Genomic DNA, 72,089 nt, shown 5'->3' on the forward strand with positions numbered 1-72,089 from the left:
TGGCAGCCATGAGAAGATGGCCACCACCAGTGATCTATGTAGGACGGTGCTGATTCAATGTTGATGCTCATGCATTTACTTTTTCCCTAGTATTGTGCAGCCCCTCCCACATGTCTTATGGTGCATCACTGGAAGGCAGAAGCCCTCTGCCACAATTGAACTAGTCAATTATCACATTCCTCCCACTGTCCTGACTGCATTCCTCATCGGATAGTCCACTATTAAGGAATGGCGCTGCTTTTTCAACCTTTTCCTATGAATAAGCTGGTGATCCAGTGCTGGATGAGCTGCCTTCCAGCAATGTTTCTGATATTACCAAAGGGCACTGAAGGCAACATCACAAGCACATACTCACAGGGTAAGGAGGGAGGGAGTACACAGTCTTCACAGAGGAAGACCACAAAATGCAATCGGTAGGCACTTATTTAATCATACAGAGGCATTAATAAATTTGAATATATCTCCATCTTTGCTTGTGTTCATTCTATTACATGTATGTCAGATTAGGAAAAAGTCAACAATACATTTACAACATGGCAACAATTTCTGATGTGACAATACAAGAAAGGTTTAACTATGATTGATCATTCTATCCTATAATTGTAATGTACATATCTCTGTAAACTTTCCTATTGGTGCTACGTTGTTTGTTGGATACATATGTGTGGCCTGGTATCAGCCAATATGTAAGGTTATTTGCCTTGTCGTGTTCGATTTCCTTAATTAAAATAGGCAGCAATCAGACACAGAATTATTTTAACATAGAACTATCAAAATAATGCTTCTGTAACCATTAATGTTGTCATTCAACTTTATCCGAAAAGCCATCTTGAAGACTAAACTTTTATTTCAAAAACAAATACAGAATGGAATGCATATAAAACAATCTGCCAGGCATCATCTATTCACAACTACCTAAAAATGCTAAAACAGACACAAAAACATGTAATGTGTCTGCATAATGCTTCATGATTCAGAAGCTGTACTTTTTACAACAGAGTTGCATGATCTAAGGGACTAACTATTGCTCCAATTTGCAGTAATGTGTTAACTGAATGATACGCAGTCCTACGTTCCTTCCGTTACACTGTTACAGTCAATTCAGATTGGCAGAATGGCAGATATTAACTCAGACTGGCAGATGTCTATAACCTAATACACTTACTCTCAATTAAATAGAGATTAAAAAAACCACATAAAGTCAGCAAATATTAACAGTGCAGTAGGAACATAATGCAATGAGGAAATGATTAATTGACCTTCAGAGGAAACAAATTTGTATAAATAGTGAAACTCAGATTGTCAATTGCTGCCTGTTTTCTTATGCTAATCTTACTTCTGATACCAAAATAATTTATTGGGGCTATCACGACATTTTGGGAAAGCCGAAGTACTTCTTCAGTGTCCTGTTTTCAACTTAATGCTAGAACCAACTATTCTCAAACATTCCATTATGTCTTTTCCAGGCCAAACCATAAAAATTATTTGGATTAACATATTTGCAGCTTGTAAGGGGTTTCTCAAACACTTCACACCACAGAAGCAATTAACGTCTGCATTGCTGTACCCCATTTATGCCCCATAGAATCCTCTGAGAATGCATTCCGGATAATTACGCTGGGTTTGCACCTGACTGTGTTATCTGTCACTGACTCTACTGGAGTATTCTGCCATCTGAGAGAGGTGGCTGGAGGAGTGCTTAGCCGCCGCCCCCCCTCAACCACCACCACCACCACCACTGGAATAAAGATTGCGTGACCTATTTTTTGGGTGCCGATAATATAAAAAAAAAATTAAAATCTGCCTGACCTGTCTTCGGGATCCCAGACTACACCTCAGGCCTGAACCCTCATATGGGCCCCACTTTAGCTGGGGTAGCCTCATTTCATTGGGCCTAACAACTACCACTGTTTCTCTAGGACTCTGAGAAGGCAAGGTCGCTTTAATCCTAATGTAGGGAGTATCAGCCTCCTTCCATGTCCTCTCTGCATCACTGGCCTCGTAAAAGGCAGGCAGAGGCGCTGCCTCTTACTAGGCCTTTCAATAACTTGTTGCCTAGTTTGTAGCCCTTCTGCCACACTCCCACTAATGTTGGGGCAGGAGTACACAGTTAAAGAGGTGGAACTTTAGCCCCTATTTGTTACCAGGCTAACACAATTACCATAAACAGGAAATTTCACTATATATAATGGTGCAACTATTAGCAATTTAGAATCGATGACCCAAACTAGTTAGCTTTTGATCAATTGTCGCCATGTGAACTTTGATTAAAATTAAATGAGCAATATCCACACAATTGTAACTACAAGTGTCATTCCAATATTTGTTATTGCTTTTTTGCCAAATTATTCAGAAATGACTGACTGTTTAAGGATGAGTTCTGACAAAGGGTCATCGACCTGAAACGTTGGGGGCGATCTTGCCAGCCCTGGGGTGGCGGGTTTGGAGGTGGGACTGCCGGGAAAATGGCAGAATCTGGGGGTGGGAGCCCATACCCTCCCCCAACCCGCCTCCGTGCCATCTTCCCAGGAGGCGGGTAGCCGACCCGCACCGTGTCCCATCTCCTGGAGGCAGGAAGGGGATTACAGCCACTTAACTGCCTGTTAACAGGTAGTTAACAGGCAGTTAAGAGGATTGTCCCCATTTTTCCAGCAGAGGCGGGGGCTTCCCGACAGCGGGAAACCCCGCCAGGGTCACCGAGGTGAGCTGTGGGTCTGCGGGGGTCGGAGGGGTCCAAAAGTGCTCTGTGGAGGTGAGTGATGGGTGCAAGTGTGGAGAGGTAAGTGTGTGAGGTGAGTGAAAAGTGATAGAAAATGTTTACTTACCTTTGTTTCTTCCTGCAGGCTTCAACCCTGGGGGATGCGGAGACTCTCGCTTCTCACCGGCAGAGATGACAGATAGCTGCTGCATTTTCCGATGCAACAACCATCTAATTTCTGCTCACAAAAGAGGTTTGATGAGTCTTGAATACAAGGACTCATCAAACAACAGAGAATGTCAGTGTTTGACAGCTTCACAGAGCTGTCAAACGATGACAATTCATCTGTCAAAAGAAACGTCATACGCTGACGTTCTCTGTAACTGGCTTCCCCTTAATTGGCCTGCTAAGCCCGCTGGGTGAGCTTAACAAGGTCAATCAAGGGAAAATAGTGAGGGTTGGCCACAAGTCGATAGAGGCGGGACTAAAATCCAACAAGCAGCAGTCCCGCCTCCAACGTGCCCCCATTAGCAAAACCTCTCTCTCCATAGATGCTGCCTGACCTGCTGAGTATTTCCAGCATTTTCTATTTTTATTTCAGATTACCAGCACCCGCAGTATCTTGCTTTAGTCTTAGGGCTGGATTTTGTCATTGGGGCGGACTGGGGTCATGTCATCCGCTTTTCATGTTATCCACCCGATTCCAAATCGATGTAGAAGATTGATGCGATTTTCACATAATTGGGCAATTGAGTTCCAGCGTGTGGGAACCCATGGCCCAATTCGTTTTTTCAGTCTGAAACTCGCCTCCGATGACGTCATCATTGCTGCTGCATTTAAGGTCTGCAAGAAGCCTTGCTTCTTCTGCAGACTGCCAATCTTTTGGCCTTTGCAGTGAGAGGGACACGGAGGCAAAATGAGCAGCGGGAGACCTAAGTCTGCTCCCAGATTTGATTACGTCGCCCTGCAAGCTTTGGTGGAGGAAGCAAGAGCTAGTAAGGAGGTGCTCTTCCCATCTTCAGGGAGGAAGAAGCCTCCCCAGCAGACGAAGGCTGTGTGGATCCAGGTGGCCCAGGAGGTCAACTCATTGTCGATGATCCGCAGAACCTGGCTTCAGTGCAGGAAGAGGTTTCATGACCTTCTGCGCACTGGAAAAGTGAGTATGAATTTCCCATCACCCTCAATCTGATCCCCATTGCCTCTCCTCACCAGCACTCATCTTTAGCAACCTCTTCCTCCACATCCCACTTGACACTGACATCCCTGCACTCTTACCCATTCCCTCCCTCTCTATGGTCACATTCACCTAACTATTCGACTATGTAGCCCTCACACTCCCTATCACTGTGATGCTTTGAAAACAACTTACAAAACACAGGGAGGGCCCTTGGTCTTGCCAACTCACTCCATCTTTGTCTCCTTCTAACCATCAATGATATGGATTCTCTACACTTACTCCTTCATTCTCACTCAAACTCCACTCCTCATTGCAGGAAAAGAGAGCTCACAATAAGAGGGAAAGAGCAAGGGCAGGAGGAGGGCCACCCTCAGTAGCCCAGCTCACCCCTTGGGAGGAGGCGGTCCTGGAGATTGTGGGACTCGAGGACGATGCACAAGTGGGGGACGGACAGACGGGTGCATCAGAGAAAGCTGGTGACAGAATAGTTTTTCATCTCTCTCATTGACATTGCATGAGTCGCTGATAATGATTCTGAAGCTCTAATAGATGGACTTATGATCATCTGCAATATGCAATGTGCATGTAACCTTGGCCTCACATCTCTGACTCTTTCCTTTACTCCCCCACAGGACCATCGCAAGCACCCGTCCCCACTATCCAGGAGGAACAGCCTGAGCCTCCAGACTCCTCAGAGGAAGCTGCAACCTCTGAGGGCGCAGCATCAGCAGAATTCAGCCAACCCAGCATCAGCGCAGACACTCTCACCTCGGTGGGACAATCACGAGATAGAGTAGTGTTGGCACCTGGTGTATCACAGCTCACAAGTGAGCATCAGCAGATTGTGGAGACAGGGACAGCAGTGGAGAGTCCTAGTCGGAGGGCGCAGGACTCTCCCAGCTCGGCTCAGCTGCATGTCGAACCTCTGCCTCTGGGTCCATCCAGAAGAACAGCGGTGCTGGAACTCCAGGAACAGGTGCAGGAGTCTCTGGCAGGTCTTGTCTCCAGGGTCGCTGCGAGTGTGGAGCGAATGGAGGAGTCCATTGCGAACATCGGCAGAGCCTTTGTGGAGTCATTGGCGCATGAACGCAGCACCACGGAAAGGATGGGAACCTCCGTGGAAAGGATGGCTACAGTAGACAAGAGGATGGCTACGGCCATGGAGGAGCTAAGTTGCCAGAGTGTAGAAAACATGGTGAGTGTTCAGAATAGACTGACATCGTTGGAGGAGCGATACATAGATACATAGAGGATAGGAGCAGGAGTAGGCCATTCGGCCCCTCGAGCCTGCTCCGCCATTCAATGAGATCATGGCTGATCATCCAAATTCAGATAGTCAGCTATTGATCAGAGAAACCAGACCTTCATGGAAGTCCTTCTGAGTAGGAATGCCAGTGCAGATATGGGTCCCCATGGCCCCCCTGATGTGCAGCAAGGTGCTCTCAAGCCACTTGCAAGCACTGAGGTGGACCTGCCCATGAGAGGGATGTTGGTGGCAGAGAACAAGGAAGTGGGGGCTCCTCTCCAAGTGCTCACACTTCCATGCCACTGCCAAGTCCTCGGTCAGAGTCCCCACCCAACTGAGATCAGCGTCTCAACCCCTGCACAGCCGCAGGAGCAGCAGACTGTTGCCAAGCCCTCACAGGTTCGCAACCCCAGAGGACGCCTGCCAAAGGTGTAGAGACAGGAGCAGCAAGAAAGTGAGCAAGGGGCCTCCACATCTGCTGAAGCCACAGGGGAAGCACCACGTAGGAGCATGCGTAAGAGAAAGATACTGCACAAATATTCACAAGGGTAGTCACTTGGGTGAAATGTGTTTATTTTTTAAATGCCATCAGTTGGTTACTGTAAATAAAAATTCTGATGGCAACTGTGTCATTTCGCAAATGGAACTTCCACATTGAGGGCTTAGGATTACTTGCAATTGTCAGTACGGTGGTCAGAGTGCTAGGAATCCTCTGGTTCTTGTCCATTGTTGATGCTCTGATAAGAAGCTGCGAGGCAAAAGTGCTTGATTGGCTAGGCTAAGCAAATCTGTCCAAGATGAGTGCATTCCTTGCATCCCGGGCAGCAATGTTCTCGCGTACTGCTGCCGCTGGTTGATGGGCCTCTGCAAAATGTTCGTTTTCGCTCTCCTCCTCCTCCTCCCTCTCCTCCTCCTCTTCATCTGAGGAGGATATGTGAGGAGCCACTTGGTCCTCAGGAATCTGCAAGCCACGATGCTGTGCCATGTTGTGAAGTGCACAGCAAACCACGACGATTCTGGGGACTCTGGCTGCTGAGTACTGCAGGGCTTCACCTGATCTATCCAGGCATTTGAAGCGCATCTTCAGCATGCCGATGGTTTGCTCGATTATGGATCTGGTGGAAATGTGGCTGTAGTTGTAGCTCTCCTCAGCTTCGTTGGATGGGCTCCTCAACAGCATCATTAGCCACATCTTCAGGGGATAGCCCTTGTCTCCAAGTAACCCTCCGTTAAGTTGGTCTGGCAGACTGAAGAGCAGAGGCACACTAGACTGGTGCAACTGCCAGGGTACTTGGCACAAACATGCAAAATTTCCTTCTTGTGGTCACACACCAGCTGCACGTTGAGGAAGTGGAAGCCCTTGTGGTTGACAAAAATACCTGGATTACGATGGGGTGCCTTAAGGGCCACATGTGTGCAGTCAACGACGCCCTGCACCCTTGGAAAGCCTGCCAGATTAGCTAATCCAACCGCACTCGCCGTGACACTTGCTTGATCCTTGGAGAAATGGATGTGATTGTGCGCGATGGCAAAGAGGGCATCGGTTACCTGCGTGATGCAAGTGTGTGCGGCCGCCTGGGAGATGCCGCTGATGTCTGCTGCTGATCGCTGGAATGAGCCTGAAGCAAAAAAGTTGAGTGTGGTGTTGACTTTGATGGCCACTGGTAAGTAGTGTCCACCTGCTCCTCTGGCCTCCAGGTCTTGCTGCACCATTGCGTAGATGTCACCCACTACCTTTCGCGAAAGTCGGAGCCGCCTTTGGCACTGCTGCTCACTCATATTGAGGTAGCTGATCCTCTGTCTGTAGACCCTGTTTGGGGGGTATCTCCTGCGCCGATGGGCTTCCATGGGCTGGCGCCTTCTGGCCTGTGCAGCTTCAGGTGGGTGAGCAGCAGCTTGGCGCTCCTGTTGTTGCCGCTGCTGTTGGTGCTGCTGTTGTTCATGGTTCTGCTGCTGCCGTGGCTGGTCTTCGTCCGAACCTGATGTCCAGGAGAAAGGAAATAAATGGTTCCCATGCCTCTGGTAGATGCCTCAGTTGAGGAAGCGCTCAGTCAAGGTGGCGAGAGGGGTTTCCCAGGAGGTCACACTGGAGATGGGTGTCAGGCTCCAAACTTCCACAGCTATGGTTATGCCTGCTAAAAATTGCCTCAGACCTGAGACAACAAAGTCCTGCCACCTGCAAATGATGACTGATCAAACCTCCTATTTAATGGTGGAGCTGCAGCTGATAGTCAGCAATCCAATTGTGCTCCCGCCAGGTTTCACCGTCGTGTTTCAGAGGAGACATGAATCACGTGGGAAATGTGTTAAAATCGGAAAGGCCTCTCAAAATGGGATTATAGAGGCAATTTAGTGGTTGTTAAGGGCCATAAGGGCCTATCCCGTCTCTTGGAGGCGGGACGGAGACGGGATCAGAAACCATGTATTTGGGAAAATTGCTTGGAGGCGGGATGGAGGTGGGGTCGGGCCCGCCCACCACTTTTTGCAATTTTAACACCCCACTCGCCTCCAATCCCACCTCCTCGGGCCTGGCAAAATCCAGCCCTTAGTGTTTAATTCACTGCCCCTTCTCTTCCAGTTATGCTCACCTTGAAGAAGTTCTGCTCTTCTCTCCGACAGGATTTCCATTTGTCTCTAGTCTCAGTCGTGGCTCAATTGGTAGCACTCTCACATCTGAGTCACAAGGTTGTGTGTTCAAAGTCCCACTCCAGAGACTTGAGCATAAAAATCTAGGCTGACACTCCAGTGCAGTGCTGAGGGAATGCTGCACTGTTGGAGGTGCCGTTTTTCGGATGAAACGTTAAACCGAGGCCCTGTCTGCCCTCTCAGGTGGACGTAAAAGATCCTTTGGCATTATTTCGAAGAAGAGCAAGGGAGTTATCTCTGGTGACCTAGCCAATATTTATCCCTCAATTAACATAATTAAGATAGCTTATCCGGTCATTATCACATTGTTGTTTATGAGAGCTTGCTGTATGCAAATTGGCTGCCGCGTTGTCTACATTACAACAGTGACTACACTTCAAAAAGTACTTAATTGGCTGTAAAGCGCTTTGGGACCTCCAATGGTTGTGAAAAGCATTATATAAATCCAAGTCTTTCTTTCTTTCTTTCTTTCTTTCTTTTACCTTTTTCACCTTCATTGCTTTCTGTTTTCCTTCACGTGTTTGATCAGGTATCTACCAAAACTCGCTTTCACAGCCACAACTCTTTCCTCGGCAACTGTCTTCTGCGCTGACTTATTCCACATGGATTCCAATTCAAATTCCACAGTTCATGTTTTGGAATTACCCCTGATTACAGGTATCTCCATGATATTCAGCGTTCCTTGAACCACTGCTCTCGCCTCTTCCTGAGATCCTTGCTCAATGTCACCAGTTCTGACGAAAGGTTATCGAGCTGAAACGTTAACTCTGTTTCTCTCTCCACAGATGCTGCCTGACCAGCTGAGTATTTCCAAAATTTTCTGTTTTTATTACAAAGATGACAATTGCATTTGAATTAGATTTCCATAAATAGGGTATTTCTGTTTGATGGGAGAAAGCAATACATTTCTATAGCAAGAAAACTGTTTTCAAGAGATCAGTGCTCGGAAATGATATGTGCTATATTTCATAATTTTTCAGAAAGTTCACGATGATACCCAATGATACGCCAATCTATGTGTGGCCTGCAGAATAAAGAGCAGTTTTCTTTCCAACAAGGATCATCACCTTTGAGTACAAAGGACTACCACCGGACCTATCTACTGCTGTGTCATCTACCAACCTAAGCAGTAGAAAGAAGAAAGAAAGACTTGCATTTATAATGCCTTTCACAACCTCAGGACATCCCAAATATAGCCAATGAAGTACTTTTTGAAGTGTAATATAGGAAACATGGCAACCAATTTGTGCACAGCAAGCTCCCACAAAGAGCAGTGTGATAATGACCAGATAATCTGTTTCTTTAGTGATGTTGGCTGAGGGATAAATATTGGCCAAGACACCCGGGATAACTCCCCTGCTCTTCTTGAAATCGTGACATGGGATCTTTTATGTCCACCTGAGAGGGCAGATGGGACCTTGGTTTACCGTCTCATCTGAAAGACAGCAGCTCCAACTGTGCAGCATTGGATTGTGAGCCTAGATTTTTGTGCTCAAGTCTCTGGAGTGGGAATTCAACCCACAACCTTCTGACTAAGGCACTTATCAGGTGGTAGATATAAACAGCAGTTTCAATGCACGTTATGATGTTGTGCCATCATGATGTGCATTAGGTTATGGCGCACTGTTACTCTGTCGTCAACACAACGTTACTTCAGTGTTCAAAAACAGATCTGCACAGATCGTAGTCGAGTCAACACAACTGGAGTTGGTTTGGAGTCATTGGTTTTACACTGGGATTTTTGTGCAATTTTTGATGTGCTGTGAGAATAATGGAGTGTGTAAATCATAGTATCATAAAAGCATAAATGAGATTGCTAATATAGTGTCAAACTGGGGCCAATTTCATGCTGTGGACTTGCACTTGGAAGTGGGTTGAAACTACGCAAATTAATTTCATGCCAGACCCTTAAAACCAACAGAGGACACTTTCTCACTGTTTGGACTGGATCGAAGCCCAGGTCCCAGAGGTAAAAGAACAATGGTACCAGAGCACTCTACTATTCAATTCCTATATATTATATTTGGTATTATATTAAGTCAGAGAATGTTCTGGTAAAGTGCTACTGTTCAATGTGAAGAATATTTTGAAAATAACTATAGCTGTAAAATCATCTAAATTATTAACAACTTTTCTCATAGTTCCTTTAAATAATTTATCATGTAGGATTTCACTTACAATAGAGATGCGCAATGTCCACATACTTGGGCTAAAACTTTGATTAGGCACGAAAACAGCCAAAAGTAACGGCATTACTGGGGTAAATTTCGCAGCCACTGTGTAGATTATAACTAATTACCTAATTAATCAATTATTTAATTATTGATCACAATGACTAACTGGGGAGCTTGAGAACAACTTGGCTGCTCCTGTCATATGTCTCTTCCTCAGAAAGTTTAAACCGTTTTCCTCTTGCGTGACAATTAGACCCTGGAGGATCAATGAGGTGAATTTCCTCGGGGATTCTCCCACTTGTCTGCCGTAACGTCAGTGGACATGCCGTGGAAACCATGGAAAAATGACATGAAAGGCGGTTTTCGGGGATTTTCACAGCACTTCCACCGAAATTATAATGGGTAAGCAGGAGAACCCCCGAGAAAATTCACCCACCAAAAGAGACAGTGTTGGCAATCTGGGTGCTTTGATTACACAACAAACCAAAGATCCGCTGGGAATTTCGTTGGGGGTCCTGCTATTCGTCTGCTGTATCTTCCGTAGCAGATCGGTGGAAACTCTGTTAATTCAGTGTATCGGGGGTTTCTGACAATCTTCTGGCAAAGTTACGGCGGCCAATCAGGAGGACCTCTGAGGAATTTCCCAGCGCATTACGCAGAGCTGTCTAAACAACAGTATGCATCCTGGGGCAAAACAACAGCAAAGCGGCTAGCGGAAGTGAAAGGTTAAAATGTCAATTGATCACAGGGGTGCTGGATTCAACTAAAGAATATTATTTGGACAGTAGATAGCAACTCAAGCATGATCCATTTAGGACAGGTAAAAGATAAGCTGATTAAATATTTATTAACAATTCAATTAAATTGAATGGCATAATTACAATCCACTCATTCAATGGTATATTCACGAATAGAAACATTGGGCCAGAATTTGCTGGCAAAGTAGAGTCATAGAGTTTTACAGCACAGAAAGAGGCCCTTCGGCCCATCGTGTCTGCACCGCCCATCCCTCCCTGTCCAGTCTAATCCCATTTTCCAGCATTTGGTCCATAGCCTTGTATGCAATGGCATTTCAAGTGCTCATCCAAATGCTTCTTGAATGTTGTGAGGGTTCCTGCCTCTACCACCCTTTCAGGCAGTGAGTTCCAGCTTCCAACCACCCTCTGGGTGAAAAAGTTCCTCCTCAAATCCCCCCTAAATCTCCTGCCCCTTACCCTGAATCTGTGCCCCCTTGTTATTGACCCCCCTACTAAGGGGAAAAGTTCCTCTTTATCCACCCTATCTATGCCCCTCATCATTTTGTACACCTCAATCAGGTCCCCCCTCAGCCTCCTTTGCTCCAAGGAAAACAACCCCAGCCTGTTGAGTCTTTCTTCATAGCTGAGGCGCTCCATCCCAGGTAACATCCTGGTGAATCTTCTCTGCACCCTCTCCAAAGCAATCACATCCTTCCTATAGTGAGGCGACCAGAACTGCACACAGTACTCCAGCTGTGGCCTCACCAGCGTTTTGTACAGCTCCATCATAACCTCCCTGCTCTTATATTCTATGCCTCTGCTAATGAAGGCAAGTATCCCATAAGCCTTTTTAACCACCTTATCCACCTGTTCTGCTGCCTTCAGGGATCTATGTACATGTACACCAAGGTCCCTCTGACCCTCTGTACTTCCTAGAGTCCTACCACTCATTGTGTATTCCCTTGCCTTATTTGTCCGTCCAAAATGCATCACCTCGCACTTTTCCGGGTTAAATTCCATTTGCCACTTTTCCGCCCATCTGACCAACCCGTTAATATCGTCCTGTAGCCTGAGGCTTTCCTCCTCGCAATTTACCACCCCACCAATTTTCGTGTCATCCGCGAACTTACTGATCATACCCTTTACATTCTCATCCAAATCATTAATGTAGATCACAAACAGCAAGGGACCCAGTACCGATCCCTGAGGTACCCCACTGGACACAGGCTTCCAGTCACAAAAGCAACCTTCGACCATCACCCTCTGCCTCCTGCCACTCAGCCAGTTTAGGATCCAACGCGCCAAGGCCCCCTGGATCCCATGGGCTCTTACCTTCTTGACCAGTCTCCTATGCGGGACTTTGTCAAAAGCTTTACTGAAGTCCATGTAAACCACATCCACAGCATTTCCCTCATCCACACACCTAGTCACCCCCTTGAAAAATTCAATCAGATTGGTCAGACATGATTTACCCTTGACAAAGCCATGCTGACTATCCCCGATTAATCCTTGCCTCTCCAAGTGGAGACTAATTTTGTCCCTCAGAATTTTTTCCAATAATTTCCCTACCACAGATGTTAGGCTCACTGGCCTGTAATTCCCTGGTTTATCCCTGCTACCCTTCTTGAATAATGGTACTACGTTAGCTGTTCTCCAGTCCTCTGGTACATCCCCTGTGGCCAGAGAGGTTCTGAAAATTTGTGTCAGAGCCCCTGCAATCTCCTCCTTTGCCTCACACAACAGCCTGGGATACATCTCGTCCGGGCCTGGGGATTTATCCACTTTTTGGCCTGTTAAAACCGCTAGTACCTCCTCCCTCTCGATGCTAATATGTTCAAGTATGTCACAGTCCTCACCACCCCGATTGACTCTTAACTGCCCTCTGAAATGGGACTAGTGAGCCACTCAGTTGTACCAAACCCGCTACAAAAAAGGCACCATATGGGACTGCAGTGGTTCAAGAAGGCGGCGAGTAATGGCGAGTTTAATGCGTATGCTGTTATTAGTTTTAAATTATTTAGTTTTAAATTGTATAGCAATTTGTGGTGAGATACCCCAAGTTGCGAATCGCCACAAATTGCTGGACGATTTGAGCTGCTCCGCCATTATTTAATTTAATTTAATCATTCATGGGATGTGGGCGTCGCTGGCAAAGCCAGCATTTATTGCCCATCCCTAATTGCCCTCGAGACAGTGTTGGTGAGCCGCCTTCTTGAACCACTGCAGTCCCATATGGTGCCTTTTTTGTAGCGGGTTTGGTACAACTGAGTGGCTCACTAGTCCCATTTCAGAGGGCAGTTAAGAGTCAATCGGGGTGGTGAGGGACTGGAGTCACATATAGGCCAGACCGGGTAAGGACATTAGTGAACCAGTTGGGATTTTATGACAATCTGATAGCTTCATGCTTACCATTGCTGATACTAGCTTTCTATTCCATATTTTTAGTTTACCAGTTAACTCACTGCAGAAAATTAAGGCTGGTACTTCACAGCGTAAGGACCCTTTTAATGATGAGATTTATGTTCCTGTAATTCCATTCAACCTCTCTGGCACAAAAAAGGAATAATTGAAACTGTAGTGTTTCTTTCCTGCAGGTAGTAAATTGTTCTTAGCTGTTTTTAAAATTTTATATTTTAAATGTTTTTCTTACTTTTCCTTTCTTCCTCTTTTTTCTCTCTCTTAATCCAATCTTTCTCTCTCTATTTTTCTTTCTGCATCTGATTTGACTCTAATTCAACCTATTTCCTTTTCTGTTGTTCCTCTGTTTGTTTCTCAATTCTTAAATCGCATTGGTTAAGGAGATAGACTGTTGGTCCCATCGTTCACCAAGGTCCCAGATGCCTCGTTGCCCTCACCCCGCCGTTATCAGCTCGCTTTTCCACCAATTTGCAGCGCAAACATTTTTCGAGCTGAAGGGTAAGGAAAAAAGTCTAACTCTCGGTGTATACTTCAGCAAATTCAGGGCCATTGTTCTCTGTAGATTATGAGATAGCATTACCTGCTGCATGATATGAGTGCACAATAAAGCATGTTACTTCAGAGAAAAGGAGAAATACAAAGTGATTTAGCTGTGAAATAAATGAGTATGAACAGTAATCTCAAAAATAGAAGATCATTCAAGCAGCGTAATAGTCCAAGTGTACAAATGAGATACCTTTAGTATTCTGATAATATAGGATTGAAATTGTATTTTACATTTGTTAGTCAACTTCAATATAAAGTTCATTTTGCAAAAGAAACAGAAATCTTCCAGATCCTTATCTAGACTGTAGGGTCTGCTTCTGATTTGTGTGTGTTATGATTTTCAATGAAGTGGCTCTGTGCTGACATTATTGTATTGACAATCCTGGCTGATGTTGTTGAACTGTAGTGCAACAAATAAGGGTGGTCTGATAGTATTTGACAAGCTGACATAAGGTTTAGTGTCTGTTAGCCAGTACATGTCCATTACAACATTGCAGCATTATACCAGTTTATTTTACTTTAGAGCAGAACTGATAATGAAAGTATGAAAAAACTGCACTCAAATTGATATTTTAGTGCAAATACAAACCAATTTATGCATTGGGGAGTGAGATTATTTCATAAATTGCATTAATGTCAGTAGTACTAGATATTATAACAGTAAATTTGAGGGAAATGTTGGCCCATAGTACTAACTTCAGAATTTTATATATTGAAGCCTCTCCAAGACACTCGTCCTACTCCAATTGTATTTAGGTCTAGTTTTTTTGCTAATACAAACCAGAACCATGTCACTAAAGTATTTTTTTAATTGCATTTTACTGTACGAAAGGATAAATGGGGAAAAGAGCTCTTAAATCTCTTTGGAGGCCATTTCTGACCTTTAGCCTGGTAAGTGCCCCAGGGACCAAAATAGATCATTAAGGTAATTGGGAAAAACTACTCTAAACTACTTTCACAGGGATATAGATGCCAATAATGCAATGCACGGTGCTCAAAGCAGGAAAGCACATCGGTTGTAGGTGATCTGTATAATTGGGCGCTGAGGTCTGTTGTGTGCAGTTGCACATAGTGCTGTATAATGTAGTGGGAAAATACCTGTGGGGCTTTAGGCTTATGAAGCAGGTGGCACTGGGCTCATTAATGCCTTAAAAATAACTTTAATAAGGTACTTACCCCATATTGTGGTTTTAGAACACGAGAAGCACTGGTGGAGCTCGACGTCCATATAAAATAGGTACTGGTTGGCTGGCCTGTTCAGCCATGCTGAAACTTGTTACTTACAAGGGAATCTGCTTGTTAGTTCTATTAATTGGATGCATGTTGATCCAACAATTTCATTGTTTATTTCACGGCATCCTTGGCTTTCACTACTGCAGCTATTTAAAGCTGTACCCAACAACCATCTGTGCACATTAGCTGAGGGAACTGTAACTGATCTCTCCCTAAATAGGCACTATGGATATCCCAATGGCTCCCTCTTTGTAGTTCTAGAGGAGGAAATGCATGATCAGGGAAAGGATGCACTAGAGCCTGGCTATGGTGTGCAAAATTATTGTTGCCTGCTGTATCTTACAGGTGAGAGTGACTGCCCGTGACATCAAGGCAGAATTTGACTAAGTGTGGCATCAAGGAGCCTTAGTAAAATTGAAGTCAATGGGAATTAGGAGGAAAACTTTCCACTGGCTGGAGTCATACCTAGCACAAAGGAAGATGGTTGTGGTTGTTGCAGGCCATCAATCTTCAGGACAAACCAGCCCCACTTGATTGGCACCCCATCCACCACCTTAAACATTCACTCCCTTCACCACCAGCGCACCGTGTCCGCAGTGTGTACCATCTACAAGATGCACTGCAACTCGCCAAGGCTTCTTCGACAGCACCTCCCAAACCCGTGACCTCTACCACCTAGAAGGACAAGGGCAGCAGGCGCATGGGAACACCACCACCTCCAAGTTCCCCTCCAAGTCGCACACCATCCTGATTTGGAAATATATCGCCGTTCCTTCATCATCACTGGGTCCAAATCCTGGAACTCCCTCCCCAACAGCACTGTGGGGGTACCTTCACCTCACGGACTGCAGCGGTTCAAGAAGGCGGCTCACCACCACCTTCTCAAAGGCAACTAGGGATGGGCAATAAATGCTGGTCTTGACAGCAAGGCCCACATCCCATGAATGAATAATAAAAACACAACTTTGCCTTACAAAGGAGCATCTCGGAGAAGACGGGCAACACCAATCAATAGCCAAGGTAATCCTGACCATGAGATAGAAGATTTGTCTGCACAAGGAACCAATCACTCAGCAGGAGTTGTGAGGCAGGCTATAGTTAAGTGCCTGAACATTATGAGCCCAATATTCTTGTCTCCAAAGCAGCACTTCCATTCATCACAGTTGTACATCAAAACTCCCCCATGAATATAATAACATTTCTCCCCTAACTACATTGATCTGCCCCATGTCAAAAGAACTGTCAGGACACATTACAGTATCAACTATACAAACTTTTATTAACTCTGTGTCAATAAACATTTGTGATGCATGTATGTTCAATGTGCTTCGTCCCACTGCTTAGCGTGTGCAGTGAGTATCTTTTACTTTCTAACCATTTGTTCCCTCTAAATGTTTCCTCAGTGAAAAAGGTCTGTACCTGAAAAGTTAACTGTCTTTTCTCGTTCCAGATGCTGATGGGCCTCCTGTGTAATTCCAGCATTTTCTGTTTTTACCATAGTTGCACTGCTTGGCTAGCACTCCCAATTATTATGCACCATGGAGAGATGATTCTGCACATACGTCATTAGACGCAGACACAGAGCTCCTTTGCTAGCAGTTAAAATTGAAATTAGTTGGCAGCAATACCCACTGTTTGAACATTTAAATGAACACCAACAGGTCTAACAAATGCACGCAAATTGTAAGGCACAACAGGGCACTTTTCAACATAGTACCCCAGCAATATGAGACTAACATGTCCAGGGGGGTCTCACACGGCTTTGCTCCAGAGTCAGGCCTGCATTGCAGTGATGCTTAAACGGTAGGGCAAATGCACCCTAAAATATGGGTCATTCTCTTTCACACATGAGAGTGCTGTAAAAGGCAGTACTGCTGTAACAAGGTATGGTAGCATAGTGGTTATGTTACTGGACTAGTAATAAAGAGATGGGCAATTACAGATGGGCAATAAATGCTGGCCTTGCCAGCGACGCCCACATCCCATGAACAAATATAAAAAAAGCACAAAACCTGCAAACATATAATTATTTTGCACTAAGCGGTGCAGCGTCTGGGGTATGCGTAACAGTGGTGTTAGCAGGCAGCAGCGCTCATAACATCTCCAGTTACTGTGGCTGAGTGAGGGGAAGGCAGATGTCTGTGCATGCCTACTCGAACACTTTGCACTGGACTCTTAACTGCTGGCAACTGTTTGAAAAGAGCTGTTGTAACAGTCAGCTCTGTTCACTATTAAAAATGAAAAGCTGATGAAGTAGGTCACCTTTTTAAAGCTTTATAAAATTTACTAATAAAATTTTGGAAAAAGAAATCTACTGTGCACCAGCTGCAGATATACTGCAGGCACTTGGCACTGCCAATGGTGTGGCATCACCTTTCTCAAGAGGTGCCCCAGGAACTATTTTAATCTCATCAAGCTTATACTGCAAGTCTTATATATGAACATATTCTAGAATCTTGCAAGCAAGAAAACAGACTTTGGTAAATACTTTTACACATAAGGCCCCTGCCTCCTATTTGACAGCATATCTATTGTAAAATATGGAAGTGCACTCAGCAACCCTGCTGTTATTTATTTTACATTAAGCATAATTCTGATTGTGTTGACCAGTGAAATCTTCATCTAAACACACTGATTGGATCTTGCTAGTGACACAATCAACTGTTATGCTTGAAATAATGATGATGTGTTGCTTTAAGGAAAAACATCCAGATGATACAAAATCTTTAATTTACCTTCTACCAATAAACCAACCAGATTCTCTTAGTTGTTGCCGCAATATTCACACCACCAGTAACGAATTGCTCCATTTGCTGCCTTCTTTGAATATTAGGGCTGCCCTCCCTCATCAAAAATGTCCTCACTTTGATCCTTTATAGAGGCTTCCAATACTTGTACCATCTAGCTGTTAAATCCACAGCTGAATTAACAAATGTTTGACTTTTATAATTGTGTTAGATAATAGCTTGAGAAACATTAAAGGTTCATTATTGCAGTACGTTCTTGTTAAGTCTGTGAATTATTTAGTTAATTAAGACACAGACTAATGAGTAACAATAAAAACAGGTCTTTACTGGTTGGAGGTAGGGACTATACTGAATACAAGATTACTGCACAGTGCTTATATACCGGTGTGTTCACCCCCGGTATTACGTCTACAGCAGCCTGAGAAAGTAGTACATCTCTTAAGGTGGAACAGGCTTAAGCTCTCTTAAGGTGGAACAGGTTACATACACAACACTCCTCCCTTCTTAGCTTTATAGTCATCCCCCCATTTAACCTAACGTAATAACAGATATACATATATAACTTCATGTTTAACGTAACATAATAACATATATACATATATAACTTCATGTCAAAACAGATCACAGATTCAGTCTCTGCGGAAAACAGTTCACAGATTCAATCTCTGTGGTGTAGTCGGTTCACGTTACTCATTCAATAGTCCTTTCATGGATTTAACAGCTTGAACTTCCGAACTGATTTGGCTCCGTTCGGAGGGACCACGTGTGTGATCTGGTAGAGGTGATAATGGTTCAGATGGGTCATCTTCTGTTTCGACTTTTCCTTTTCTGCTTCTTGGATCCTCTCTGGGCTCCACTGTCAGCTGCCAGCTGCATGCAAAGTTTCTCCTTCTCTTCCTCCTTTTTCAGTAGTAGCGCCACCATCTCCCGGTGTTTTTTAGACTTTTTGTGATTCATCATGGTTTCTGCACTTTGGGAGTTTTCATCACAAGCTGGGCAGACCAGGTCACTATAATATTCAGTGTCACTCAATAGGTCATGGTAATATTCGGTGTCGTCCTGATCTAGGCCAGCGAGAGGGTCTTCTATTTCCTCCATACCCAGCTTTTTCTGGGCTTTCAGCAAGTCGTTTACTAATGACCTCATTTGAGATTTTACTACTTCAACTTCTTTTGGAGATTGATTGATCGGACTATTCAATCCCTCTACCGGAGCAGCTGTTTCAGCGGTCTGTTGTTCTACGTTGACGTGAGTCAGCGTACTTTTGGTATCCAAGGGCTGCTCTGTTGCAGTCATCTCAGTCTGTGTTGCCACCTCAGCTCTTCCAATAACCTTTGAGAGCTCCGAACCCCTTTCGTTTGAATATTGAAGTTCGTGTTCAAGTTTTTCCCATTTCAGAGTCCTGTCCTTCAGCATATGCAGGAGTTGGCTGACCGTTAACTCCTCTGACATCAGGCGTTTTGTGTGCTCCTGCTCCATTTTTTCCATCAGCTGCTTCTGTTGTCTTTCCAGATTCTCCAACTCTATATCAAAGAACTCTTTCGTTGCATTCAACTCTTGCTCAAAACGGCGAAGCATTTGTTCTAATTGCTGTTGTAGTTTGAAATGGAGTTGAGTTCGAGCCCGGTGTCCCTCAGAAATGGGCACATCAGTAGACTTGCCAGATTCAGAATCCACAGTTAAACTATGTTGTTGTTGCTCAGTGGAATTCTGTGCTGAAACTTTGTCTTTTGCACCTGAGTTGGGCTTACCATCATCCGTTCCAGAGTCTGGGCCGACTATCTTCACCGAGTTCTCACTCGTTATTGTTTGTAGGAAATGCCAGTCCATATTCATTTTCCTAATCCACTCCCGTCCTAGTAGTGGAGGACCTCCTTCAGATATCACATATAAGTCCATTATTTGACTGTCTTCGCCCTTGTGGACCACTGCAACCTCTATTTTCCCGATGGGGTACACTCTTTGCCCCGTGTATGTTTTCAATATAATCCCTGTATCCTGTAGGGGAATATGTTGGAATAACTTTCCGTAATCTTTCTTATTTATGACCGTCAATGCCGATCCAGTGTCCAATTCCAGTTTTACTTGGACTCCTTCTATCTGAAGAGTGACCCAAATTGTCTGGAGATCTGCACCCTTACCAGCGTTGAGTACTCTTAAGCTAGCCAGTTCATTACAGCTTAGGCTAGCCAGTTCATTACTGCTAGCGTCTGAATCGGACTCCTGTTCGGTCACCTTGTGTACCTTTGCGTATTTTCCTTGCGGTGACTTCTTGTTGCTGGTCTTCTTCCCTGACCTGCATACTCTAGCTATATGTCCAAGCCTACCACATGTTCTACATTCTTGGTTTTTAAACCAACACTGGTTCTGATCATGCGTTGTCTTTCCACAACAATAACATTTGACAGAACTCCACTCCAATTTGTTTGCACTGAGCTCCGGTGACCGTAGCTGCATTACTGCCGTGCCTCTCACTGCGGCTTCGTGTGCTGCTGCCATAGTGACCGCCTTCTCAAGCGTCAGCTCATTCTCCTCGAGCAGTCGCTTTTGTGTATCTTGTTTAAATAAACCACACACAAATTTGTCTCGTAGTGCATCTGTCAGTCCCGTTCCAAACTGACAATATTTCGCTAATTTACGCAATTCCAGCAAATATTCAGCATTGCTTTCATGCTGTAGCTGCCTTTTGTCATAAAATTTAAATCGTTCCGCTAGCATCAGCGGCGTGGGGTTTAGATGATCTTTCAGGACAGTAACAATCTCATCGAACGTCTTATCCGCCGGTTCATCTGGTGATAACAGGTGTTTCAATTGCCCGTATGTCTTCGCACCCATTAAATTTAATAATGTTAGAGCTTTAGCTTGGTCACGAATTTTATTGGCCTTACAATAATTTTTTACTCTTTCAACATATATGGCCCAATCTTCGAGGTCACTATCAAAGGTGCTAATATTCCCGTGTTTAGGCATTGTAGATTTGCAATTTCTCAGATTTTATTTTCTTTACTTGTTATCAAAGATGGCGGCTTCCCGCTCTTGCCGTCGTCCTCCGCCCACAAAATGGCGGTTTTCCCGCGCTTGGCGGTCTTCACCCGTCCCCCGACGCCGTCTCCCTTCAGCCCCCGAGTGCAGCCCTTATCTTCGCCGTGATCGCCCGAGTGCGGCCCTTATCAGCGGATGCGATTGATGGCCCGGCTGCGCCTCGCACTTGAAAGCGGCCCGGCCCTTATCAGTGCTTGCGATCGATGGCCCGGCTGCGCCTCGCACTCCAAAGCCCTTATCTCCCGATCGCGATCGATGGCCCGCGCTGTGCACCGCGGCTCTCGCGCCTTCAATTTCTGCAGCCGCTGCCCTTTCAGCCCGATTGCGGCCCTTATCGGTGGTCGCGATCGATGGCCCGGCTGCGCCCCTCACTTCAAAGCGGCCCAGCCCTTATCTGCCGATCGCTATCGCCCTGTACCTTTGTCTTCCCCAGCCCTGTCTTCTACTCCGGTTCACAAGCTGATGGAGGCTTCAGGGTCCTAATGCCTGTCGCTTCCAGTGGGGTGGTGTGGTTTGAAACCTCTCTTCAACCGCCGTGGAATAACTGCCGCAGGGTAAGAACCTGACTCGTCGCCAGTGTTAAGTCTGTGAATTATTTAGTTAATTAAGACACAGACTAATGAGTAACAATAAAAACAGGTCTTTACTGGTTGGAGGTAGGGACTATACTGAATACAAGATTACTGCACAGTGCTTATATACCAGTGTGTTCACCCCCGGTATTACGTCTACAGCAGCCTGAGAAAGTAGTACATCTCTTAAGGTGGAACAGGCTTAAGCTCTCTTAAGGTGGAACAAGTTACATACACAACAGTTCTGATTGGCTGTTTTCAATTCTTGCCAATGAAATCATATTCTTAGAAATCATACATTTCAAAGCCACATGTTCCCATGGATTGGTTAGGCATTTCTTAATTATGGAGAAAACGTAGGTATTCCTCACATTTTTTTGAAGATGTAAGGTAATTCTTGAGCTACTGGGATGAATTTTCATTCTGGGGATATAAACGTCGCTGGCAAGGCCAGCGTTTATTGCCCATCCCCAGTTGCCCTTGAGAAGGTGGTGGTGAGCCTTCTTCTTGAACCGCTGCAGTCCGTGTGGTGAAGATACTCCCACAGTGCTGTTAGGGAGGGAGTTCCAGGATTTTGACCCAGCGGCGAAAAAAGAACAGCGATATATGCCAAGTCGGGATGATGTGTAACTTGGAGGGGAACACGCTCACTTGCTGCCCTAGTCCTAGATGGTGGGTTCATTCTTTAATACCAGTCTCACCCTTAATGGAGTTGAAGTCAGATCCATTACATGTGTTGTGATAGTGCATCCCACAAAGCATTTAACACAGTTCTGGATTATTTATAGAAAGTGTTGGGGGTCTCACTGTTCTGCAAGTTTGAATGCACTGGGCATCTATAGCATGCAGCCACACGGGATAGGAAGAAACCTTTCATCTGTGATGGTTGAAAAGCTATTTGATTTCTGATAATGCTCCTGGGTAAACAAACCTAGAATGCCAGCGGCATAGTTTCTCTCTAATAAATGTGAAATATGCATTGCCTTGAAAACAAGTATTCTAGTGCATGCTTGGTAGTCACACGGTAATTGCGTTAACAAATGACATTTTCAGATTTAAGATTTGTTTCAATCTATATGCCCAGAGCACTAGACAGGCACATTTATTTTGATACGGAACTCCCCAATCCTTGCACCAGACAGAAAAAAAAGATCAATAATAGTATTGGACTTCTCACCTACCTCTAAGTTGCGAGTAATCTTTCAACACTTGCATAACTATGGTAGCATTTCTTCAGCATTTCCATAGATACTATAATACTATCGCACTATACCATGCAGCTAGTCCACAATGGCAGTTAAGCTGTCAGAAGGAGGGGCAAAGTGGAAGCGAGGTGGCCTCCTGGAGAAGTCAGCTCAACCTGGGTTATTCTTGCACACCTCCCAGTGGTTAGCTAAAGAATATAATTGGCAAAGGTCTGGAAGCAAGTCCCATTCCCCGGCCCAAACTATTGACTGAAGAATTAATTATTATTTTGGAGAGGAGGCCTAAAAGAGGCAAAGAAAAAAATAACGAAAGTTAGGGGAGGGTCGCAGAATTCTTTTTTTTTGGTCAGCCAGGTGTTTGACAGATGTAGAAATGAATCACTATGTTTAAAAGTCTTCAATTCAAGCTACTAAGAATTCTACATCCACCGGTAGGAATTCAGTTTGCATACTCTCTCTCGCTCTAAAGGCACATATTCCAGTTAGCTCAGTCCAGAGATCTTAGGTGCAGGGTGATAAAGCCAAGGGTTAGGGATTCCCAAGTATGCGCAGAACTACTGCTGGAGTTAACCAGGGCAGATCACCGGTATACTTCCTTCTCCTTGTCTAGCAAGGACCAGCTTACCAATTTAAGCTTTGGCCTGCAGGGTTATCAAGAACAGAGTGGGAAGAATCCAAATTCCCAGCGGCAAGTCTATCACACCAGTGTTCATTAGGAAGCAAGGTTGGCTTTTTTTCCATTCTTGGGATGAGGGCATTGTTGACTCACAAAGTCTGCCACAAAGGGTTGATTTGCTTCTGAGCTTCCATCGCCAGGCTTGTCATCTTCAAGCCACCTCAACCCCAAAGAGATTCCACCTACCTCCCCCACTAAGGAGGTGAGCCACCAGTTGCCTGTTCCATTCTGATTACGCCACAGGCCTCCATAGCGTCTAATATACATGCTGTGACAACCTAAAGAAACAGATTGATGATCTACAATTTATATTAGAAGCCAGAAAATTGAACAGATCTAAGCTAGATCTTACTTTTGGTGGTCATCTATGGATGATTGATATAAAGTCAAAGAAAAAGTTTGCCTGTGGATCTTAACTTTCACTTGTTGTGGTAGTGGGAAGTACTGTAGCATTACTGCTCTTCATACTGTGTGTGATTTTTACTATACAGCAAATATAGTACGTTCAATCACTTTGTGCGAGTTTTAGTAAGAACACAGTGGGGCATACCCTGAAATAAAACAGATGCAAATGGTATGTTGGTGACCTTTTCAATGCTTTTCCTTCTGGTTGCGCTTCAGATAATCTTGATAGTCATAAAGGAAGTGGTGAAGAAAGAAGAGAGAAAGCAAAATGTACTCAGGAATAATTGAAGCTTGTTGTAAATTTAGGGAAAGATATCAGTGAATAAATTTAACTCACACTTCCCTGCAGCAACAGGATAGCAGGGCCTTTAAAATGCAGCAGGCTGCCTTACCACCCCATTCCCACTGGAATCCCGCTGGCCAACATTTTAACTACTCACTGCAGTTTGGTGGCCGAGGCACCCGCTGGAAACAGGCAGGAGCCTCATACATTTAAGCAAATTGGAGTTGCATTACGTCAATGGGACCCAAACTGCATTTTAACCTGAGCTTGAGCAGGGAAGTTGCTGTGGCTTTCCCGGCAGGTCGGCAGCTGTCGGGGGGGGGGGGGCGGTGGGGTCGAAGAGGCCCTCTATGGAATTCTCCTCCAGGCTCCACAAGGAAAGACGCGGCCACTCATGCCCCGGACACCCATCCCCTCCCACCTTCCCTCCCACAAGACCCTCACAAAAACCCTTCCCCACGACTGACCACTACAATGGAGGCACGGTAAGTGGTGTAGATGGGAGCAGGATGTTACAGGGCAGCGGTGCCTCAGAGAATGATTTTTGCCTGAATGTGACTGGGGTGAATCTTTTTGGTTGATTGTGATGTGAACTTATTTTTTGCTAGAATGTCATTAGGGAGAAATTTAAAATTGGTGAATAACAAAAGTAGAAAATTATTTGAATGGATAAAAAAACAAGCAGAAAGGTTACATTCACAAACCAGAGGAGATGTCCTTGGGGCTATACCCAGGTGTATGGATCATCTGGTGCAGTGAATACTAGAAAATCAGTTGAGTTGGAGCACATGCCTGTAAAGGAGTCTGACTGATTTTCCTTCTAAGCATGCACTTCGATCTACTGAATTTTCCAATATTTATTCTGACCCAGCAATCCAGTTTACCAGGATGAACACTCAGAAAAATCTCCCCTACTATCTTTAGCATTGCCGCAAAGCAGTTGATCTGTCACCAATTCTGTTTACACACTGTCTGTGAAGATGTTGTGAAAGCAGGGTTGATGACAGATTGAAGAATCTCCAGACTCAGCCAATCCCAGCTCCAGGTGGTTTCAGACCCAAATTGCCACAGTGCAGAAACAGGGCTATAAATGATGCTCTCTTTTGAGGCAGAAATCCAGCGAACCAGGAGTAGATGGGCAGGAAATTGGGGTAAATGCATTTCTACCAGGATTCCCTTACTTGTGTAATGATATCAGCAAATACTGATGTTAATTGCCTGTTTGATTATCATGCCTTACCAGCATAATTGCATGTATTGATTGCTTGTGCCTGACCAGCAGAGGGCATGTGACCGAGACAAGCAAGGCAGTTTAGGTTTAGTTTCGGTTTCATTCTAGATGCATCACTAGCATCGTGTCTCCTGAAAAGCTGTATAAAGAGTTGAACAAGCTTTAGATTAAAAGTCATTCTCTTTCATAAATGTCTCGTCATTGAACCCACAAAGAAATCAATACATGGTGTCAGAAGTGATTGAAAGAGATGAAGAGAAAAAATCTGAAGTTAAATCAGCTCTCCACAAATTAGCAAGCCAAAAGAGAACATCGTTGCTTACCATTGGAGAATAGCTAACGAAGTAAAAAATGGAAGGTTTACACCCACCGGCGACGCTTCAGTTGACAGGTAATGTGGCTGAAAATTGGAGGAGATTCAAACAACGTGTAGAGTTGTATTTAGCGGCAATCGGAGCTGACGAGAAAAGTAATAAAAGGAAATCGTCACTGTTCTTACATGTCGTGGGTGATGACGCGCTGGAGGTGTATAATAATTTCACATTCGCTACTGATGGAGACAAAATGAAGCTCGATAAAATAATGGAACAGTTTGAGGCCTACTGCATACCTAAACGTAACGTGACGTTTGAGAGGCACAGATTTTTCACATGTGTACAGAAAACGGGTGAGACTATTGATCAGTATGTGACTGAACTGAGAAACCGAAGTAAAGCATGTGAATTTGGGGGACTGACAGACTCGCTGATAAAAGACAGACTGGTGTGTGGTATTCCAGATAATGGTCTAAGGGAAAGACTGCTAAGAGAGCAAGATCTAGACCTGGGAAAAGCCATAGCACTGTGTAGGGCTACAGAGACTGTGAAGTTGCAGGCAAAGGAGCTGTTCAGTGACAATAGCTGCAACGTGGATGCAGTGAGAATGAACGGACACAAACCGTTTAACAAAAAGAGCGCCAATGTGAAAAAAGAGGCGTGGCCAGCGAACGAAAATGAAAGGGGCAACCGAAAGTCATGTAGTCGATGCGGTACACAGCATCCACCAAAAAAGTGTCCAGCATATGGTAAAACATGCAATAGTTGCAACGAAAACAACCATTATGCCCGTTGCTGTAAGAACCAAGCGCAACAAAGCAAGGCCCATACAGTAGATGAAAGCGAGATAGAGGAGTTCTATGTAGATGTTGTGTCTGAAAACAAAAAAGAAGAAAGAGACTGGATGTTGACACTAAAAGTGAATGACATACACATTCCATTTAAATTGGATACTGGAGCACAAGTTAATGTGATATCAGAGACTGATTTTAAGAAAATTAGACCCAGACCAAAGATACATGGAATAAAAGTGAAAGTGACAGGATACACAGGTACTAATATACCAGTGAAAGGAAGATGCATTGTCAAAGTAACACACAAGGACAGAGAGCACACGCTAGCATTAATCGTGGTGCCAAAGGATGTGCAAGCCATACTAGGTTTTAAAGCCTGTGAGAGACTGAACCTGGTAAAGAGAGTCCTCGTTGTGGAAAGCGAAGGAGAGACAGTCTATGATGAACTGAATGTTGCGTACACACCGGGTAAGCTGATGTATACAGCAGACATGTTGTCCAGAGCTGTTGACCCAGGAGAGCCCGCAAACACAGTGAAAAGACTGATGTACAAGGCAAAAGACAGTAGAACTGACTTCTACCAGAGCATGCTTGTATACCGCACAACGCCGCTCGAGTGTGGTAAGTCACCAGCCCAACTCCTTATGGGACGTCGGCTAAGGTCAAACCTACCCATCCCGGAGAACCTCCTGAAAACAAAAGAGGGGGAGAAAGTGAGGAAGTTCAAAGAACAACAGAAAGAAAAGCAAAAGTACTACTATGACAGAGGAACACAAAACCTACCTGAACTCCACACTGGTGACCAAGTAAGGTTCAAAGACAAAACAAACACATGGACTCAGAAGGGAACTGTCCTGAGTGAAGTTCAACCAAGATCATACACCATTCAGACAGATGAGGGTGCTGTTCTGAGAAGAAACCGTCGAGATCTTCTCATGGGACCAGCCACAGCAGGTCAAGAGACTGATACTGTTGAACAACCTGATCACACAGCTGAGAACACATCATCTGAGGCAACAACTCAGATTCAAGGACAATCAATCAGAAAATCCTCAAGACACATGAAGCCTCCTGAGAGACTCATTGAGCAAGTTTAAGGACTATTGTTATGGAAGGAAGTAATGTTATCTTATTCTTTCTTCAAGTTCTAGTGTATTGACATATTTCATGTGAACACACAAAGCAAGGTTAAAAAACCTTGATCATGATAATGATAATGTAAGTTCATTAAGTGTTACAGTTAAAATGCAGATTAATACAAAGAAAACATGTTGTTAGTTAAAAGTAAAATACTTTTGTTTTAAGAAAAGGAGATGTAATGATATCAGCAAATAGTGATGTTATTTGCCTGTTTGATTATCATGCCTTACCAGCATAATTGCATGTATTGATTGCTTGTGCCTGACCAGCAGAGGGCATGTGACCGAGACAAGCAAGGCAGTTTAGGTTTAGTTTTGGTTTCATTCTAGATGCATCACTAGCATCGTGTCTCCTGAAAAGCTGTATAAAGAGTTGAACAAGCTTTAGATTAAAAGTCATTCTCTTTCATAAATGTCTCGTCATTGAACCCACAAAGAAATCAATACAACTTGTTCCAAAGAGAAATTCATCAGGGGTTGGCTTCTCCTGGTTCCCTTCCCCGCTTACTGATGTCACATTTGGAGTAATTTCTGGCTGGATCCTGGGCCCCTCCCAAAATCCCCAGTAAACCAGTTACGCCGCCTGTGCAGTCAACATGAAGCAGACGTACTTAAAGTAGAGGACCATAATAATGGGAAACAGGGAAATGGTGGAGACTTTGAACAAATATTTTGCATCGGTCTTCACTGTAGAAGACACTAAAAGCATCCCAATAATGGATAATCAAGGGGCTATTGGGGTGGGGGGGGGACTTAAAACAATCACTATCACTAGAGAGAAAGTACTAGGCAAACTAATGAGACTAAAGGTGGACCAGTCCCCTGGACCCGATGGCATGCATCCTAGAGTCTTAAAAGAGGTGGCTGCAGAGATAATGGATGCATTAGTTGTAATCTACCAAAATTCCCTGGATACCGGAGAGGTCCCAGTGGACTGCAAAACCGCAAATGTAATGCCCCATTTAAGAAAGGAGGGAGACAGAAAGCAGGCAACTATCGAACAGTTAGCCTAATATCTGTCATTGGGAAAATGCTGGAGCCCATCATTAAGGAAGTGATAGCAGGACATTTAGAAAATCATAATATAGTCAAGCAAAGTCAGCATGGTTTTATGAAAGGGAAATCATATTTGACAAATTTGCTGGAATTCTTTGAGGATGTAACAAGCAGGGTGGATAAAGGGGGACCAGTAGATGTCGTGTATTTGGATTTCCAGAAGGCATTCGATAAGGTGCCACATAAAAGGTTACTGCACAAGATAAGAGCTCACGGGGTTGGGGGTAATAAATCAGCATGGATAGAGGATTGGCTAACTAACAGAAAACAGAGAGTCAGGATAAATTGGTCATTTTCAGGTTGGTAAACTGTAACTACTGGGGTGCCGCAGGGATCAGTGCTGGGGCCTCAACTATTTACAATCTATATTAATGACTTGGATGAAGGGACTGAGTGTAATGTAGCCAAATTTGCTGATGATATAAAGATAGGTGGGAAAGCAAATTGTGTGGATGATGCAAAGAGTCTCCAAAGGGATATAGATAGGCTAAGTGAATGGGCAAAAATCTGTTTAAGGGAATTTTAGTTGTGTGATTGTTCTCAGCAGTATGTTTTTCAGCTAGTTGACCTCCTTAATAGTCTAATCTAAAGCCTGTAGACAAGGCCTTCATCTAATGAGTTTAATGTGGGAAAATGCGAGGTTATCCACTTTGGTAGGAAAAATAAAATAGCAAATTATTATTTAAATGGGGAGACATTACAAAATGCTGACGTACAGAGGGATCTGGGGGTCCTTGTACATGAATCACAAAAATTTAGCATGCAGGTACAGCAAGTAATTAGGAAGGCAAATGGAATGTTGGCCTTTATTGCAAAGGGAATGGAGTATAAAAGCAGGGAAGTCCTGTTACAACTGTACAGGGCGTTGGTGAGACCACACCTGGAGTACTGCGTATAGGTTTGGTCTCCTTATTTAAGGAAGGATATACTTGCATTGGAGGCAGTTCAGAGAAGGTTCACGAGGTTGATTCCGGAGATGAAAGTGTTGTCTTATGAAGAGAGGTTGAGCAGGTTGGGCTTATACTCATTGGAGTTTAGAAGAATGAGTGGGGATCTTATTGAAACATATAAGATTCTGAAGGGGCTTGACAGGGTAGATGCGGAGAGGATGTTTCCCCTCGTGGGGGAATCTAGAACTAGGGGGCATAATTTCAGAATAAAGGGGTACCCTTTTAAATCGGAAATGAGGAGGAATTTCTTCTCCCAGAGGGTCATGAATCTGTGAGGGTGCCAGTCAGTTCCTTTTTGTAACCTCTAGATGGCACCTTCACTTGTCACTGTTCCTTTGTTAATTGTTTCTCGTTCTCTGGTGTTAATTGTTTCTAACCCTGTGTTAGTTTTTAATCAGCCTGTTAGCTGTTTATGGGTGGCACCTGGTTTTCTTGGTATATAAGTTCTGTTGTTGTTTCACTCAGTGCTCAGTCCTCACTAGGGTGAACCAGGGAGTTAGTCTTGACTAGGTTCTCTGTGTGACTAGCCTTTCCTCTATGGCAGCTTGCCTTCACAAGCTGGCTGCCATAGTTCTCTTGAGCTATGTATCTAAGTCTGTGTTCTAGTTCTCTCGAGTTATGTATTTAAGTCTGTGTTCTAGTTCTCTCGAGTTATGTATCTAAGTCTGTGCCATAGTTCTCTCGAGTTATGTATCTAAGTCTGTGTTCTAGTTCTCTCGAGCTATGTACTTAAATCTGTGTTCTAGTTCTCTCGAGCTATGTATCTAAGTCTGTGTTCTTGTCTCTGGATTTAAGATGTATTTAAGTCTTGTTCTGTTGAGCTGCTTGTCTTGGTAAGGTGCTGTTTGGACTAGCGTGTTGCTATGTGGGAGCCGTTGGGATCTTGTCTTGAGCCTTGCATTGATAAGCCGATTACCCTCGGGGTAGCTTGTCTGGAGTTGTGCCTCGGCAAGCCGGTTGCCCCTTGTGGTAGCTTGTTGCAAGCTCAGTATAGACAAGTGGGCTTCCTCATGGAAGCTGTCCTGAGTTCCTATCTTGACTAGCTGTCTTGTAACTTGTCTCTAGTTCTCTTGTCTCTAGTTCTTATGTATATTGCTGTGTCCCTTGTGTTAATCTGGTTATGTGTGAATTTAGTAAAGTTCAAACAAAGTATTGTATATTTGTCTCTTGTCTGGTTTCTGCACTTGGGTCCAGAACCTACCTTTGCCTGGAGAGCACGGCCTCGTATTTATACGGCCCCGTGGCTCCCCAACCCTGACAGAATCTTTGGAATTCTCTTCCCCAGAGAGCTGTGCAGGCTGGGTCATTGAATATATTTAAGGTGGAGATAGATTTTTGAAAGGTAAGGGAGTCGAGGGTTATGGGGAACGGGCAGGGAAGTGTAGTTGAAGCCAAGATCAGATCAGCCATGATCTTATTGAATGGCGGAGCAGGGTTGAGGGGCCAAATGACCTACTCCTGCTCCTACGTCTTATGTTCTTATGTTCTTATATGTGAGCCTGTGGCAAAACCACTAAGAGACTCTTACAGTGACTTACATAATTGTCTGTAACCAATGTTATTACCTCCAGCATTAATTGTCTGTAACCAATGTTATTACCTTTCAAGTTGGCTCTGGTTAAACAGAGCTAGATCGACAACATCGCGATCTGACGCGATGACGTCATCACATGGATCACGTGACGTCCCCTTCGGCGGGAAACATGATGATGTCATGACGTCAGAGGTAGAGGGCGGGACCAGCCAGTCCTCGTGTGGATTGAAAGAGAAAAGACCTGTTTTGAGCTTCTCCTGTAGTTTCTTGTTTTGTAAAGTTCTTAGACAATGAATTCAGTTTGTTAACTTCCAGTAAGTTATAGATTCTTTGTTAGGAGTGCAGAGACTCCTACATTGGTGACCCCGATTCCTCGCGATCATTTTTCGTGGTGAGCGCCGAACACAGGCCAGTGATGGAGGCCAATGCAGTGGCCTTGAAGCTCCCCCAATTCTGGGAACAACAGGCAGCCTCTTGGTTTGTGCAAGCCGAGGCGCAATTTGAGCTCCGCAACATCGTTCAGAATCAGACCAGATATCTCCACGTGGTCTCCGCCCTCGAGAGCTCGACGGCATAGAGAATCATCAGCCTGCTGGAGAGTCCCCCGACTGCTGACAAATATGTCGCCATCAAGACACGATTGCTGCAGGTATTTGGTCTCACCAAGGCAGAGCGCGCTCGCCGTTTACTGGCTCTACAAGGGTTAGGAGACTCCGAACCCTCCGAAATGATGAGTCATATGCTGACTCTCCTGGGGTCCGAGCCCCAGTGCTTTCTGTTTCGCGAACTGTTCCTTACTCAACTTCCTGAGCAAGTACAGGCGTCCCGCGCCCGAGCAGAAACCGCAGACTGTGTCGCGCTCGCCGAAGAGGCGGATAAGATTTACGCGGTCCGGCAACAATACTGCGCCCTCGCGCAACGCCCCGCCACGAAGAGCCCGGCCCCGGCTCCGACAAAGGCTCCTCCGACGACCGGTTTCTGCTACTACCACGCCCGTTTCGGCCCGAAGGCCCGCTGCTGCCGCTCGCCGTGCAGTTTCATTACCAGACCGTCGAATAGACCGCTGCGAGTCAAGCACGCCGGTCCCCGTACTTCCCCCGCGGCCGCGATGGCGATCGGTGCTTCCGGGAATCTCACCTACGTAACCGACTCCATCTCCGGCCGTCGTTTTCTATGCGACACGGGGGCGCAATGCAGCATACTGCCCGCCTCGTTCATAGACCTTCGCTCCGGTAGCCGTGGTCCCCCTATGCAAGCGGCCAACGGGGGTTCGATCCGCACTTGCGGGAAGCGCCTCGTCCGAGTATGTTTCGGTGGACAGTTTTTCAGCTGGAATTTCATCACCGCTCAAATCTCACAGGCCCGGTTGGGTGCTGACTTTTTAGGCGCCAACGGCCTGTTGGTGGATGTGAAAAATCGACGCCTCGTTCGCGCTGCCACGCTCGATGATATTTCGGGGGGGCGCAGCACGGCTGCGTCACACACGATTTCATGTGCGCGGCCGCAGCCTGACGATTTCGCCCGTCTCCTCGAGGATTTCCCCGAGCTGACGAAGCCCAACTTTACGGCTCCGACCGTCAAGCATAGGGTGGAGCACCATATTTTGACTACCGGCTCGCCCGTTTATGCCAGGGCGCGACGTTTAGAGCCCAGCAAGCTAGCGGCAGCAAAGGCGGAGTTCGCCGTGATGGAAAAAATGGGGATCATCCGTCGGTCCAGTAGCCCCTGGTCCTCCCCTCTCCACATCGTCCCCAGGCCCGGCGGGGGATGGCGGCCCTGTGGGGATTATCGCCGCCTCAATGACATAACGATGCCTGACCGCTACCCCATTCCCCATATACAGGACTTCTCAGCATATTTGGCGGGGACGTCCATCTTCTCCAAAATCGACCTCGTCCGTGGTTACCATCAGGTGCCAGTGCACCCTCAGGATGTCGAAAAGACAGCGGTAATTACCCCCTTTCGACTCTTTGAATTCCTGCGAATGCCCTTTGGGCTTAAGAACGCGGCACAGGCATTTCAGCGCCTCATGGATTCAGTCCTGCGGGACCTTGACTTTCTGTTTGTTTATTTGGACGATATTCTGGTTGCCAGCACCTCCAAGGAGGAACACCTCGAGCACCTTCGGGTCCTTTTCAGACGGCTTCAGCAGCACGGCCTCATCGTTAACTCGGACAAATGCCGTTTCGGCCTATCGCAACTGGATTTCCTGGGCCACCGCATAACCCCCACGGGGGCAACGCCACTTCCGGTCAAGGTGGAAGCAATTGCGGCGTTCCCGAAACCGAAATCCGTGAAAGCTTTACAGGAGTTCCTGGGGATGGTTAACTTCTATCATCGTTTCATCCCCAGGGCTGCACAGCTCATGCGTCCTCTATATGAGGCCCTCAGAGGCTCGACGGGAAAGGACCCTGTGGTATGGTCACAGGACATGGATCGTGCTTTCGAGGAGATGAAAACCGCACTCGCCAATGCGACCATGTTAGCACACCCCCTGCCGGGAGCCACCATCGCTCTCACGATGGACGCGTCAGACTACGCGGTGGGGGCCATCCAGGAGCAGTGGGTCGACGGCGCGTGGCAACCCCTGGCCTTTTTTAGCCGCCAGCTACAACGGCATGAACGCCGGTACAGTACTTTCGATCGAGAGCTGTTGGCTTTGTTTTTGGCCATCCGCCATTTCCGTTTCCTCCTTGAAGGACGACGCTTCATCGCATTTGTCGACCACAAGCCATTGCTGTTTGCAATGGCCAAGTCTGCGGAACCATGGTCAGCTCGGCAGCAACGGCAGCTGACGTACATATCGGAGTTCACCACCGACATCCGACATGTGGCCGGTAAGGACAACGTCGTCGCCGATTGCCTATCCCGCGCCGCCGTCCAGGCCGTCCAATTGGGCATTGACTACACACAGATGGCGGTTGACCAAGCGGACGACCCGGAGACCCAGGGTTTTCGTTCGGTTCCAAACAGCCTCCAGCTGAGGGATGTGCCTTTCCATTCCGCAGGTACCACTCTGCTCTGCGACGTTTCTCTGGGTGCACCCCATCCGATCGTCCCGTCTAAATGGCGTCGTACGATTTTCGATGCCTTACACGGCCTATCGCACCCTGGAGTGCAGGCATCGCAAAAACTGCTGGTCTCCAAATTCGTATGGAGGGGAATACGCAAAGACGTCAGGGACTGGGCGAACACTTGTGTTGTTTGCCAACGGTCCAAGGTGCAGCGCCATGTCAGAGCCCCGCTCGCCACCTTCGAGGTCCCGGAACAGCGATTTGATCATATTCACATCGACTTAGTGGGACCACTCCCACCTTCCCGGGGCTTTACGTACCTTTTGACGATGGTGGATCGCACCACGAGGTGGCCGGAGGCAGTTCCCCTGACGTCCACCACATCTGCGGACGTTGCTCGAGCTTTCGTTTCATCCTGGGTAGCCCGTTTTGGTGTCCCTGCGGATATTTCGTCGGATCGGGGGCCGCAATTTTCGCCCAAACTGTGGAACGAGGTGATTTCCGTGTTGGGCGTTAAACTCCACCACACTACGGCCTATCACCCACAAGCGAACGGCTTGTGCGAGCGGTTCCACCGCTCCTTGAAGGCGTCGCTCAGGGCCAGCCTGCTGGATGCATCCTGGGTCGACAAACTACCGTGGGTGATGTTAGGACTCGGCACGGCGCCGAAGGAAGATCTCCAGTCGTCGGAGGCGGAGATGGTTTACGGGCAACCGCTTCGAGTCCCAGGTGAATTCCCGCCATTACCTACGCGACCATGGTCCGCGGCCACACAAAAAGAGACCCTCCGGGATGTGGCCCGCTGTTTCCGCCCAGTTCCAACCTCACGGCACGGTTTGCTTTCGTCCAACGTCCCGGGGGAGTTGTCAAAAGCCAAGTTCGTGTTTGTACGCCAGGACGGCCATCGTACCCCGCTCGCACCGCCGTATGCTGGACCCTTCAAGGTTTTGCAGGCAGGGGACAAGAGTTTCGTGATTGACGTCGGGGGCAAACCAGATCACATCTCTGTCGATCGCCTCAAGCCTGCGCACTTGGACCTCGAACGACCGATCGAGCTGGCGCAGCCTCCGCGCCGCGGCCGGCCGCCGGCCGCTACCACACCTGACAACGCTGTGCTGCCTACCAGTTCGCCGTCTGCTCAGCGTTTTCCCCTCCGGGAATTTCGGAGTCAGTCCAACAGACTTGTCCGGCCTCCTCAGCGACTGACTCTTTTCGTTAAAGACAATTCTGGGGGGGTGTATGTGGCAAAACCACTAAGAGACTCTTACAGTGACTTACATAATTGTCTGTAACCAATGTTATTACCTCTAGCATTAATTGTCTGTAACCAATGTTATTACCTTTCAAGTTGGCTCTGGTTAAACAGAGCTAGATCGACAACATCGCGATCTGACGCGATGACGTCATCACGTGGGTCACGTGACGTCCCCTTCGGCGGGAAACGTGATGACGTCATGATGTCAGAGGTAAAGGGCGGGGCCAGCCAGTCCTCATGTTGATTGAAAGAGAAAAGACCTGTTTTGAGCTTCTCCTGTAGTTTCTTGTTTTGTAAAGTTCTTAGACAATAAATTCAGTTTGTTAACTTCCAGTAAGTTATAGATTCTTTGTTAGGAGTGCAGAGACTCCTACAAGCCCCACAATACCATATTCAAATGGCAATCAACCCAGGAGAGATCGATTACTGTTCAAATATGGGGACTACTGGCAAGTCAGCATCTGGTAAGAAGATGTGAGGCCTTCAGATCTTCCCCTCCCTCAATGGTGTGGATGCGGCAAGTTGCTGCTCTGGTATCCAACTCGGTCTGTGGGACAGGCATCCTAATAGAGCTGTGGGCTGGGTGCTTGCCCCTGATACTTAAATAGAAACATAGAAATATAGAAGATAGGAGCAGGAGTAGGCCATTCGGCCCTTTGAGCCTGCTCCGCCATTCAATGAGATCATGGCTGATCATCCAAATTCAGTTCCCTGTCCCTGCCTTCTCCCCATATCCCTTGATCCCTTTAGCCTCAAGAAATATATCCAACTCTTTTGAATATATTTAATGAACTGGCCTCCACCGCCCTCTGTGGCAGAGAATTCCACAGGTTCACCACTCTCTGGGTGAAGAAATTCCTTCTCATTTCAGTCCTAAATGGCTTACCCCCTATCCTTAGACTATGACCCCTGGTTCTGGACCCCCCGGCCATCAGAAACATCCTTCCTGCATCTAGTCTGTCCAGACCTGACAGAATTTTATAGGTTTCGATGAGATCCCCTCTCAACCTTCTAAACTCCAGTGAGTATAAGCCCAATCGACACAATCTCTCCTCATACGTCATTCCTGCCATCCCAGGTATCAGCCTGGTGAATCTTCGCTGTACTCCCTCCATGGCAAGAACGTCCTTCCTCAGGTAAGGCGACCAAAACTGCACACAATACTCAAGGTGCGGTCTCACCAAGGCCCTGTACAACTGTAGGAAAACATCCTTGTTCCTGTACTCGAACTCTCTTGCCACAAAGGCCAACATACCATTTGCCTTCTTAACCGCCTGCTGCACCTGCATGCTTACCTTCAGCAACTGGTGCACAATAACACCCAGGTCTCTTTGCACTTCCCCTTCTCCCAATCTATTGCCATTTAGATAATAATCTGCCTTCCTGTTTTTGCCACCAAAGTGGATAACCTCACATTTATCCACATTATAGTGCATTTGCCATGTTTCTGCCCAATCACCCAACCTATTTCCATTAAGGTGAGAAAGATGAGTAGAAGATCTTTCTTGTTACACCTCTGGCAACCCAACAATGCTGTCAGAAATTATAGGGTGCAATCTTCTGCAGTTTGGGTCTCAAAGAGTAAAGTTCAGGAGCACCAAGAAGAATCTTTTTAAAGTGACATAAAAACATTCCCCAATTGGTTGTCCCTGCTGCGATTAGGTTGAAAATAATTTTTAAAGGAAAAAAAATAAAATAAACTTTTTTTTCGCAAACGTTGTGATGTCACGACATGAGCAGCAAAGGATTCCCCGCCATATCAGATAAGACTTTAGAGGTACCTATGGACCTCAAAACCTGAAGCAAATTGTACTAAAAAGCTATCTATCCAGCAGAAGCATTGGTTATAATTATCTATCTGTATTTTTTTTTCAGTCAAACAATGTTCTTGACACCAGGCCAAGGACCTACAGAATTTTCATCACCTTTACATTACTTGACAATGAAGGATTATCATGGATTCTCATATCTGCTGCAGCCCACGGCTCAGTATAATCTGCTAATTATCCAGACCAATACAAGGTTCAGATTCTGACTGTGCATGTCATACTGTTGCTCCCCACATCCCTGATTCTCTCTTTCGGTCTTAATCCTAATGAAATAGTAAATTAAAAAATCATGCAAGACCTACCATAATTACCCTTAAGTTGTGTCAGCAAAAAACTGAGGCATGTCATAATAAATTCATACAGCTGTGCTGACACAACATGAAGAGTAACATAATTGAACCCTATTAAATGCAACATCCTGATTTATCCCATTTAGAAGCTCATCAATGTATGAACACCTACATAAGTTAAATCACAATCTGTCATAGTATTCCAGCAAAGTAAAAAAAAATCATAATTTTTCTGAGTCTGATCCTCCACCACTTTTTTCTCTTATTTATCCATTCTTTTCATTGTTTCCTTCACACTTTCACATTTCATTGTTTCATGATTCTTTCATCCTTAAATTCTTTTTTGCTTTTTCTATCTGCTTTCAGCTGTCTCATTTTATTCTGTTATACTATAATTCCATGTTTTTACCCCCTCACCCCTTATCGGCTGCTCTTCATGTTATCATTACTTCTTTCTCACCATAACTCTTCGTGCTGGTCTCTGTCTAGGCCTGGCATTTATATTGGAGTTGCATGTGATACTCTAACAGTTGGAGTCTCTGATCAGAATTTCCTCCAATTTTACAATATCCAAGTGCAATACAGATGGCAAGATCTGTTCATCCAGATACGACATATAATGGCCCCGATTTTAACTCCCTCTGCCTGGAGGAAAGCGGGCAGGGGGGGCAGTTAAAATGATGGGAGCAACTTACCCCCTCCGATCCCACTGCCTTCCTCATGGGTCAGAATATTAACCTTTTCTTACACAGAATTACATAGAATATACAGCACAGAAACAGGCCATTCGGCCCAACCAGTTCACGCCGGCGTTTATGCTCCACTCGAGCCTCCTCCCGTCTTTCCTCATCTAACTCTATCAGCATAACCCTCTATTCCATTTTCCCTCATATGCTTGTCCAGCCTCCCCTTAAATGCATCCATACTATTCGCTTCAACCACTCCCTGTTGTAGCGAGTTCTGCATTCTCACCAATCTTTGTGTAAAGAGGTTTCTTCTGAATTCCCTAGTGGATTTCTTGGTAACTATCTGATATTGATGGCCCCTAGTTATTCTCTTCCCCACAAGTGGAAACACTCTCTCGAACTGAATACTTTTTATGCTCGCTTTGAGAGGGCGAACACTGAGCCGGCCATCAAAACCCCCAGCCACCCAGAGGATTACACATTACAGCTGACTGAATCCGAGGTCCGGAGAACCTTCAGGAGGGTGAAAGCATGGAAGGCAGCCGGCCCAGACGGGGTTTCACCCCGTGTCTTCATGACCTGCACAGACCAGCTGGCTCCTGTGTTCACGGACATTTTTAACATCTCATTGCAGCAGTCTGTTGTACCAGTGTGCTTCAAGGAGACAACCATTGTGCCGTTACCTAAAAAGACCAAGGTAACAAGGCTCAATGGCTATCGTCTCGTGGCTCTAACATCCATAGCCATGAAGTGCCTGGAAAAGCTGGTCATGACACACATAAGCAGCATCATATCCGATTTCTTGGGCCCGTTCCAGTTCGCATATAGGGCGAACAGGTCTGTAGACGATGCAATCTCCCTAACACTACACACTGCTTTGGAACACCTAGACAGGAGGGACACTTACGTCAGACTGTTGGTCATTGACTACAGTTCTGCTTTTAATACTATTATTCCCGCCAAGCTGGTCCTGAAACTGAGGGACCTAGGCCTGGGCACTCCCATCTGCAATTGGATTCTGGATTTCCTGACTGGTAGGCCTCAAGTGGTGAAAATAGGGAACAACACCTCATCCACTCTGGTCCTCAACACCGGAGCGCCACAAGGCTGTTGCCTCAGTCCTTGGCTGTACTCTCTGTTTACACATGACTGTACAGCCATACACAGCAATAACCGGATTATCAAGTTTGCCGACGACACCACAGTAATTGGCCTGATAAGCAACGATGACGAGACGGAGTACAGAGATGAGATAGTCCAGCTGATGAGATGGTGCAATGACAACAACCTTGCCCTGAACGTTGGCAAAACTAAGGAGCTCATCGTGGACTTCAGTAGCCACCGAGGGAACCATCGCCCCATCAGCATAGACGGGACACCAGTGGAAGTCGTCAGTTGCTTCCGATTCCTGGGTCTGCAGATCTCTGATGATCTGGCCTAGAACCATAATACTGAGGCTATGCTGAAGAAGGCACACCAGCGCCTTTACCCTCTACGGTGCCTGAGGAAATGCAGCATAAGCACACAGTGGCTTGTGAACTTTTACCGCGGCACTATAGAGAGTGTCTTGACTAGTGGTATCAATGTGTGGTATGGTAACACCACTGCACAGAACAAGAAAGCCATCCAGAGAGTTGTGAATACGGCAGAAAAGATCATCGGGTGCGCACTTCCGACCATCGAGGAGATCTTCCAGACCAGGTGCCGGAACAAGGCCCGCTCCATCATCCAGGACCCCAATCACCCTGGGCACAAACTGTTCTCCCTTCTGCGGTCCGTACGTCGGTACCGCAGCATCCGAACCAGGACTGTAAAGTCTGTGGGTTGTTTAGTTAATTAATACACAGACTCCAAGAGTAACTTAAAACAGGACTTTACTATTCGAAGGTCAGGGCGAATCTGCCCAATAACTCCTGGCACAACACTTATATACTAGTGTGGTCACCGTCGGTATTACCGTATACAGAAGCCAAACAAAGTAGTGCCACACCTAAAATAGTTCTCTTAAAGGTGAACGGTTACATACAATAGTTCTCTTAAAGGTAGACGGGTACATACACTACAATCCTCCCTTTTTAGCTTACAACATACTTATTCCCCATTAAACATAACATATAATCAACTTCATGTAAAACAATTCACAGATATAGTCTCTGCGGGAAACAGTTCACAGATTCAGTCTCTGCGGGAACAGTTCACAGATTCAGTCTCTGGTCTTGACTCGGTCCGAACAACATCTCTGTGGTGTAGCCGGTTCACATTTCTAGCGTGACTCATCCAATAGTCTTTCCCTTGGCTTAACAGCTTGAACTTCCGTCCTGCTGAACCAGCAGTGCTGACTTTTACAAACAGCTGGACTGCCTTGGTAATTTTTCCTACTTTCCAACTGATTTGGCCCCCTTCGTGGGGCCCACGTGCATGATCTGATAGAAGTGATAATGATTTAGATGGTTATCGTCTTCTGCTTCGTCTTTTTCTTTTCTGCTTCTTGGAGACTCTCAGGGCTCCCTTATCCGCTGCCAGCTGTCGCGCCACCATCTCCCTATGTTCCTTAGACTTTAAGTGCTTCATCCTGATTTCTGCACTTTGGGAGTTTTCATCACAAGCTGGGCAGACCAAGTCATCGTAATATTCCGTGTCACTCAACAGGTCATGGTAATATTCGGTGTCGTCCTGAGCTAGTCTAGCGAGAGGGCCTGCTACTTCTTCCGTACCCAACTGGACGTTAGCCGACTGTTGTTCCCTCCCTAGACATCTTTCCTGAAGAGACTTCTTCATGCGTTCATATTCATCCCGCTCTTCCTGGGTTTCCTGCAAATCCTTCACTAATGACCTCGTTTGTGATTTCAATACTTCCCCTTCCCTCGGGGATTGATTGATCAGGCTATTCAATCCTTCTACTGGAGCAGCTGTTTCAACATTCTGCTGTTCACATTGACGTGATTCAGCGTACTTTTGGCATCCCTGTAAAATCTGTGTTGCAACCTCAGCTATTTCCATAACTTTTGAGAGCTCCGAACTCCTTCCCTTTGAAGATTGAAGCTCGTGTTCAGATTGTTCCCATTGTAGAGTCTTGTCCTTCAGCATATGAAGGAGTTGGCTGACCGTTAACTCTTCCACGGGAACACTGTGGGTCAGAGTCTTCTCCATTTCATCCACCTTTTCCTCCAATGCTTTCACCTTCTTTTCCTCTTGTACTTTGGCTTCCAGCGCTCGGAGAAGTTGCGCCTTGATGCTCTCTAGCTCATGTTCAGAGGCCATTCTTACAGTCTCTGTGTTTCTTACAGTTCCCTTTTCTTCCACTGAACGGATTCCCAGTTGAATCTGTTCTTCAAGTTGTTGAATCTCGGTCATTGCCGCCCCATATTTGTCTTGGGTTTCCTTTAATATTTTTATGAGTTCTTGTACATCTTGTCTTTCATGTTCTGCCATGTCTTTCACCTCTAATTTCTCATCTATGGATGGAACTTCTACCGATGAGTCTGTCTTGGCCTTGAGCTCATCAAGAATTTCCTGCAGCCTTTGGACTTCTTGCTCATGTTCAACCTTCAGTTGCTCATATGCTTCCACTGAAAGTAGCTTTTCGGAGGTTGCCGAGTTAACCCCTTCCAGAATTGTAGCCTGGGCCTGTTCATACTGTTCTTTCAACTTCTCACACTCTGCTTGTAAGGAGTCATAGAGAAGAACTGGAATAAAATCCTGGCTTCCTGAAGATTCCTCTTCATTTGCTTCTTCCTGCAAATATTCTAACTCCTGAACAGCATAAGGGAGATGTGATCGATAATTGGTCACGATGGCTCTATGGTCGCTCTCTGCTTGAGCTAGCTGCTTCTGTTGTCTTTCCAGATTCTCCCATTCGGTGTCATAGAACTTTTTCATTGTTTTCATCTCTTGTACGAGACGGTAACTCAATTGTTCTAATTGTTGTCGTAATTTGAAATAAGTTTGAGTCCGAGCTCGGTGTTCTTCCGTCATGGATATGTCCGTAACTTGAACAGGCTCAGAATTTTCTGTCAAACTAGGTTGTCGTTGTTCGGTGGAGTTCTGTTCTGAAACTTTGTTCTTCTCTGGAGCATAAGCCTTTATGCATGCCTTCGTTTTTCCAACCTTCGTCAGCAAGTCCAATTCAGCCTTGTCTTTCATATTTGGGTTGGTCTTATCGTCATCCGTTTCAGAATCTGAGCTGATTGTCTGCACCGAGTCCTCACTCGTTATGGCTTTTAGATAATGCCATTCCATGTCTATTTTCTTGATCCACTCCCGTCCTAGAAGTGGTGGTCCTCCCTCATGTAGTACGTATAAGTTCATTCTTGGGTGTTCTTTACCCCTATCTCTCACTTTGACTCTTATCTTTCCCATGGGGTATACTTTATGCCCCGTGTATGTCTGCAATACGAACTTGGTATCTCTTAAGGGTATATGTGAGAATAGCCGGTGGTAATCCCTTCGATTTATGACTGATAGAGCTGATCCAGTGTCCAACTCCATTTTCACTTGGATTCCAGCTATTTTTAGCATGACCCAGATAGTTTGTAGGTCAGCTTCCTTACTCACATTGTGAATTCTCAGACTACCCAGCTCCTGGCCATTTGGGTCTGAGTCCGAATTCTGTTCGTCTGAACTCTTCTCAGCCACCTTGTGTACCTTGTTGTACTTTTCCTGTGATGGCTTCCTTTGGTTGTTGGTCCTTTGGTTGTTGGTCTTCTTCCCTGACCGGCATACCTTAGCTATGTGACCCAGTTTGCCACATTTCCTACATTCCTGGTTCTTAAACCAGCATTGGTTCTGGTCGTGTGTTGTCTTCCCACAACGATAGCATTTTGTTGTTGTCGAGGTAATTTGATCCACACTTAGTGCTGCTGTCTTTAGCTGCACTTCCGCAGTTCCCTTCGCTGCGGCTTCGTGCGATGCTGCAATAAGGTCAGCCCTGTCAAGTGTAAGGTCGTTCTCTTCGAGTAGTCGCTTTTGCGTTCCTTCCTTTGCCAACCCGCACACGAACTTGTCTCGCAATGCCTCTGTCAGATTCCCTCCAAACTGGCAGTATTTCGCTAGTCTACGCAGTTCGACCAAGTATTCTGCGTTGCTTTCGTCTTTCCGTTGCGTTCTCGCATAGAATTTGAATCGTTCCGCCAACATCAACGGTGTGGGGTTCAAGTGATCCTTCAGAACAGCCACAATATCATCAAAAGTCTGATCCGCCGGTTTAGCTGGTGATAGTAGATGCTTCAAGAGCCCGTATGTCTTCGCGCCCATCGAGTTTAGCAAGGTTATAGCTTTGTCATCTTCTTCTATTTTATTGGCCTCACAATAGATCTCGATGCGTTCCACGTACGTGGCCCAGTCTTCTACCTCGGCATTAAAATCGTTGATGTTACCACGCTTAGGCATCTTCCTCTCTTTCTGATAACACCCTGAATTGTTTCTTTAACTTATTTTTTTTTTTCTAAGATGGCGGTTTTCCCGCGAAAATGGTGGTTTCCCGTGCTTATCTTCTCTCCCCACCCACTTCAATGGCGGTTTCCCGCTTCTGTCTTCTTCCCCGCCTAATGGCGGCTTCCCGCGTTTCTTCCCTAGTGGGAGGGGTACACTTTCCCCCACAGGCGACGGCCGCTGGCTTTCAGATTCACAGCCTGCGCGTCGGCTTCAGTGCTTTCCCTTTTCTCGGCAAGGCAACCGGCGCTGGGTACACCCCGTTGACGGCGAACAGGTTCAGCCGCTGGGCTGGCTCTCGCTCAGTTCCCCTTGCTCGGGCTCGGTCTCTCTCCCGCTCTCTCGGCTCTACCGGCGCTGGGTACACCCCGTTGACGGAGAACAGTTTCAGCCGCTGGACTGGCTCTCGCGCAGTCTCCCTTGGTCGGCTCTGCCTCTCCCGCTCGCTCGGCTCTACCGGCGCTGGGTACACCCCGTTGACGGAGAACAGTTTCAGCCGCTGGACTGGCTCTCGCGCAGTCTCCCTTGGTCGGCTCTGCCTCTCCTGCTTGCTCGGCTCCCAAACGCCTCTCCCAGCCGTCTCGCAGTCCGGTGCTTCCCTCCCCGGCTGCGGCTGAGTTTTTATATCTTCCCGCGCCTACGCTCCCGGTCGCAGCGCTTCGTGGCTTCGGTCGCTGCCCGGCCTTTTTCGCCGGTCGCGGTCTAGCTGTCTCACGATGCCGTTGCGTCCCCAGCCTGTCTGTACCGCGGCTTCCTTGCTCCACACTGCCCCAGTCTCAGCGCCTCTGGGCCCGACTTCTGTCCGGCTCCTTTCCCCCTCGACCGTGGTCGAGTGCACCGCCCTTATCCTCCGGTTATTCTTTTTACTTTTCCCTTACTCACAGTCACTGTGGCCGCCTTGCTTCTCGTGCTGATCGGCTCACTCCTCACCGTGGCAGAAGGGACAGTCAGTGCCTGTTGCCGATGGAAGTCTTTGTCTCTGAATTCTTCCTCCTTTCCAGCTCTGCAGACTCGAGTTTTCTCCCAGCAGAATGACGAGGGCGGTTGCCTCTTCTCGACGCTCGTTAACTGCTTCGGAATTATCGTTGCCGCAGGGTACGATCGGACTCGTCGCCACTGTAAAGTCTGTGGGTTGTTTAGTTAATTAATACACAGACTCCAAGAGTAACTTAAAACAGGACTTTACTATTCGAAGGTCAGGGCGAATCTGCCCAATAACTCCTGGCACAACACTTATATACTGGTGTGGTCACCGTCGGTATTACCGTATACAGAAGCCAAACAAAGTAGTGCCACACCTAAAATAGTTCTCTTAAAGGTGAACGGTTACATACAATAGTTCTCTTAAAGGTAGACGGGTACATACACTACAAGGACCAGCAGGTTTAAGAACAGTTTCTATCCACAGGTAGTGCGCCTACTGAACTGCTAATCGCACTGCCCCATATATTATGGTTATATGTTTATGTAAATATATATATTATACTTATATTACCATATATTTATCATATTACATTACTATTATTTCCAGTGGTAATTGAGGCTTTTTTGTACTATTCATCATATCCTGCAACTTGGACTGTTATTGCTATACTTTTTGCTTATTTGCTTATTGTTTTTATTTATACTTGTTTTTATTTTTTTGCTTTTATATTATATGCTTGTATTGTGGGAGTGAGTGGGGAGTAAGCATTCCATTGTACTAGTTACATATGACAATAAAATGATCTTGAATCTTGAACTCTCTCTGTATCCACTCTATCAAAACCTTTCATAAGTTTAAAGACCTCTATTAGGTCTCCCCTCAGCCTTCTTTTTTCAAGAGAAAAGAGACCCAGCCTGTTCATCCTTTCCTGATAGGTGTACCCTCACATTTCTGGTGTCATCCTTGTAAATCTTCTCTGCACCCTCTCCAGTGCCTCTATATCCTTTTTATAATATGGCGACTAGAACTGCACGCAGTACTCCAAGTGTGGTCTAACCAAGGTTCGATACAGGTTTAGCATAACTTCTCTACTTTTCAATTCTATCCCCCTAGTGCTTGGTTTGCTTTTTTTATGGCCTTGCTAACCTGTGGTGCAACTTTTAGTGATTTGTGTATTTGTACTCTGAGATTCCTTTGTTCCTCTACCCCACCTAGACTCGCACCCTCCAAGTGATAAGTGACCTCCCTATTCTTCCTACCAAAATGTAATACCTTGTGGCGGAGACCACATAGGGACAATAACACAATGTATAGCCAATGCTGTTATATGTACCTAAACACAATTCACTTTGTATAGCAATGTTGATTTCTGTCAACTCCAACAACCTCACATTTATCTGTGTTGAACTTCATTTGCCAATTATATGCCCATTCTGCAAGTTTATTAATGTCCTCCTGTAATTTGTTGCAGTCCTTCTCAGTATTGACTATACCCCCCAATTTGGTGTCATCCACAAATTTAGAAATTGTGCTTTTGATTTCAAAATCTAAATCGTTAATATAACAGTGGTCCCAGCACTGATCCTTGTGAAACACCACTACCCACCTTCTGCCACTGTGAATAGCTACCCTTTACTCCTACTCTCTGCTTTCTGTCTTGAAGCCAGCTAGCAATTCATTCTGCTACTTGTCCCCTGACTCTGCATTCTCTGACCTTGTTCATCAGTCTATTATGGGGTACCTTATCGAAGACCTTTTGAAAATCCAGATAAATTACATCCACTGCATTGCCATTGTCTACTCTCTCTGTTCGTGTTCAAAAAATTCAATAAGGTTGGTCAATCAAGACTTTCCCTTTTGAAATCCATGCTGACATGCATTATTATATTTTTGGTTTCTAGATGTTCTTCTATTTTCTCCTTTAGTAGGGATTCCATTATTTTTCCTACCACCAATGTTAAGCTGACTAGTCTATAATACCCTGGACATGTTCTATTCCCCTTCTTGAATATCAGTATTACGTTAACTATCCGCCAGTCCTTGGGCACTACACCTTTTTCTAATGAATTATTAAATATGCGTAATAATGCCTCTGCTATCTCTTCCCTAGATTTTTTTTAAATGTGTGGATGCAATCCATCCAGGCCAGGGGTTTTATCCTCTTTGAGTTTGATTAATTTATTTAATATATCCCCTTTTTTATTTTAAATGCACTTATCTCATTACTAATCTCATCATCCAATGTCCTGTCCACCTTGTTTCATTTCCTGCCTTTTCTCTCAGTTCTGTAGAAGGGTTTCGACCCGAAACGTTGACTCTATTTCTCTCTCCACAGATGTTGCCTGGCCTGCTGAGTTTTTCCAGCATTTTCTGTTGTCATGTCCACCTGCTCTATCTCCCTGGTAAATACTGAAGCAAAATAATTCTTTAATATTTCTGCCATCTCTCTACCGTTACCTGTGGTATTATCCGTTCTATTCCTTAATGGCCCTATTCCCATCCCAACCTAACTTCTTTTATTGATGTGCCTATAAAATATTTTACTACTTTGTTTTATATTTCCTTGATAATTTAATTGCATAGTTCCTCTTTGCCTCCCTAATTGTTTTTTTTGACTTCTCCCCTAATATTTTCCTATCCTATTATCATGCACTTTCCTTCTGTCTATGTACTTAATGTATGCCTCTTTCCTTGCCCTCAATTGTTCTCTTATGGATTTATTCATCCATGGAGTCTCATTATTGTTTAGTTCTTTCCTTTTAGTAGAATATATTTTCCTGCACTCTGTTGACCACTGTTTTAAATGTTTCCCATTGCTGTTCTACATCGTTGTTTGCCAATGTTGTTGCCCATATTTGGCCAGGCGAGTAGGGCATCAGCCCCAAGCTTGCGGGGTCCTGTTCAAATGTACAGATCAGGTTCCGATTACATCATTGGGACCCGATCCGCAATTTTAGTGGGAGGCCTGAGCGGGGGAGCAATGACAGCTTCCCCGTCAGACCAAGCCTGCCGGGAGGTGGATCATGGGCCAGAAGAAGCCCAGGAGTTAAGTTTTTAATTTTTATTTCAGGTTTCCATGTGGACCAGGAAGAGCAAGAGTGTTCCTCCAGGCCTCACAAGGAAACCTTGGGCCTCCCTTGCCCTGGGCTTCCTCCCCACCCACTAAATGCCTTTGTCAGCTGGCCCCACCCCCTCTTACCACATACCTGACTGCCAGTGACCGATCCCACGGGTCTCCAGCTGCGACCTCCTGTCTGTGATCTTCTGCCCCTGCCTCTGGCTAGGTTCGGGCAGGACTCCAACAAAAGGTAAGATAATGAAGCCTAGTTGTTAAGATCGGCTTGGCTTCCCAGTCTGCAGATACCCTGGATGCGCTGTCCACTTCGGGGCTCACGCACACCATGCTTGCCCCCCCCCCCACTTTAAAATTGGGGTCAATGAATGAAGCTTGTATGGATTATAAACATCCTACATAATGAATCGGGGCATGACAACTGACTGAAAAGAGATCGCATCCAATTTCTATCCTATATAATACCTCATTAGTGACATGCTCATGAAAGAAGTCTATTAGATGCACAGGAATTGTACAATTCCACAGATCTGGTAGATAATTTTCATGATAACATCAGTCATCAAGCACTAAAGAATAGGAGTAGAATGTAATTAGTTTCAGCAGTGCCCGTGACTTGCCTGCCTAGGTGGACTTTAAACTAGATGCATTCAATCAAAATAAGGATTGTGCGTGTGTGGTGCCAAAAGCAGATTTTTAAATAGCGAGGGATCGATAACATAGGAGGTGAAGAAATGCCCAGCCTTAGGCCTTCTAATGACAGCTCTATAAGATGAAAAGTATGTTCAACCACCACATCACTCACTGCAAATTGCTGACAGGTCTTCAGGAGACTTGGGTTAGACACAATGACCTACTGCAAAAGGCATAAATGCAAGGTGGCTAAAACCCATGTGCATGTATGTCGGGATTGTCTGTCAACATAATTCCCTTTACCTTGTGAAGCAAGTTCACTGGACACCTAGTGGCAGTGCTCACGCTGTTCATTTGAGAAGTTCTACTGCAATAAAGCTCCAATCAGTCACTGATGAAAAATCCATCTGCTGTGGTTGCTGTCTGCTGATTCATCATTGGTAAAATGCTTAGTAAATGCAGTTGCCTTTCAGCAGCCATTGTGAATTTGATGGAGTGCAGTGATGATATACGAGGTTAAAATGAAAATCCAAAAAGTGCAAGCTGTTTATTTTCTTCATTACAGCTTTAGTACATTTTAGGAAGCAGTTTCTTTTCAGTGAGGACCAAAGAACTCATTACTCCTATACCCTCGTCGATCTGTCTGTAATTGAGACAAATAACGGCTATAACATCATCATACGTGAATAAAATTTTAGTGAATTGCCAGATTAATAAATAAAATTGAAATCATATTTCAGGGAATTCGGACTACACAGTAGAAAGGCAGATCTCTGAAAATGTCATTGCCTTATACTGGGTTTCTGAATTACATGAAAATGTTATGTAAATTTTTTAAATTGCCTTTTGATCTCATGAACTTGAAACTGGATCTTATTATCATCTGGCATTAAACCTACGTGTTAACTTTAAACCCAACCTGCAGGTATAAAAGGTATTGCTACTAATGACAGAAGCCTACTAAATGGAAAGTGTATTTTGTTAGCACAGCACTGAGGGAGTGCTGCACTGTCAGAGATGTCGCCTTTCAGATGACAGTCACCTCTTGTGTGGACTTTAAAGATCCCACGGCACTCTTTCATAGAAACATAGAAGATAGGAGCAAGAGTAGGCCATTTGGCCCCTCGAGCCTGCTCCGCCATTCAATGAGATCATGGCTGATTTTCTAAATTCAGTACCCGGTCCCTGCCTTCTCCCCATATCCCTTGATCCCTTTAGCCTTAAGAAATATATTCAACTCCTTCTTGAATATATTTAATGAATTGGCCTTTGAAGAAGAGCAGAGAACATCTCCCCAGTGTCCTGGCCAACATTTATCGCTCAGCCAACACCTAAAACAGATGTGATCTGGTCATTTATCTCATTGCTGTTTGAGGAACTTTGCTGTGCGCAAATTGGCTGCCTCGTTTGCTACATTACAACAGTGACTACATTTCAAAAAGTACTTCTTTGGCTGTAAAGTGCTTTGGGACGTCCTGAGGTAATGAAAGGTGCTGTATAAAAGCAAGTCTTTCTTTCTTGATACCAAAAATATTAGTTCAGGTCTGATCATTCCAAGCTATTGGCCCCCACCGACATTATACGTTTGATAAGATACCCAACCTGAGTTGCTGAGGATATGTGCTGTGTGCATTTTTCACATTTTAGCTGCATTATTAGATTTCATGTAAGAGATGAAAAATTGCTATTATCAAACAGGGAATGAATACACTGCATCACAGTTATATGCTTTATACTAACATAAACTGACTTGGCTCTAAACAACCCACAAAGTGTAGCCAAGTATATAATTCCATATTTAAACACTCTGTAAAACAAGTCAATAATAAAGTTGTGTATATGATATAAGGCTTGGAAAGCTAAGGAAACAAAAGGTGAATGCACAAACATCAGCCACATGACATCTGTTTCTGAAACCTAGGGCTAGAAATTCGGTTGGTTAGCGCCTCCGTGGGGAGCAATAACGGGGCGCTAACGACTTACCAACTGGGCGCAGCGAGGTGAACGACTCCTGCTAACCTGGTCGAGAGGTTTGCGGTGGCAGTAACACTTTGCTCCATGATCTCCTGCACCGGGAGAGCGTGACGTCATTGCCGTGTGCATCGCCCCGGTAGCGCCCCGGGCCCGAACTTCGGTTACGCCCCCTGCAGCACCGCCGGGCGATGACACCAACAGCTGCCGGAGGCATTGTTCGGGAGGCCGGGAGCATCGAGGGCGCAAATAAAAGGGAATGTTGGTGCGGGTAGGAGAGAAATTTTAACAACGCTTCAAGTGATTTTTTTCGCTTACTCCTGGGCCGCGATCGATCGGCCCAGCGCTCTGCCGGAGTGCATGGGGCCGATCGGGCCAGATCGTGGCCGTCGTCGGGGACCAGCTAACTGGTCACAATGCAGAGCCTGCAGCGATGGCCCTTCCCTTTAAGGAAGGGTAGGAACCTCGAATCGCGGCAGCGCTGCATGGGACATTGTGCAACGCTGCACCACTACCACCCCGCCTGCGTCCTTTAGTGCTACAGGAAGGAAGTGGAGCGCCTGGCGCTAAGTTTCCCAGCTTTTAAAAGTTAGCGCCCCCAAACAGAGTGATACTGAATTTCACCCCCCCATGACCTTTATTAAAGCAGATTAGAGATAAGCTCTCCTGTATTTTTGAAACTGATTCAAATTGTACTGATTCATATCTGAAGTCAATGCAAATTAAAATCGGGGGAGATGTAGAACGGGCTGATTTGATAGCGCCCATTTTACACTATCACCCAAAGTCAAAATTACCCATTCTGTGGTGCTGGGAGGAGCACTCCTGCTTCTCTGGGCTCCAGTTGAATGTAAGTACAGTACATACAAATTAACTTTGTTAGCGGCCGTTGGTTAGGCCAGAGTAAATGCCGGAAAACATGAACAGAGCACGTGCCAGACATGCTCCACTCAGCTCTGACCAATCTTGGAGCGGAGCCCTGAAACAAGTGCTAGGCCCCTCATTAACATATGCAAGGGGCCTAAAAGCTATTTTAGTTGGCTGACGGATACACCTGAACGTCACCCGATCCAGTATTGGCTCCCATGAAATTAGTCATTTCTTTCCCCCTCGTTTTACACCCAAAAGGATAGGCAAAACGTGGCACAATTTCATGGCCAATGAGTTTAATAAATGGGGTTGGTGCTGCTCATGATGTAGTCCCTTGTTGATTGTGTCACTGCCTTGTACAGTGCCAAGCATCTATTATAATGCATTTATAATTTGAGTGTTGCAAAGTTTAAACTATATTTACAAAGCCAATTCCATATAATATAAATATGTTTCACCCGAAAGATGACATCTCTGACAATGTAGTACAGCATTGGAGTGTCAGCCTAGATTTTGTGTTCAAGTGTCTGGAGCGAGACTTGAACCCACAACCTTCTGACTCAGTGGCGAGATCTACCACTAAGCCACAGCTGACACCGAGACCTGGCATATCCAGATTCCAATCTACTATCCAGTCCTCTGGTACACTCCCACTGGATTTACAGCAGGAGAGCAACAGAAGGGCTGTGAATTTTCAGCCCCACTGTATTAAATATCACTCAAAATGATTATAACATGATGTCCTGTTGCTCCTATTTTATATGGATTCCAATTAAATTTTGCTTATTTTATCTTTTAATATCTCCTCAGTTATGCTAATATTATTTTAATGCTTTCCCTTATGCAGGCAATGGCCCAGTGTAAAATAAAATGGGCTAACTCCCCTGTTAAAATAACAGTCAGAGAAAGGTAATACTGACAAATAATTTCCAAGGTATACACCTGTGTTTAGTTTTGAGAATGACAAACAATCAAACAAAGTCACAATATTTTACTAAGATGAATGCTTGCGACTCCTAATGAGAGTCACTTGGCCGACCAAGCTTTAACTTTCAATTAAGGATTTATCTCAAACTAATGTCGAGTGATCCAAAGGTTTTTTTTTGCCTTCTTAATGAATTAGGTGTATGTATTTCTCATAGCAACGGCAAAAAATCAGGGGGAATTATGACATGATAACTTACACTATTCCTAGCAAGAGAAACACATATAACATAAATGTTGTGGCTCTGATAATTAAAGCCATAGATTATGATCTGAAGTAAATTCAAGGTTGTGGATTCGAAGGTAACTATTAGCTACCGTCCTTCTCAATTGGTTTAGATTAGACTATGCTCTGATTTGAGTGGCATTACATGAAGCCAATTCCATCTTGGATTGGACATTTAACCACAGAGCTTCTTTGTGTGCCAAGAACAGCTCTCCTCTGCTAAACTGATATGTCAATTGTGTCACTTTGTTGCTCCAAGTTATCAATTGACAACCCCTGCATGATCATTCAAAGCACGTCTAACCTAAATTACAACTGATACTGCCTTCTGCTGCAGTGTAATTAAAAAATTAATTGAACAGAAATTATGAAAGAGCTATAACACAGTGTGTGATCTGTTATGTTCACTATTTTCCTACGGAGATGATGTTGGCAAACTGCTTGTTACTGCCTCTGATTTATAATCTACCATCAGTGATCTCATCTGACCCATTCCGAGATCATACATTTTAATAATGCATTCTTGGGGAAGACTGATAAAGAAGTACTGAGTTTTATTTTTTGTCCCTGAAGGGAGAGATGATGGCTGCACACGTGAGATAAGAACACTCACTGCATATAGGATGAAAAGGTTGGTTCTCCAGTGTGTTTAAATATATTTAGACAATTCAGAGAATTACTTAGTCACTGAAGATCTCAAAGTGGCTGTATAAAATAAATTGATCAGACTAAAGTCGGAGAATAGTGGTATGGTGCGTGTTTTCCACTCTACGGTGCACCTAACTTTGGTCTAAGTTACACTAGCTTGCTGATTAACATCCATTACAACATCCTGGCGCATTCTTGTGAGAGATGTTTTACATACCACACAGGTCATTGACACAGATTGCACTACACCATAACAAATCTCTACATAGATGATTATGAAACTCCAGTCGGCTGAATCCCCCACTATCAACATCCTGGGGGTTACCATTGATCAGAAACTGAACTGGACCAGCCATATAAATACTGTGGCTACAAGAGCAGGCCAGAGGCTGGGAATTCTGCAGCGAGTGTCTCACCTCCTGACTCCCCAAAGCCTTTCCACCATCTACAAGGCACAAGTCAGGAGTGTGATGGAATACTCTCCACTTGCCTGGATGAGTGCAGCTCCAACAACGCTCAAGAAGCTCGACACCATTCAGGATAAAGCAGCCCGCTTGATTGGCACTCCATCCACCACCTTCAACATTCACTCCCTCCACCACCGACGCACTGTGGCTGCAGTGTGTACCATCTACAAGATGCACTGCAGCAACTCGCCAAAGCTCCTTCAACAGTGTTAAGTCTGTGTGTTCTAGTTATTGTTAATAAGAATCACTGCACACAGACCACAAGAGTAAATTCAACAGGTCTTTACTAGTCGGAGGTCAGGCTGAACTGCCCAATAAATCATTACACAGCACTTATATACCGGTGTGGTCACCACCGGTATTACAGTATACAGCAGCCAAGATAAAGTAGTGTAGATAGCAAAATATTGCAGATGTTGGAAATCCGAAATAACAACAGAAAATGCTGGAAAAACTCAGCAAGTCAGGCAACATCCGTGGAGAGAAATTTGAGTTGACGTTTCGGGTTTGACCCTTCTTCAAAACTGGAGAGAAAAGGAACTAGATCGAAGGCAGGGCTGCGATCGGACAAAAGAATAAAAGAACCAAAAGAAGTAAAAGAGATTAGAAGCTAGACGAGATGGTAATAGGCTGTGATTAGGTGTAAAGTGTACTGGCAGGGCAAAAGATAGCTGCCAGGTGTGAGAGAGAAACAAAAGGAAAGGGGGGGGGGGGGGGAAAGGAAAGGAGTGGAAAAATGTAAGTGAAAATGAAATAGGGGCCGAGGTTATGATCTGAAATTGTTGAACTCGATATTGAGACCGGAAGGCTGCAGACTGCCTAATCGAGGAACAGCACCTCATCTTCCGATTAGGCAGTCTGCAGCCTTCCGGTCTCAATATCGAGTTCAACAATTTCAGATCATAACCTCGGCCCCTATTTCATTTTCACTTACATTTTTCCACTCCTTTCCTTTCCCCCCCCCCCCCCCTTTCCTTTTGTTTCTCTCTCACACCTGGCAGCTATCTTTTGCCCTGCCAGTACACTTTACACCTAATCACAGCCTATTACCATCTCGTCTAGCTTCTAATCTCTTTTACTTCTTTTGGTTCTTTTATTCTTTTGTCCGATCGCAGCCCTGCCTTCGATCTAGTTCCTTTTCTCTCCAGTTTTGAAGAAGGGTCAAACCCGAAACGTCAACTCAAATTTCTCTCCACGGATGTTGCCTGACTTGCTGAGTTTTTCCAGCATTTTCTGTTGTTATTTAAGATAAAGTAGTGCATCTCTTAAAATAGTTCTCTTAAAGGTGGAACGGTTACATACACCACAATCCTCCCTTTTTAGCTTAACAGTATATATTCCCCATTAAACATAACATAATAACATATATACACAACTTCATGTAAAAACAGTTCACAGATTCAGTCTCTGAGGAGGCCTCCTGATCCAAGACGGATAACGCCTTTCAGGGGTCTCTGGTTCTCGTTGCTGGGGTGACTCATCTAGTTGATCCCCTATGGATAGGACATCATCATCAGGTATATTCACTTCTGAGGTAGATGCTTCAGGTTCCCTAACTTCCTCCACGGTTGTCTCTGTCGTAACCATGGGCTCGACCCTTGTTCTCGATCCCACCAGTTGGTCAGCATGACGTCGCATTACATTTTCACCAACATCTACCATGTACATCAGGGGTCCTTGTCTGGCCCGAATTGTTCCAGATTGCCATTTCTCGTTTTTATAGTCCCTGTCTAACACCGGTTGTCCTATTTCAAAACTCCGAGTGGGCTTGTTATTGATATGCTGGAACTGTTTGTTTTCGACTTCCCTCCGCACATTTGGTTTTAACAAGTCCAACCTGGACCGCAACCTCCTGTTATAGAACATCATGGCAGGACTTTGGTTTGTTGTTGCATGGGTGGCGTTTTGATATGCCAGTAGGAAATTGTCCACCTTGTGTTGCAGTGGAATCTGATCTTCGCTCATGGCCTTTATTGCCTTTTTGAACGTCTGTACAAACCTCTCGGCCAGCCCATTCATAGCTGGATGATATGGGGCAGAGGTATAATGTTTCACCCCATTCTTCTTCAGGAATTTCTGGAATTCCTCTGACACAAACTGTGGTCCGTTGTCTGAACATATTTGCTCTGGCAATCCATTTCTTGCAAATATCGTTCTTAGCACCGCGATCGTCTTCTCCGAGGTAGTGGTAGTCATTTTAATCACTTCTGGCCATTTAGAATGTGCGTCCACCGCAATTAAAAACATGGAATCCATGAATGGACCAGCAAAGTCAATATGTACACGTTGCCATGGGGTTGAAAGCCATTCCCATGGATGCAGCAGTGCAATTGGAGGTGCATTTTGGACTTTTTGGCACCCTGAGCAGCTTTTCGTCAGATCCTCTATCTGTTGGTCGATACCCGGCCACCACACATAAGCCCTAGCAAGGCTTTTCATCTTGACTCCCCCCAGATGACCTTCATGTAGTTCTTTTAGAACTCTCTCTCTTAACTTAGGAGGGATAATCACCCTTGTTCCATACATCAATGTTCCCTGACAGATGGACAGCTGTTCTCGTCTTGCTGAGAATGCCGGTAACAGTGGATCACCATGGGCTGGCCATCCCTTTACTGTCAATTCGTAGACCCGGGACAGTGTCGGGTCATTCCTAGTCTCCCTTTCAATATTTGCATTGGTGACAGGTAAACATTCGATGATGGTCGAGTGAAATAACTCCACCGGGTCAACCGTCGGTGCCTCCTCCTCAGTAGGTAGTGGCAGGCACGACAGCCCATCAGCATTACCATGCTGCTTTGTACCTTTGAATTCTATCTGATATTGATGTGCCCCTAGGAAAAGGGACCATCTCTGGAGCCTCTGTGCTGTCATCACCGAAACACCCTTCTTAGGGTTAAAAATGGATACCAACGGCTGGTGGTCTGTCAGCAGTGTAAACTTCTGGCCCTGCAGGTAATGATTAAACTTCTTTACTCCCCACACAAGGCTGAGAGCCTCCCTATCTATCTGAGCATAGTTGCGCTCAGCGGAGGTTAATGATCTGGATGTAAATGCGACTGGCCTTTCCAAGCCATTTGGCAACTTGTGTGAGAGTACTGCTCCAATACCATAAGGAGAAGCATCACAAGCTAAACGAATAGGTAGCGTTGGGTTGAAGTGAGCCAACACTTCCTCTGAGGTGATCAATGCCTTGCTTTTGTGAAAGGCCTTCTTACAGTCCTCGCTCCACTTCCATGGTACTTCTTTCTGCAAAAGAGCGTTCAGCGGGTGCAGCACCGTGGATAGATTTGGCAGAAACTTATGGTAATAGTTAACAACCCTAGGAACGATCTCAACTGGGATACATTTTCCAGAGCGGGAGCCTTCACAACAGCTTCGATCTTGTCAGGTGACTTGTGCAGCCCCTCCTGGTCAATGACATGACCACAGTACGAGATCCGTTTCTGAAAGAACTCACATTTCTGGCGATTAACTCGAAGTCCATATTCCTTCAATCTGGTGAGCACCAGTTTCAAATTTGCAAGGTGTTCCTCATCGTCATCTCCTGTAATCAGGATATCATCCAAGTAACATTGAGTGCTTGGAATTCCCTGTAATACCTGCTCCATGGCCCTCTGCCAAATTGCTGGAGCCGAAGCCACTCCAAAAACCAGTCTATTATATCGATACAAGCCTCTGTGCGTGTTGATTGTGAGATACTGGCGCGACTCTTCCTCAACTTCCATCTGTAAGTACGCTTGCGCCAGGTCTATCTTGGTGAAGTGTTTCCCGCCAGACAATGAAGCAAAGATATCCTCAATCCGCGGAAGCGGATATTGCACCGTGTGAAGCACCGGATTAACCGTGATCTTGAAGTCTCCACAGATGCGGACCTTCCCCGGTTCCCCTGGCTTGTTACTCGATGAACGCTTCATGACGGGAACAATGGGCGTGGCCCACTCACTCCAGTCCACCTTAGACAGTACTCCTGAACGTTCTAGCCTTTCCAGCTCAGCTTCCACAGCAGGTCTGGCTTTGAAAAATTTTGGGTTTGCATGTTCTGCAATCTTGATTTTTGCCGTACTTCCTCTCAGTGTTCCCAGTCCCTGTTGGAACACCTCTTTAGCCTCATCCAATATTCTGGACAATCGTTCAGGTTGACATCTTTTTTTCCGGAATCTACCGTTATTGCTTTTAGGGAGTGCCAGTCCATATTTATTTTCCTGATCCACTCCTGTCCCAGAAGTGGTGGACCTCCCTCAGGTAGTACATATAAGTCCATTCCTTGGTGTTCTTTGCCCTTGTGTACCACCTTGACTTTTATCTTTCCGATGGGGTATACTCTTTGCCCCGTGTATGTCTGCAATACTATCTCCGTATCCCGTAGGGGAATATGTGTGAATAACCTTTTGTAATCTTGCTTATTCATGACCGTCAACGCCGATCCGGTGTCCAATTCCATCTTCACTTGGACTCCTGCTATCTGAAGTGTGACCCAGATAGTTTGTAGGTCAGCTTCCTTACTCACATTGTGAATTCTCAGACTACCCAGTTCCTTGCTGTTGGAGTCTGAATCCGAATTCTGTTCATCCGAACCCTTCTCAGCCACCTTATGTACCTTTCTGCACTTTTCCTGCGGTGACTTTTTGTTGCTGGTCTTCTTTCCTGACCGGCATACTTTAGCTATGTGACCAAGCTTGCCACATTTTCTACATCCCTGATTTTTAAACCAGCATTGGTTCTGATCGTGTGTTGTCTTTCCACAACGATAACATTTCACTGTACCCAAAGCCATTTGATCTACGCTGAGTACCGCTGCCTTCAGCTGCATTTCCGCAGTGCCTCTCGCTGCGGCTTCGTGCGATGCTGCAATAGTGACAGCCTTATCAAGTGTAAGATCATTCTCTTCAAGCAGCCGCTTTTGTGTTCCTTCTTTCGACAATCCACACACGAATTTGTCTCTCAGTGCCTCTGTCAGTCTTTCCCCAAACTGACAGTATTTCGCTAGCTTACGCAGTTCAATTAAATACTCCGCGTTGCTTTCCTCTTTCAGTTGCGTTCTCGCATAAAATTTTAATTGTTCCGCTAACATCAGCGGTGTGGGGTTCAAATGATTTCTCAGGACAGCAACAATATTAGCGAAAGCCTGATCCGCCGGTTTAGCTGGTGATAGAAGATGCTTCAATAGCCCGTATGTCTTCGCACCCATTGAGTTTAGTAAGGTTAGTGCTTTATCTTCATCTGATATTTTATTTGCCTTACAATAAATCTCTATGCGTTCTACATACGTGGCCCAATCTTCAACATCGGGATCGAAATTGTTGATGTTACCACGCTTAGGCATCCTCGCAATCTTCTTGAGAAACAAAAAGACATTTTTCTTTTATTTTTTTTTTTCAAAATGGCGGTTTCCCGCGCTTGTATTCTTCCCCCGCCTACGAAAATGGCGGCTTCCCGCGTTTGCCTTTCTCCCCCGCTGGCTGTAATGGCGATTGCCATATTGCTGCGTTCGCCCTCCCCAGCGGTTCTCAAATCGTGCCTCCCAGCCCCTCTTGCAGTCCGGTCCTTTCCCCCGGCTGCGGCTGAGTTCTCCGCGGTTTTTAAAAATTTTTTATCCCGCGCCTCGCGGCCTCGGTAGCTGCCCGGCCTTTTTCCCCGGTCGCGGTCGAGCTCTCTCTCGACGCTGTTGCGTCTCCCAGCCCGCTTGCAGCCCGGTCTTTTACACCGGCTGCGTTTGCATTCACCGCGGCTCCCGTGCCTTACGCTGCCCCAGTCTCAGCGCCTCTGGCCCCGACTTCTGTCCGGCTCTTTTCCCCGGCCGTGGTCGAGTTCTCTGCCCTTATATCCTCCGTTTTTCCCTCCCCTACTTCACAGCCAACGTGGCCGACTTGCTGCTCGTCGCTGATCGGCTTACCCACCACCGTGATAGAAGGGATGATCACTGCCTGTTGCTGATGGAAGGCTTCGTGTCAGGATTCTTCCTTGCTCTTCAGACCCAAGTCTTTTCTCAGCAGGATGATGAGGGCGGATGCCTCTTCTCGACGCCCGTTAAACTGCCTTGGATATATCTCTGCCGCAGGGTAAGATCGTCATCGTCGCCACTGTTAAGTCTGTGTGTTCTAGTTATTGTTAATAAGAATCACTGCACACAGACCACAAGAGTAAATTCAACAGGTCTTTACTCGTCGGAGGTCAGGCTGAACTGCCCAATAAATCATTACACAGCACTTATATACCAGTGTGGTCACCACCGGTATTACAGTATACAGCAGCCAAGATAAAGTAGTGCATCTCTTAAAATAGTTCTCTTAAAGGTGGAACGGTTACATACACCACAAACAGCACCTTCCAAACCCATGACCTCTACCACTTAGAAGGACAAGGGCAGTAGACGCATGGGAACATCACCACCTACAAGTTCCCCTCCAAGCTACACACCATCCTGACTTGGACCTGTATCGCCGTTCCTTCACTGTCGCTGGGCCAAAATCCTGGAACTCCCTTCCTAACAACATTGTGGGTGTACCTACACCACATGGACTGCAGCGGTTCAAGGCGGCGGCTCACCACCATCTTCTCAAGGGCAATTAGGGATGGGCACTAAATGCAGGCCTAGCCAGCGACGCCCACATCCCATCAATGAATAAAAAATAAAAAAATTTCAGTGACACTCCAATCTCCACATTGAAAGTGTTGCCATAATATGTGGTTGAAAGTTTGATGGTTATTGGGGAAGTTCATTTTTTTTTTGAATGTGGAGACAGTAATTGTATTATTTTTGCTCAGGTTATATTGCTGTTAATTTATTGTTAATTGTTATATGACACAGGCACCAAGTACTTTTATCTCATGCGGGAAGCGAATCCAAGCTGCCTAGAAGCAAGCTCCAAGGATGCAGCCGGTAGCCTCCCCTTTCCAGCAGCAAGCTGCCATGAGACAAGGGCCACCTCAGTCCCACAAGGCTTTTATAAGAGCATGAGTAGCCAACCATCTCACACAATCCTGTCCCTCAGGTAGCGCCGAGAAGCAGCACAAGAATAGGTAAAAAAAAAGGCACCCAAGGGAAGCATTGTGTTCAGAACGAGTAGGTTGATTGTGTGCACTTTCTAAATAGAATGTGCTTGTGACTGATGGAGGTCGGAGACACACTGAAAAACAGGGCGATGGGCAAACAAAAATTAGCCCACTGTAAACCTACCTTTCTTGAATTTAAATACTTACAACAACAACAACTTGTATTTATTTATATATATATTTAGGATAAAAGATTTTGGCCCTGAATTTCCTCGCAATTTGCTGCTACCCCAGAGTAACTTTGTCAGAAGTCCAGCAGAAACTGTGTTTACACATATAAACTGCGAACTGTACATTGGAACAGTGGAGGTGGGGCCCACAGGCGTGTTCCAGGCTGGGAACCTGCTGGCTGCACCCGAAGAGGCTGGTCAGCACCAATCTTCGCTACCTCCCTCTCTCCTGGGAACTCTGACAGGGTCAGTCATTGGGGTCACCGGCAAGGAGCGACTCCCGCTCTGCCAGGAGCAGGACAAAATCATGTGTTTTCAGGGCCACGGTATTGTACCTTTGCCTGGCTGGAACAAAAAGAATAAAGCTCATCTATCTGGCAATTTTGTACAATTTTTACTGAAAATTGACGCAATTACACCACTATCATTGGTGTATTTCTTTTCAGTTGCTCCAAATAAAAGGCAAAAATCCTCTCCTGTCTCTGTAATTTACTGTCTCACGTTTGATTCCTCTATGGTATAATGATTGAGGTTGACTGTATTGATTACTTTCAAGCATAAAGCAGCAGTTGTTTGCTCTTCATAGACAACCACAATAAAAGCTGTCATTATTTAGATTTAACTCAGCTCAACAAGTTAATGATCGGCTAAAAGAACACTTCCCATTTCTCTAGGCTTAAATGATTCCCTGGGTGTCTGTCCACTCGGGTGCACTGAAGCAAGTATTAATTTCTATAATACATTTATCCTCAAATATTCTGCAATGCATATCTAATTAAATGAGTTTACACATGAAATCAGTGTAAAGAGTAATAAGACGATGATGCTATCGGGTCTTTGTTTCACGCAAAAGATATTTTGCTGTCAAACTGTTTGCACTTGAACTACAAAACCCTATGATTAAATGGTTACTGTTATGGTTCATTGGTACGCTATGCTGCAGTTTTTGTTTAATAATACTATTAAAATTAGGGCCATTGTAAAACTAACGGATCAAGTAAAATCAATGGAGGCGTATAGCTGAAGCCCAACCATACATTGATGGCAACAACCTGGATTCTAGAAGTGTGAACAACTTGGGGGCTAAATTCGGTTGATTTGTGTAATGTCCGTGTGTAATTGAGACACGGACTGCAGAAGTTGGTTATAACAGGTGCTTACTGAATGGAGACAAAACTGGAACTACTATACAAAGTTACTACACAGGCTTATATACAGGGGTGGTCACTACTGGTACTGCAGTATACAGGGGCTGCAGAATATAGTTCCTTCTTCAGGGTACATATACTACAATTCCTCCCCTTTTAGCTAAACAGTACATAACATTCGATTAATAATTAAATAACATATTTACAATTACAGTTGCTATATACATTAGCTGAAGTTAATCAATTATAAATTCAGTCTTTGAGGAGGCTTCCTGATTCTGTCCGGATAACGCCTCTTTGGGGTATCAGGTTCTTCTGGCAAAGTTGATTCGGGATCAACGTCATTGTTTGGTTCGTCTGCTTCCAATATCACCGATTCTGAAGTAGATGCAATTGGTACTTCGGTTTCATCACCAGGTGTATAGGATCGTGGTGTAGATTTGACGTTTTCCAGTGACTCTAGAATCTGGTCAGCATGGCGTCTTACAATGCTCTCTCCAACGTCCACGGTATACATTAGAGGTCCTTGCCATGTGCAGATCGTTCATGGCTACCATTTCTCTGTGCGGTAGTCCCGGGCCAAAACTGGTTGGCCTATCTTGAAACTCCTGGTTGGCCTTTCATTCATATTCTGAAACTGCCTGCTCTCCACATCTCTTCTGATGTATGGCTTAACCAAATCCAAGCGGCATCTTAGTCTTCGATTGAAGAACATCATGGCTGGAGTTTGGTTGGTAACCGCATGTGTCGCATTCCGGTAGGCAAACAAGAAGTTATCCACCTTGTGTTGTAGGGGTATGTCTTCATTACACATTGCCTTGATAGCCTTCTTGAATGTTTGAACGAACCTCTCAGCCAATCCATTGGTGGCTGGATGATATGGGGCGGGTGTGTAATGCTTAACACCATAGTTCTTTAAGAACCCCCGGAACTCTTCAGACACAAACTGTGGTCCATTGTCGGAGCAAATCTGTTCAGGCAGCCCATTTCTGGCGAATATGGTTCGTAAGACTGATAGTTTTTTCTGTGGTGGTTGAGGACATTTTTATTACCTCTGGCCACTTTGAATGTGCATCCACCGCAATTAAAAACATTGAGTCCATAAATGGACCAGCAAAATCAATGTGTACCTTTTGCCATGGAGATGAGGCCCACTCCCATGGATGTAGAGGGGCTTGTGGTGGGGCGTTTTGGACCTTCTGGCATCCTGTACAGCTCTTGGTCATCTCTTCGATTTCTCTATCGATTCCCGGCCACCACACAAACACTCTGGCTAAGTTCTTCATTTTTACCCCTCCCAGATGACCCTCATGAAGCTCATTGAGCACTCTATCCTTCAATTTGGGTGGAATTACTACTCTGGAACCACACATCAAGGTTCCTCGGCACACTGACAGCTGTTCTCTTCTCGGCGAGAATGCTGGCAACAGTGGCTCGCCATGTGCTGGCCATCCCTTCACCGTTAAATCATAGACCCTGGAGAGTGTCGGGTCATTTCGTGCTTCCTTTTCTATGTTTGCATTTGTCACAGGTAGACATTCGACTATGGTCGAGTGGAATATCTCCACAGGATCCACTGCAGGTGCTTCTTCCACCGTCGGCAACGGTAGGCGCGACAATCCATCAGCATTCCCATGCTGTTTAGTTCCTTTGTACTCGATGTCATATTGGTGTGCCCCTAGGAAAAGGGACTACCTCTGTAGCCGTTGTGCTGTCATTATCGGGACGCCCTTCTTAGGGTTGAAAATGGAGACAAGAGGTTGATGATCAGTTAGTAGAGTAAATTTCTGTCCGTGCAGGTAGTGATTGAACTTCTTCACCCCCCACACCAGGCTGAGGGCCTCTCTGTCAATCTGGGCGTAGTTACGCTCGGCTGCAGTTAACGAGCGTGACGCAAAAGCTATCGGCCTCTCTGAACCATCAAGGGATTTATGTGACAGTACTGCTCCAACGCCGTCGGGAGACGCATCACACGCCAGTCTTATCAGTAGTGATGGGTTGTAGTGAGCCAATACTTCTCTTGAAGTGATCACGCCTTTACAATTCTGAAAGGCCCGCTTACATTCATCGCTCCATTTCCATGCTACTCCAGTTTGTAGCAGGGCGTTCAGTGGGTGCAGAATTGTGGACAAATTCAGCAATAACTTATGGTAGTAATTTACCAATCTGAGGAATGACCTCAGTTGCGACACATTTTCAGGCGCTGGAGCCTTAACTACCGCTTGAATTTTGTCAGGGGACTTATGTAACCCCTCTTCATCAATCACGTGGCCACAATACGATATTTGTTTCTGAAAAAACTCGCACTTGGGGCGATTGGCTCGTAGCCCATGTTCTCTTAGTCTAGTGAGCACCTGCTCTAGGTTGGCAAGGTGTTCACTGTCATTTTCACCTGTCACTAGGATGTCGTCCAAGTAACACTGAGTCCCCGGAATCCCTTGCAGGACTTGTTCCATCGCTCTTTGCCATATAGCCGGAGCTGATGCTACTCCGAATATCAGTCGATTATACTGGTAAAGACCTTTGTGAGTGTTTATCGTGAGATATTTCCTAGAGGATTCTTCAACCTCCATCTGCAAATATGCTTGCGCTAGGTCAATTTTTGTAAAACGTTTCCCTCCAGATAGTGAGGCGAAAATATCTTCTATCCTCGGAAGAGGATATTGTACTGTGTGAAGGACTGGGTTCACAGTCACCTTGAAGTCTCCACAGATGCGAACCTTCCTTGGCTCCTCAGACTTATTGTTTAACGTTTTCTTCATGACAGGAACGATGGGTGTCGCCCACTCGCTCCAGTCTACCTTAGATAACATGCCTGCATTCTCCAGATTCTCCAGCTCTGCCTCGACGGCTGGGCGAATTGCATACGGTACCGGTCTTGCTTTGAAAAACTTGGGAATTACATTCTCTTCTATTTTTATCAAGGCGGTTATGCCTTTAAGAGTTCCCAGTCCTTGTTGAAATACCTCTTTAGCGTTAGCTAAGATTTTTGACAATCGTCTAGGTGTGACGTCGTCATCCTTTTTACCAGCCACAGTCAGTGCCTGAATGGAGTGCCAGTCTAAACTTATCTTTCTGATCCATTCACGTCCCAATAACAGTGGTCCACCATCTTGCAGTATTGTACAGACACAATTTCTGTATTTCCTTGCCGTTGTATTCGACAGGCACCCTTATTTTCCCTCTGGGGTATACTTTCTGCCCCGTATATGTCTTCAAGACAATGGATGTGTCTTTCAAGGGTATGTGTGAGAATAGCCGCTCATAGTCTCGTCGATTCATGACGGTCGGGGCTGACCCTGTATCCAATTCCATTTTGACTTGGGACCCTGCTATCGTGAGGGTGACCCAAATGGTTCGGTGATCCTCTTTTGCGATTACGTTGTGTAGTTTGAGACAGCTTAGTCTCTTGTTCCCAGATTCACTATCGCTCTTCTGGTCTTCGGAACTACTGTCCGTCATCTTTTGTACTTTCCTGTACTTTTCCTTAGTAGTCTTTTTGTTGTCGTTAGTCTTCTTCCTGGACCTGCAAACTCATGCAATGTGTCCCATCTTTCCGCATTGCCTGCATGTTTTGTCCTTGAACCAGCAGTCCTTCTGGTCATGGGTTGTTCTGCCGCAGCGATAACATTTTTCAAATCCCCATGTCATTTCATGGGTGCCGTATTCCTGTGGCTTTTGCTGTATTTCCGCATCTCCCCTTGCTGCTGCTTCGTACGATACTGCCATGCTGAAAGCCTTATCTAGCGTCAGCTCTTTCTCCGAGAGTAACCTCTTCCGGGTTCCTTCACTCAGGAGTCCACAGACAAATTTGTCCCGTAGGGTATCTGCCAGTCGTGCTCCGAACTGGCAGTGCTTTGATAGCTTGCGTAGTTCTGTAAGGTAATCAGCATTGCTCTCATCTTTATGCTGATTTCTCTTGTGGAATTTAAATCTTTCTGCTATCAGCAGCGGTGTAGGATTTACGTGTTCCTGTAGGATATCAACAATTTCGTTAAAACTCTTCCCCATCGGTTTGACTGGAGTGATCAGGTTCCGCAATAGGCCGTACGTTCTTGCGCCCATTAAGTTTAGTAGTACCGATGCCTTTTTCTCATCGGCTACTTCATTTGCCTTGCAATATACTTCGACTCTTTCCACATATGTGGTCCAGTCTTCTACTTCATTATCGAAGGCAATGATATTGCCAGTCTTCGGCATCTTGGAGATCTAAGATGGCGCCTCCCGCGCTTTGCCTTCTTCCCCGATTGAACAAAATGGCGCCTCCCGCGCTTTGCCTTCTTCCCCGCTGGATTAAGATGGCGCCTCCCGCGCTTTCTGTCTTTTCCGCTGCTGCCAGCGCTGTTGCTGGCGTTTTTATGCCTTGATGGCGACGCCCTATGGTCTTCACGCGCTTCCCCCTGTGCTGCTGCCAACGCCGCTCTCCGCGGTCCCCGTGGCAAACTGCAGCTCCTCGCGGCTTTCTGCGCTTCTAACTTCTTTTTCCTTTATTTTAATTACTGTTCCCATCGTCAGAGCAGACCCTATGGGACACTTTCCTCCCTCTTCTCGGGTCTGTACGCTGCCCGGCTTCGTAGCACCGGCCGCGCCCTGTGTGCTCCACCCTCTCTCTCTCTCTCCTCTTTCCCAACAACGCTGCTCGGCCCCGTTGAAAAGCCACCCGATCGAGCTCTAGCCCGCCGCATCCCAGGAAGGATCAGTTTACTACCTGCCACCAGCCCGATTAGCTGGAACACCATAGACTGGATAACCAAGCCCAGCTCTCGACAGCCTCTCCTGCAAATCTTCGAATTCGATGAATCAGAGGGCGGTTGCCCACGGTCGACGCCCGTTTCCTCTGTTTTTTTTCTTTTCTTTTTTTTCCTTTCTTTTTGGATTTCTTCCTTCTGGCTTCGACCTCCAATAACTTCGCTTCAGGGATGGATCCCCGTGAGGTGGTGCAGAACTGTAGGTAAGTTCGGATCTGTTCATCGCCAATGTAATGTCCGTGTGTAATTGAGACATGGACTGCAGAAGTTGGTTATAACAGGTGTTTACTGAATGGAGACAAAACTGGAACTACTATACAAAGTTACTGCACAGGCTTATATACAGGGGTGGTCACTACTGGTACTGCAGTATACAGGGGCTGCAGAATATAGTCCCTTCTTCAAGGTACATACACTACAATTTGCACCTCCTGTTAGCGCCCTAAGAGGGCCCTGGAGAAATGGGAAGTGTTCTTTTAGCCGATCATTAACTTGTTGAGGTGAGTTAAATCTAAATAATGACAGCTTTTATTGTGGTTGTCTATGAAGAGCAGACAACTGCCCTAATCAACTAGCGCCTGGGCTAACGCCTCCCACGGCGTTCATCGATGATGTCATCACCATGCGCAGCGCCCTGCTCGCGCCCTGGCTATAATATTGGGTGGCGCCCCCCGACTTACCGCCGGACACCATGTCCGCCGGGGTGAGGGGGGCCTACCTGCGGCCGGGACGGTGCTAGTTAAAGGGGAGGTGATGGGTGGCCATTTTTGTTGCTGGCCGCCTGCCAGCACCTGCCCCCATTGCTGTCCCCGGCCCTCGTGAAGCCCCCTACCCGTAGAGTGCCAACTGCTCTCCAGCAGCCACCCCCCCCCGCGGGGTGCCAGCAGCTCTCCGTGAGCCTGGCACTCCTCGAGTGCCGGGCTCATTTGCCAGTACTCCCGACCCCTGGTGGCCTAGCTGGGCACCGGGACGTGCTGCGCCAGACCCCTCCCCTTTAATAAGGGGAGGAAGGCCTGCAGTACAGTGGCGTGCCGTGCCGCAGTGCATGACGCTACGGCGCATAGCGCCACAATATTGTCTCGCTGTACCCCAAGAGAGACGGGGGGCGCTTCCAGTAGCGCCCCATCTCCCTCTCAGGGTGCTATCTGGGAAAATAGGCCGCGGGGGCGCTAATTTTTTCAGGGCACTAAAATTAGCGAGGGTTGACCAAATGTTTGGTTAAACAGGCGGGTAGTAATGAGGGTGTAAATGGAGGGAGGAAGCTGGAGAAGTGGAGGGGTTAAGGGAGGGAATTCCAGAGTCTAAAACACCCAATGATTTACACTGCAAAACTACCTGAAAACAGACAGTTTCAGCTAAGTAAATTATTTCTAGTCACAAACATTTAATGTTGCCCAATTAGATATTAGATACGTCATAGTGTTCATGAGCAGCAATGTATTATGAAAATGAATACCTGCTTTTAAGAGCCAGCCTGGCCAGATACTTTTCATGGACAATCGTTCCCTGGGGGGAATTTTTGACATATTGTATTGTTCTTAAAGCTCTGTGAAGTTAGGAGCACCCAATGATTTATACAGCCGTCTTCAGAAATCAATGTAAACCATCTCTATGTAAATCATCAGGTCCCCTGACTCCTTGGAGCTTCAGGGGCTCTGTGGGGAAAAAAAGCACTTCATGAAAACAAGCCCTAAGACTGCCTCGGGAATCTGCTGAATATCATCAATAGCCATCAAAGCTACTGTCAATTCAGGGCCATTGTGTGTGCCTGACAAGATTGCTCTCTGCATATAGTTCAGCAGTGGCTTAATTCCCTAAGGTAGCCAAGGAAATCTATCCCTTTCTTCATTCAAAACAATACGTAGTTTTACATTTAAATTCAACAGAGTTATTCATTAGCTGTTAAATTTCCTAGTGTTTAATAATGTTGTTTCTCTTACGTGAGTATAAAATAAACCTGCCTGATCAGAAAGGTGCAGGGAAGATGAATGCAGATATCCAGCTCTTAATTTGATACAACTGATCAGAATATCAAACAAATGTAGTGTGCTGGAGGATTTCCAATCTTGCATTTACAAATATAATGTGGGGCCAATAATGCAGGCTGTACGCTGCCCCATTGACAAGGGGTGGCTGTTCTGGAGTGCAAATAAGCTGACATCACCTGACAAAGCAAGGTCAGTTTATTTGAATCAATTTCTGGCATTCAGGTGCATTGTCAGATGCCAGCCAGTCTCTTGTACACCTGGCACTTTCCTAGTATGGCTGAGGATGTGGGGTGTCTGCGGAGAGGCATCGGACACGAATACTGAGAGTGCGGTGCCAAAGGGCAGGGGTGCCTGAATATATTTTTACAGATTACAGGGAAACTATCTTATTTTCATCAAAATCAGGGCACCCATTGATATAATTGCAATTTTTAGGATTCTAAATGGACTGGATAATGAAGGCCATGGCAAGCTATTTCACCTTGTATGGTCTGGCCTGTACTTGAAGGGAGGTCATTACAAAAATAATCTGCGGAACCCGTGAGCGGGTGGTCAATCTATGGAACAGGCTCCCCAGAAAGACGGTACAAGCAGTTAGTAGGGATTCATTCAGATGCAAATTAGATAGATTTATTTCACAAAATAACATTTTGGGATACAGTAAATGAGTAATTTGAGACATAACGTGTGATGAGTGAGAAGGTGACTTTGGGCCTACGGTTCCCAAAGCTCTCCACCACTGGAGTTTTCCTCTCGTCGGGCTGGATTTTACCAACCTCGGCGGGTCCATGGTGGGCGACGTCGGTGGCGGGTCCCAGCCCTGCTGTTGGCTCCAGCCCGCAGTCGAAAACGATTTTCCCCTGATTGGGCTTGTTAAGCCCGCCTAGCGCGTTTGCCAGCCAATTGAAGAAAGCAGGTCTGATGATGTAATCACCTGGGTTCCCTGAAGGGACCATACGAAAATTAATTTGACAGCTGTGCTGTCAGTGTTCTACAGCATTGAGGTGCTGCAAACACTGACGAGCACTGTACAAAGGTGCAAGGCTGCACCCAGGCTCTCCCATGACTCCCTCCATATGCTTATAGAGGGAGTCACAGCACGCAGGGAGGTTCTCTTCCCTTCCAATGGGCAGAAGAGACCTCCCCAGGAGACCAACACAGCCTGGTTGCACATTGCAGAGGAGGACACAAGCAGGGATGTCGTAAGGAGGTCCAGGCTGCAATGGCGGAAACCTTTCAATTATCTCAGTAGATCAGAAAAGTTACTGCAAAGCCACACTCAACCTCATCCAGCTATGCCAATCATCACAGCCCCATCACTCTGCCTTCCCCACCCTACATTATCATTTCCCCATCTCACTAGCCACCCCTCACACTCACCCTCATCCTAGTGCAATCATACCAACTAACAACAAGGGTAGTCACATGGGTGTTTCAGCCAATAAGAATATAAGAAATAGGAGCAAGAGTAGGCCATTTGGTCCTTCGAGCCTGCTCCGCCATTCAATAAGATCATGGCTGATCTGATCTTGGCTTCAACTCCACTTTCCTGCCTGCTCCCCATAACCTTTGACTCCCCTATATTTCAAAAATCTGTCTAACTCCACCTTAAATATATTCAATGACTCAGCCTCCACAGCTCTCTGGGGGAGAGAATTCCAAAGATTCACCACCCTCTGAGAGAAGAAATTCCTCCTCATCTCCGTTTGAAATGGGCGACCCCTTATTCTGAAATTATGCCCCCTCGTTCTAGATTCTCCCACGAGGAGAAACATCCTCCCTGCATCTACCCTGTCAAGCCCCCTCAGAATCTTATATGCTTCAATAAGATCCCCTCTCATTCTTCTAAACACCAGTGAGTATAGGCCCAACCTGTTCAACCTTTCCTCAGAAGACAACCTCTTCAACTCACGAATCAACCTTCTCTGAACTGCCTCCAATGCAAGTATATCCTTCCTTAAATAAGGAGACCAAAACTGTACGCAGTACTCCAGGTGTGGTCCCAACAACGCCCTGTACAGTTGTAGCAAGACTTCCCAACTTTTATACTCCATCCCCCTTGCAATAAAGGCCAACATTCCATTTGCCTTCCTAATTAATTGCTGTACCTGCATGCTAACTCTTTGGGCTAGATTTTCAGTATAGACAGTTTTGGGGCGCTAACCTTAGCGCCCGCCCGAAGTTAGCGCCCGCCCCAAAGTAGCGCCCCGTTGCCGGAAATTCAGTGGCTTCGCCCTAAGAGGTTGGCGGAGCGCTAAAAGAGGCGTTCCACTACTATCTTTAGGCGCTAAGCCGGCGGTGCAGAGCGCAACACCCGAGCTCTGGCGCAGCGCACGGCAGACACTCTGGTGCCAGTGAGCTCTTAAAGGGGAAGGGTGCATGTGTTTTTTTCAAAGGCAGAGTCTGGGGGGGAAAACAGCAGGAGGAGGAGGAGGAGGAGGAGGTGGAGGAGGAGGAGGTGGTGGTGGTGGTGGTGGTGGTGGTGGTGGTGGTGGTGGTAAACATAAATACACCGTTCACAACAACACACAGGATCCTTCCACACAACACATGCAGACTGCCGTTTATAGTGCAGGAGGAGTGCCCTTTAATTTGCGCTCCCCAGGGTGTGTTGCGTTCCATTTTACAAACGCTCTGGACGCCAGCCGCACAATGGGGCGGTCCGACTGAAGTTTGGATTCGGGGCGGCCAAAGGGCGTTGCACGAGGATGTGACGTCATTTTCTGCGCGCGCATCCGGGCGGCCGCTAAACTTTGCGCCGGCGCTAACGAGCAACTTAATTTGGGGCGGGGCGCAAACTGCGCTGCGCCCGGGCGCTACACGCATAGCGCCCGAAAATCACTTCTCTTAAGGCGCTAACTGCTGGCGCAAGCAACTGAAAATCTAGCCCCTTGTGTCCTCCTCACAACTTGCTAACCCACCTCTTTGTATCATCAGCAAATTTGGCTACAGTACACTTGGTCACTTCATCCAAGTCATTAATATAGATTATAAATAGTTGAGGCCCCAACACTGTTCTGTGTGGCACCCCACTAGTTACCGTTTGCCAACCTGAAAATGACCCATTTATTCCGACTCTCTGTTTTCTGTCAGTTAGCCAATCCTCTAGCCAATCTAATATATTACCCCTAACACCATGAACACTTATCTTGTGCAGTAACCTTTTATGCGGCACCTTATCAAAAGCCTTCTGGAGTCCAAATACACTACATCTACTGGTTCCCCTTTATCCACCCTTCTCGTTACATCCTCAAAGAACTCTAGCAAATTTGTCAAACACGATTTCCATTTCATAAAACCATGTTGACTCTGCTTGATTGTATTATGATTTTCTAAATGTCCTGCTATTACTTCCTTAATAATGGATTCCAGCATTTTCCCAATGACAGATGTTAGGCTAACTGGCCTATAGTTTCCTGCTTTCTGTCTCCCTCCTTTCTTGAATAGGGGAGTTACATTTGCGGTTCTCCAATCCGCTGGGGCCACTCCAGAATCTAGGGAATTTTGGTAGATTACAACCAACGCATCCACTATCTCTGTAGCCACTTCTTTTAAAACCCTAGGATGCAGGCCATCATGTCCAGGGGACTTGTCAGCCTTTAGTCCCATTAGTTTGCCTAGTACTTTTTCTCTAGTGATAGTGATTGTTTTAAGTTCCTCCCTCCCTATAGCCCCTTGATTATCAATTATTTTTGGAATGCTTTTAGTGTCTTTTACCGTGAAGACTGTTACAAAATATTTGTTCAAAGTCTCGGCCATTTCCCTGTTCCCCATTATTAATTCCCCAGTCTCATCCTCTAAGGGACCAACGTTTACTTTAGCTACTCTCTTCCTTTTTATATATCTGTAGAAGCTCTT

The sequence above is a fragment of the Somniosus microcephalus genome, chromosome 16 (assembly GCF_052327205.1).
Source record: "Somniosus microcephalus isolate GS21.2 chromosome 16, FLI_Smic_1.0, whole genome shotgun sequence".
In the NCBI taxonomy this organism is placed as follows: Eukaryota; Metazoa; Chordata; class Chondrichthyes; order Squaliformes; family Somniosidae; genus Somniosus; species Somniosus microcephalus.